The 65,000-nt window shown below is 41.1% G+C and overlaps 5 protein-coding genes across 5 annotated transcripts in view; all 5 read right to left on the bottom strand.

The window, feature by feature from the left end:
* Positions 1 to 13,717: 13,717 nt before the first annotated feature.
* LOC132998853 (N-acetyllactosaminide alpha-1,3-galactosyltransferase-like) lies at positions 13,718 to 15,973 on the bottom strand. The gene is made up of 3 exons (XM_061068600.1): positions 15,969 to 15,973; positions 14,580 to 14,717; positions 13,718 to 14,405 (listed from the first exon to the last, which is right to left on the bottom strand). The coding sequence occupies exons 1-3, from the start codon at positions 15,971 to 15,973 to the stop codon at positions 13,718 to 13,720; spliced, it is 831 nt and encodes a 276-aa protein (XP_060924583.1).
* Positions 15,974 to 19,616: 3,643 nt separating this feature from the next.
* Positions 19,617 to 22,432, bottom strand: LOC132998852 (N-acetyllactosaminide alpha-1,3-galactosyltransferase-like). Its single transcript, XM_061068599.1, has 3 exons — positions 22,320 to 22,432; positions 20,476 to 20,646; positions 19,617 to 20,304 (listed from the first exon to the last, which is right to left on the bottom strand). The coding sequence occupies exons 1-3, from the start codon at positions 22,430 to 22,432 to the stop codon at positions 19,617 to 19,619; spliced, it is 972 nt and encodes a 323-aa protein (XP_060924582.1).
* An 8,979-nt stretch (positions 22,433 to 31,411) lies between these two features.
* Positions 31,412 to 33,356, bottom strand: LOC132998851 (N-acetyllactosaminide alpha-1,3-galactosyltransferase-like). The gene is made up of 3 exons (XM_061068598.1): positions 33,208 to 33,356; positions 32,271 to 32,441; positions 31,412 to 32,099 (listed from the first exon to the last, which is right to left on the bottom strand). Exons 1-3 carry the CDS (start codon positions 33,354 to 33,356, stop codon positions 31,412 to 31,414), a joined length of 1,008 nt encoding a protein of 335 aa, XP_060924581.1.
* Positions 33,357 to 48,371: 15,015 nt separating this feature from the next.
* LOC132998215 (N-acetyllactosaminide alpha-1,3-galactosyltransferase-like) lies at positions 48,372 to 49,325 on the bottom strand. Its single transcript, XM_061067733.1, has 2 exons — positions 49,210 to 49,325; positions 48,372 to 49,035 (listed from the first exon to the last, which is right to left on the bottom strand). The coding sequence occupies exons 1-2, from the start codon at positions 49,323 to 49,325 to the stop codon at positions 48,372 to 48,374; spliced, it is 780 nt and encodes a 259-aa protein (XP_060923716.1).
* Positions 49,326 to 57,205: 7,880 nt separating this feature from the next.
* Positions 57,206 to 65,000, bottom strand: part of mapk8ip1b (mitogen-activated protein kinase 8 interacting protein 1b) — a 37,180-nt gene continuing 29,385 nt past the window's right edge. Inside the window, exons 5-12 of the mRNA XM_061067731.1 lie at positions 64,290 to 65,000; positions 61,934 to 62,009; positions 60,308 to 60,489; positions 60,079 to 60,182; positions 59,282 to 59,398; positions 58,546 to 58,616; positions 58,167 to 58,265; positions 57,206 to 57,278 (exon numbers count right to left, since the gene is read on the bottom strand). The exon at positions 64,290 to 65,000 is cut by the window's right edge and continues 417 nt beyond it. Of these exons, the coding sequence (XP_060923714.1) occupies positions 57,206 to 57,278; positions 58,167 to 58,265; positions 58,546 to 58,616; positions 59,282 to 59,398; positions 60,079 to 60,182; positions 60,308 to 60,489; positions 61,934 to 62,009; positions 64,290 to 65,000 (1,433 nt within the window). The remainder of the gene's footprint in view (positions 57,279 to 58,166; positions 58,266 to 58,545; positions 58,617 to 59,281; positions 59,399 to 60,078; positions 60,183 to 60,307; positions 60,490 to 61,933; positions 62,010 to 64,289) is intronic.

The following is a 65,000-nucleotide window of genomic DNA, read 5'->3' as shown; positions in this document are numbered from 1 at the left end:
TCAAATCCATTATTAGAACCAGGCTCTGTTTCCAGGCTCCGGGCGAACGGGACCTTCCCCTCGCCCAAGAAACACATGACACCACACCACTGCACTCCAATCTGCAAAACCTTCCTTTTACTCTTAAATCAACAAACACTGTAAATACTGCGCAGGATAGTAAACCAGCACCTCTGAAACGAGGAAGCTTGTGGCTGAGAACTTGCAGGCTCATTGTGTAAAGCCACTCCTTGAATTTAAGGGACTTCTCACTAAATTGTCTGTGTTGTGGAAGAGTAATGTGATCAGCTGTTTCTTAGCTAGGGGGCTTTGCTACCTGCTCTGGGCCCCAGGAAGTCCCCTGCTTTGTCCCCCCTGTTTCAACGCCCCTGCAGATCTGGAGACTTTTAAAAAAACTTCTCAAAACCCACATGTTCAAAAAGGCTTTTGACCGTTAGTCCACTTTTTCTACATTATCTCCAGCAGGAGTCTTTCTATCAGAGTTTTTTACCTTGATAGACGATATTCAAATACAAGATTTATCATTGCTTTTCAAGTTATATCGTGTGTTCATTTAGATTTTGATAAAGGGGTCAACAACAGCATCAAGGAGTGTATGTTGAAAAGAGAGAGGAGAGTGAAATGAAAGATGAAGGTGAGCAGAGGAATGATAATTGATCTGTTTGGACCGGAGAGACACCTCAGGCCTGGAAACTCAGAGGAAACAGAAGAGATCTTCTCCTTCGCAGAGTCTTTTGTGTTTGTCCCAGGGACTCGAGGGGTTGTTGTGTCTGTCTGAGACCTTGAACTTCCGGGGACACGTTGGAAAGTTTCTCCAAGGTTTCAGGCTGCAGGACGAAACCCCCCCCAGCATCTTGATGCTGCGGCCGGCTGCTGAGCTGAGAGACGCTCGGAGTGAACAAGAGGGAAGTGAACCAGAAACAAAAAGAGACTTTCACAGCACTTTTAGTGATTTGGATATCCTCTGTTGGTTCGTCTTTGTGGCAGCTGCTTTTATTCCAAACTGCTGTATTGCTTTCATGAGCTTGTTTCAAAAGAAGACACTTTCTCTTGGCTCAGCGTGTCGTTGGGACCAGCGCCGCAGCTTGGCTTCCAAATCCTCTTCAAGGTGTCAAACGACGCGCCGGGATTCCACGGATTCCTGATGTCAGGCATCGCATACACACCTGATCAGTTTTCACTGTGGAGCCGCATGAACACAGCACTTTGAAAAGCTTCAAAAGACCCTGAGCTTTACCTTAGACCTCTGAGGTTTACACAAACACACACACACACACAAACACACACACACACACACACACACACACACACACACACACAGACGCTGCTGATAAATTCTCTTCGCTGATGCAACAACTTGTAAATTGTTGGGACAATGTACGAGGTGTGGATGGATTTCCCAGCTGTGCAAGCAGATTTACAGTGTGGACAAACCGTGTGGACATGTCTCGGACTCTGAGAAACATGATTATGGATGGACGGACGTCTGGAGCGAGGGTTATTCCTTCTCCAGGGGACACAAACGAGGCTCATGTGGACGGCCTTCCCGGACACGTCACCGTCCACACGTCCAACCGGTCCACCGCCGGGCGCCTGAGAACCTGAGAAAGCAGCCAGGAAATATGATGTTAGGGCTTCGTGGAGTCTGAGTTGTACGCAGTGTGCTGTGAAACACGTTCACCTCAGGGTTGTGTTACAGTTAATGCAGTGCGAGTGTGTTAAATGGCCGAGTGTGAGTCTTCCAGACAATATTGTCAAGGTTGTTTTGTGTTTAGTGCCCAATGTCGTGTTTATTCATCTTGACAGCAACAGTGTTCAGGGAGAAATTCATGTGAGAAGTCGGAAGAATGAATTTCAACACCTTCAAGACTGGAAATAACAAAATGTTTGCAACCAAATGTAAAGTTAAAGCTGCTTCAATCAATTTAATCTTATTAACTGTTGGTCAAATGCATGTGGAAGCTGATGCTCATTCCCAGACAGACATTATCCCCTGTACTGCAGTTCGGTTTCATGTTTTAGCTTCTTTCGAATATATTTGTTTTAATATTTTGTATTGGTTATATGTTATATGTTTTTGTTGTCATTCTTAATACCATTAAATGAAAAACACACTTTTTTGAAACATGCAATTTGCCTTTTTAGTTTGATCCATGTCCCATCCACTCACATGGAGGAGACAGGGTTTAAGAGCTATTCTTCCGCCAGCCACTAGATGGCAAACTTTGGGATGTGGTTCAATGTGAGATCTGCAGCCGGAATCTGCAGAAATTGCATTGCATAGAAATTAGTTTTAATAGATATATAGACGTCTGTTTGTGCACAGGTTGGACATCTGAACTCCGAAAGTGATAATATAGTTTACAGCTTGTTTCACGGCTGCTTCCTTGCATGTGACCTGCATCCATTAATTAACTGTAGAACAGAGACAGACAGGATTGTGTGAAATCACAAGTGGAGAGATAAACCAGAGCTGAGCTGCAGAGAGAGAGAGAAGGAGTTTGTGAACTTTACCAGAGCGAGGTGGTGAACTGCAGCCGACCTCCACCGCTCCGCTCTGCAACATGGATGAACTTGATTATGAAATAATAATCTGTGACTCCCAGCACTCGGCACTGTTTCAATGTTTCAGTGTTTGCTGGATGGATGTGTCAGTGAGCAGCAGATTCACAGAAGAGATTTGCTAAAAGACACTTTCACCAACTCCCTGCAGGTCGGTGTCACTCACACAACAACACAAGCATCAACCAGAGTACTTGAAGTCTTCACATGAAGGGAGTGTGGACGATGCATCTCCTCTTCCTCCCACTATCCAGAGTGAACCCGCCCCCCCATACATAAGCTCAACCAATCAAGAGTCAGTCTCAGCTGTCAATCATGACATTCACCCTGTTTTTACAGCATCAAATGACTAATTAAAACAAAACATACATCAGTGTGATAAGAACATCCTTACAATGACAGGAACCATCTTTGAGAAAATATTATTTAACGTGTATCTTAACTTTTTACATGGAGGAGGTATGATTCATGACCTGTCCTGCCTCCGGCCACACGATGATATTGAGAGGATGTGATATCATGAATTATCATATATTTTTATAACTGAATGGTTTAAAACAGTTAAAATAATAATTTCCTCTTGTTTTAACTTTGAAATCTGAATTTTTAACGTTTTTTAACAGAGGTGGAATTTGAGCAGCATCATTTTGCTGCATGTAGAGACATCACAACAATTTAATTCATAAATTTACTTTTATTCTTTATAGCTATCAACAAATGGTGTAAATCCCCAAACACATGAATAACAACACACACAAACACACACACACAATGACACACTGATTGTGATACAAAGTGATGCCGTCTGGTTTGTGTGTGCAGCCTTGTGTGCAGTTTTTTAACAATTCACAGCTTTTTCTGGTAAATTTAGTTCCACAGGACGGTCCAGCAAGTACCCGCTCACACACACACACAGACACACACACACATACATACAGAAAAACACACACACACACCAGCCTACATAATCCTGCTCCATCCACCAGCCGTGAGGTCGGGCCAATTACGGAGACCACCCACTGCGGCAGCGTCTTTTATCCTCTGAGGAGTTGTCAAGACTGACAGAAATTAAAGCATCCGCATATCAGGAGTATGGAGATTTGGGACTGTTGTGTTTCTTTAAGATTTTTTGTAAAAACTTTTCTCCCAAAACTCAAGAGTCAGTATCTTTCTAAAAATACAGTTTAAACGTGGAATATTGTATTTGTTTTGATAAAGTGTGTGTGTGTTGTTTCCTTGACTAGTTTGTGTGAACTCACAGGTCACACGTGTGCTTCAGTTATTAAGGTGGTATCTCTAACTGGTGGATGATGATGTCGTTATATGGAGTATAAATAACCTGTCAGAGTACAATTGTTGTATCTACAGTTATGTAAATAGCGTGTAAGCTACACTAACAAAATCAGAGCAGAAAAGACGTCACTCACGTACTGTCGATTGAGTTGCTAATTAAATTCCTTACATAATAAACATATATAGGTGTAGACAGGCCAGGCAGTATCGAGATGTGATGTATATATTGGTGCACGTGAACAGTAGGAGTAGATATTGTCAGAAGTAGCCGTGATGTCAGAAGTACAAAGGCTAACCTCCTCCTGTGTCCTCTAGAGAAATACTCCAGTAACATACATAGTACACATGTAGTACTCTCATGACACATCTGGTTGTGTCATGAGAGTACTACATGTGTACTACATGTTTGTCAGCTGCTATCAACAAGGCTGTGTGAGGAGATTGTGTTTGTGATTTGTTGTGCACAGCGGACGATTCTTCAAATTCTCATGTAAGTAAATCAACTGCCACTAAACACGGGATTAACGGTTGACCACCTTTTAAATTGCTCTTCAGAGTATCGCTTTAATCTGTGAAAATGTGAATAATATAAGTAAAGAAATACGTAAGCGCATTAATCCGTCGCTCACCTCAGCAAAGCCGACAGTGTATTGACATTAATCTCGCAGCTGCACATTCAGCAACCCCCGTTTGCAATAATTAGCTATAAGAGGACGCTGTAATGAAATTTTAAACCCCAACGTCAGCTGTCAAACACCTGCAACGCCCCCCCCGAGCACAGCCCGCTGCCTCCTGACGTACGGCGATTTAAAACAAACAATGAAGAAAGGGAACGTTTAATTCTGATAATCCAGTGAGCATGTGTTGCACGTGTAAAACTGCAGGAATCCCCATGGAAGAACAGCTTAACACTTTCATTCCTTCTTTACAGCAACGTTTTTGCCCAATTATTTCCATTTCCTCTGCAACGTATGTACAGATGCAGATGTGTCGGCACTGATGTTGTGTATTTTTGCGTGTGCAGTTTCCCTGGCAGCTCCGTAAACACAGATGTAGCTCCGGTAAACACACGGCTGAGGAGGAGGAGGTCTGAAGTCAGGGGGACGGCCACTGACGGGTCAGAGACACCCAGCAAGGCTGAGTGTGTTGTTCAGCACACACACTGTGTCTGCTCCTACACACAGTGGTAAATGGATTGTGTTTATGTAGAGCTGCTCATGGTCTCATTGACCACTCCCCGCACTTTACAGTACAAGCCACATTCAGCTACTCACACACATCATCACACAGTTGTGTAGGAGCCGGGGATTGAACCTCCGACCTTCTGGATGTATAGAAGACGACCAGTTCTTTCTGTTCATCTCTGTTTTTGTGGCAACAGGGAAAAGTTGAAGAGCCGATGTCCTTTTCATAGAGGAATTAATCATTCGTTGCTCATTATCTTGCTACATTGCAAAATAGAAAGTTAGAAAAGGCCACATCATTCACAGAGCATGTGGACCGGAGGAGCCAGGGATCAAACCCCCGACCTCCGGGCCAGTGGATGACCCGCTCTACCTCCTGGGCCTCGGCCGCCCACGATGTTTGTGTCCAAAATAATTGATTATGATATGATTTATAACATTTGATGTAAGAGCCACATAAAATAGTTCCCATGCAAATGTTCTGAGAAGGTCAACAAACTTCAACAAAGTGAGATATTTACGATTTGGAATTTGACTTTAAGAGATAAGGAAAGATGGTTTAAGTTAGTGTAAGTCGATAATGTCGTCTAATATTTTTAGTTCAGTTTATTGAAATAAAAAATCACATTTAAGTGAGAAATATCACGTCTTAACTCACCCACAGCTGTTAGGGCCACTGTGCCGACATTTAAATAATACTTTTATAAATCTTGAAATCTGTGGCCCTAGAAGTCTGAATGTCGTCATATTAAGTCTCCGTCATTTTGTCATACTTTAAATTGAATATACTGCACACTCAAAAATACACAAGCACAATAATTTTGTGTGACAGTTGGGGATAAGGGGTCACAAAGGGTCAAGAGCGAAACCCCGGGTCCCTTTAAAGAACATTGAGATTGTATCTGACTCCTCATATGTACACAGGTTGTTTGTGGTGAACTGTACATGATGAATTTGACCACAGACAGCGAGGAAACCTTTTAATAAATGAGTTTGCCATGCGGCGCTCTCCTTGTACCACATTCATGGGGACGTGTGTGTGTTTGTGTGCCTGCGTACGTGTGTCACGACCGGCGGTTTGTGGACTTTCCGACTGTGGCTTCTCCGAAGCCCAGCTGACTCTATAAATACTGTGCGGAGCTTTACATAAGTGTGGTTGTCATTAATGTGGCCGCCTCTCCTCCTCGGCAGCACCAACACACACTTAGTGTCGCTCACAAATAGCTGCTGCTCGAGTTACGGCCCATCGACCGTCCCTGGTCCTTTTTATTTAAAGAAGCAGAATTATGGGAAATAAAATGTTCCAGTATTTACAGATGATAAATGCAGACACACTCACGGCTGTGTTGGACTGGTAGAGCTTTTTTAACTGGTTTTTCCAGACCCATTCAGTCAAACTCCAGGTGATAAATCACAGAAGAAGTGCAGAGAAATCGATCTAAACTTGAGGGAGTAAGTCATCATTTCTAAATTCAGGGGAAAACTTCCACTCTCACAACAGCTCGGCTAGTCCAGAATGAATAGAGGCCTATGCAGTTTATGGGGAAGAGACAACTCCAGGTTGACAGACTCACACTCACACTTTCTCATCAACTGACAATCTGTCAAAAGAACAGACGCCACAGATGTTGGATTAAAGAATTACAGACTATTAAAGCATTGGGTCGAAATTAAAATGATTAATTGCTGCTCAAGCTTTTCTCTCCTTTCTTTTCCCTGTTTGATTTGATTTGCACCTTTTCAATCAAAGTGAAATATCTGTCATGCATCACAAGCCACTTTAAGACTTTCACAGGTTTCTTTCAGAGCTGTGAGGTCATCACCTTCGCCAAGGAGGTTATGTTTTTTGTCTGGTTTGTTTCTTTTGCAGGATTACACAAAAACAACTGGATGGATTAACACAAAACTCTGTGGAAGGTCCGGGAAGAATCGATCAAACTTTAGTGTGAATCTGGATCAGGGGAGGTAACTTTTTTGACTTGTTTTCAACATTTTTGGTTGATTTCTCAGAGAACAACTCATGGATAAAAAAATATCAGTCATTATATTTATAATAATGTCAATCTAATTCTCTGTGGGTTTGTCCCCATGAATCATTAAAGTCATTACGGTATTTATTGCAACAGTTCATTGTCTCTGCATTGATGGAAGACACCCAAAAAGTAAAGAGAACTTAGAAGTGTGATAAAAAAAAAGACGAGCGAGCAGAGAGATGAAGCAAAAAAGAAAGGAGGCACATGAAAGAGGAGGAGGCCATGATGGAGGAGGCCCGGGGGGGGGCGGGGGGGGGTGCAATGAAACACCTCTCACACCCTTGTCACTCACACGTCAGCGAGGAGGGCAAACCCCTGCTGCAGATTAATTACTCAGAGCCATTCACTGAGGGAATTTTGGGGATTTTTCTCCCTCGTCCCGTTTGACGGACACACACCTCTGCCCCGGGGACACTCTACCCCCCCCGCTCGCTCTGTTAGAGTGTAAACGGGATGAAGAGAGAATAACTCCTCGCTGGCTTTGAACTGGAGCTCACGGAAAAAAAAAGCTGTTGTTGCCTCAAGGACACGAGCGACACACGTTTGACAGTTTGCGAAGCCAAAGACATTTATAGTTGTAGGCTACTTTGAGATAATTACTTTTTCCTTTTGGTTTCCCTCTTCCCCCCCCCAACACAACTACTGGATGAATTTCCACTAAAACCTTGGAAGGACGGGACATGAGCCAAGAGAGAAATCATTCAATTTGTGTGTAGATCCAGAAAAAGGGGCAGAATCTTTCATTCGCTTCCCTTAACATTTTGAGGCAGGGCTTGATTTCCTTGGAATAATTCATGGTCCTTGATTTAAAATATAAATCTAACACTTAAAATACAATAATAATTTAACATATAAAGACAGATGTTGAGTTACTGGTTCTTCTCACTATCCAGAAAGGAGGCCAAAGGATCCTGGATACAAACGCTGTCACCTTTTTTGGTGTCATGTTAGGTCGATAAGAACGACCTGACATGACAGAAACCGTCTTCAAGGAAAACGTACTGAACGTGCACTTGTTAAATTTGGCCCATGTCCCCTCTGCTAACATGGAGGAGAGTGGATTTATGAGCCATACTGCAGCCCAGCCACCAGGGGGCTTTATACACAGTGCAATGGATCCTTGATATTTCAGAAGGAAACACTGAGCTCTCTCTTTATTACATGATATTTCCCTTTTTTAAAACTATTGTTGGATCAATTGTTCCTTCTTTATCAAATGATGAAAAAACTGAAATATGACGGGTTATGATTTATGTAAAAGCTGAAGTCAGGAGGCTTCTGAAGATGAGCTCAGGGGTCAATGTTTAAAAAACTGACATATATGAGGAAGGTGAGGGGAGAAAGGTCTGCACGCCACACACACAGACACATACACACACACACAGACACACACACACACACAGCTCAATGCATGTCCCCTTCATGGGTCACATGAGATAAGAGGAATACTATATCAAGGTTCATCCTCCTCCTCCTCCTCCTCTTCCTCCTCTCTTCTTCTCTCCTCATCTTTTGAAGTTAACACCTCCTCTCTGTACAGTAGAGAATCACTTACAGGTGTATTAAAACTGTCAGCCTATAACTCTGCACAATGGAGGTGGCTCAAGGCCAAATGTGCATGTGTGTGTGTGTGTGTGTGTGTGTGTGTGTGTGTGTGTGTGTGTGTGTGTGTGTGTGTGTGTGTGTGTGTGTGTGTGTGTGTGTGTGAGGGTCGTAGCTTATGGGCTAGGTAGCAGCGAGGATATGAGTCAGATCCAGTTCAGTACAATGGTGCTTTGTGAGCGTGTCAGACAGGAATGTGTATGATGGGAAGGATGAACCGTGCCAGATGGTGCTGTGTGTCAGTAACTCTGGTTTTCCTCTCGCTCTTTTCTCTGTGCTCTTCTTTTTTCATCCTCCTCTTCAACTCTCCTCCTCCTCCTCCTTCTCCTCCTCCTCCTCCTCCTCCTCCTCCTCCTCCTCCTCCTCCTCCTCCTCCTCCTCCTCCTCCTGCTCTCACATCGGTGAATCCTTTCACATGTCCTCCACCGTCACAGAGGAATGTGACCCGAGCAGAGTCAAAGTGATACTCTGGAGGATGATGTTCCAGCTTTGACATGTATCCGCACATGGGTATGCACGGGGGTGTGTGTGTGTGTGTGTTGGTGATGTGGGGGGGAGTGGGGGTCTATTGTGTTGTGAAAGCAACTTTCAAAGATTAGTGTGAGAGTCTAAACCTCCAAAAATCCCCAAATCTGCCCCTCATTTAACCAAACAAGGCTTTAGTATTAAGTTTACATGTGGACGATAATCCAGAGGAATTTCTGTGGGCCGCTGTGGAAATCTCAGACAACATTACGTTTGTGTACAAACACAGATCAATGACGACGGAATAACTGAGGTCGATTCTTTAAAGTTTTCTGTCCTGAGAATTCTGCTTGAAAAACCTCTTTAAAAAAAAACTTTGGGGGGGCATGTGCACCACCCACAGGCTTATATAGTGCAAGAAAAACTCCGAAACAGGACGTTGGTTATTCTGCTGCCAGGTTTGGTTTTGCTAAACTAATTCAAACATTAATTTCAATTGAAAATATAAGTCACGTCTTCACCACCGTTGCCGATGATATGACGATATCGTGAAATACTTACAGTGAAATGAAAAATACAGCTGACTGGTTATTAACGTACAGTGTGGTTTTAATACGTCATTTCAAAGTTAAAGCAGAGCCGCACCAAGCGGATATGTCACAAATAAAAAAGGCTAAATGAAATGAATAAAAACCAGGGATTCCTCTTCCCCAGAACCAATCTGACCTGAAGGAGGTTTTGTATTTTATCCTAAATGGAACCAGTGTTGGAACCTTTACACCTGGGCTACACTGCATGGGTGAGATAAGCAACACTTCCTGTTTCTAACCAGGTGAAAGGACTCCTGCACTTTTGTACAATTCTTCAAAGCCAGGACGCAGAGAAGCTGGACATATCTGCAAACATGACGTGCATGTGCCAAACTGCCAGTGAGGAATCCAGATGCAGGTTCACTTATAGTGCTGACTTCATATTCACCATGATGTGCATGTGCCAGTGTTTTTTAGTCTTTTTGGTGTAATTCCAGTTCACCTCCATATTTTCATAGCTGCGTTTCAACATAGATGTCACCTCCTGTAAAACACGAAAGGGAAATGATGTCAGTGTGTCCCGAAACCGCTGCTTCCAAACCCCGGTGAAGAAATGAGCCGCCTCTCAGGGCGAGAACACTCGACACTATTCAACAACTCTGTGAAGCAGTTTGATTACACTACAGCTTAAACCAACATGGGACCGTTTTCTTCTCGACCTTTTCATCAGGCGGCTGTTTTTCTGAGATTTTTAAGACACGTTTGACAGCGTAAAGTCAAAGAGGCCAAAATAGTTTTTAAAATATAGTTTTTAGATTCACCAATCGGGCCGGATATCCACACATTGATGGATTAATTAGAATTGCTCCCCAAGGGACAAATAAAGTTGTTTTGAATTCAACGTGATCGTTCAATTATTAGTTTATCCATGTCCCATCTTCTAACATGGAGGAGGTGGGGTTCGTGGCCTATTTTGCAGCCAACCACCAGGGGGAAATAAAGATGATTTACCTTCACTTCAGAGCACTGACATGTAATTTATCTTTATTTACATTCTATGATCTATGAACATATTTCAATGTTTTAAATCATTGCTCAGATTTCTTGCCTCAAACATCACTGAATAGAAGGAGTTCAAACTTTGCTTATTTATTATTGCAGTGCGATTTTTTATTTTGTTTCTCCTCTGGAATGAATCTTCAAGCGTTGAACCCTTCATATCTTTCCACCAAAATAAAAGTTGTAAATGTGAACTAGTTTAGACATAATTTAGCAGAGCGGGTTTGGCCTGTGTGTGAATCACAACAACAGCATGTCTCCCTGTTTGAACTGTCTCTCTTACGCCGACACACACACACACACACACGGTAGTCGACACAAACAGCCATCACAAAGGAACTAAGCTGAGGATTTATTGTGCTGGTGCGGTTGGAGGAACTTACATGAAAACTCTGTGATCCACGGATTCTCCAGTCGCCGCCCTCCCTCTGCCGTGATGATTCTCATACCGGCAGCTGGAGTCACCGTATTAAGCTGCGATTACTCCGTCTGCTCGTCGTGTGTTTTTCAGCAGCACAAGCTACTTTTTCCCTCCATATTTAAAAATGCATTTGATTTCTCTTTGGTTTTTCCTTCTGCCAAATTACAAAAATAAGTGACCACATGGGACTTAGGGGGTATTTTGGCTGCCCTGGATCCTGGAGGTAAAAGTTGAATTCATTTTTTGCACATGTTCAGTGATGTACAGTTCCAAGCAATTCCAAAACCTGGAGGGACATGCAATTCTCCTTGTATCTCATCTGTAAAGTCAAACATGTAATCTAATATTCTGCTGAACCAGTTAACTGATTTTATTACAGTGTTTTTCACAGATATATCTTCAAACTCTGACGTGTTATGTTCCCAAAATGACTCGGCATAAAGTCACAAACTCTGAGACACAATGACGTAGTTAAATCATTACATTTCAGCCCATTTCTATATCATCTATAATCAAATATAAAAGCAAACATATCGTAAAAATTAACACTTGAACAAACAAAATGACAAGAAATGTATTTGTGGTGTACTTTGAATTTTTAGTTTGGTCCATGTCCCATCTGCTAACATGGAGGAAGCAGGATTTAAGACACATACTGTACCCAGCCACCAGGTGGAGATGGTCACCTATATCTTTATATTCATTACATTTTAAGAAGTGAAAAAGCGCCCCCCAGAGGTCGATCATTGTGTTGTGAGTGAAACCGTGGTCAACGTGGGTCAGGTGAGGTTTACATCTTTGGATTGAGAAGAAAAGAAAAAGTGTGAATGGACGTGATTCTTAAACTAATTATTTGGAAAAAAGCAAAATCCTTCAAATCAAATGAAGCAAATCACACAGTTTGTTAATGATATGAAAATAAGGGCGGAAACTACAAGGTTGACATGTCGGCATCAAATAGTGAAACTCAGTCTGTGCCCGCTGGTGTTTGCACTGATGCTCCAGAATGTGTGTGTTTTCTGGTTTTAGCTTATACATGCTGTTATTTTATGTTTTCTCCTTCACCAGCGGCGACTCTAAAACATCTGTGGGTGTGATTGGTTGTTTGCACGTCGGCCCTGCGACACACGGGCGACCTCTCTCGCCCCAATGTCGGCTGTGATTGGCTCCAGCGCCTCCACGACCCTCAGAGGATGAGCGGCACCTGACATATTTACACACATGCTGATTAGAGTCGATGGCCAGGTATTGCACTAGTCTTACAGCACGTCGTAAACAGACTGCGGCCTCGTTAAAATGCACACAGCGACTCGGACATACGGATACAGGTGACGTGGACTTGGGGGGGGTGAACCCCTGAGACTGGAGCTGGAATCTGCGTATATAGTGTCTGCGTAATTGAAAGATTGATGTTTGAATACCATGTTTGAAGAAATGATTGTGTGAAAAACACCAGGACCCTGAAACTGATCCCTTTTAACTTCATTACCGACATTGTTTTCCTGCTTTTCTTACAGTGACACTCTGATGCTCTCAGTAGAAGAATCACATCCTGCTTGTGTGTTGTCAGATCTTTCTGCTCCTGTTTGTTTGGGATTTAACTCTGATTTTATTTCCTTGTGACTGGAGACTGGTTTGTGCTCCTTGCTTCTGTAATTGTATTCTTTGTGAATTGAGCACCACCTTGTGGAGAGTTTGTGCAGATTGCATGATCCCATGTGGTATCTGGTGCAGCTTATTATAAAGAACATCACATGTCACATTTTTAAACAGGTTATTTTAATTGCACATAAATTTAAGACAAGTCACATTCACCCATTAACACATGTTCATATAGTGCTTACATAGGCAACATTTAAAAGACATTATCCTGCCCTAGGACACTTCAGAATGCAGACCAGAGGCTCCAGGGATCAAATCAACAACCTAGTGGTTAGTGGACGACCCTCTGGTTCACAGCCGCCTGGTATTCATGACACCGAAACAGAATAAGTCAGATCACACAGAATAAATCACAACCCAAGAATCACGAAAAATGAATAAGGAAAAAGAAAGAAGTGAAAGTGAAGCACCGAATAATTATCTTATTTACATGAAAGAAAATTAACAAAATAAAAAAAACACATGCACCGATTCCACAGAGGCAGCTAAGTTTTAAACTTTGGATCATGATGAGGTGAGCAGATGCAGGTGAGATCCAACCACCTGACGTGGGACAAACACACAGACACACACAGACATGCACAGACACACCTGTAATATTACATTGCTTTACACATGCATACGGACTATAGACTCAGCACCAGCTCCCACAAGTGGTTAAAGGCTAAACTGCACTTAAACTGGATCATTTCTCTTCTTTCCTGGCCTCTGATCTTTGCTTCTTCAGACTGAGACGCTGCACTGAAAAAATGTCAAGATTACTTAAAGGTTGGTTGTTGTCTTTTTTCATATTTGGCTCAAACGTTATTCTTGGATGTGTATGTTAAAAGAGGGATATTCTATTACGTTCAGAACATTCAAGGATGACTCCTTGGAAAGGAATTGGCTCCATCTTTTCAAAGTTATTCAGACATTAGTGCGAAGTGTATCGTATTGTTTTGGTGCCCATCTCAGGCGGATGATGTTTATGTCGCTTATGTCACCATAACTATGGTCCCAGCAATACTCGGGGGGGAGCAGCTTGCTTGGTTTGTTCAGCCAGAAGTACTTGTTGAGGTGACTCTCATCGTGCCACAGAGCCTCCACGTTATTTATTTTGTCCTCCATGATGCTCAGGTAGCAGGCGTCTGTCAGATTCTTCACGTTGGCACACAATCCTCCAAAGATGGCAGCATGGTAGTAGAAATCTCCAGTTTCCATGAAGGCTGTGGATTTCTTGTTTTTGTCATAGCTCCACTCTTCCTTTGGAAGTTTGTAGAAATACGCGTGGATCAAAGCCACAGAATCCCCCAGAGCCTCTGAGCCGAACCTCGCTTCAAACACTTGATCCACATCGAAGCAGAAGATGTATCTGAAGCTGGAAGCAATCTCCGATTCTATGAGATCCGATATCATACTCATGCGCATCATAGAGATGTCCTGCCATCTGGTGTACATTTTCACCTTGATAACCTTGAGGTGTCGCTTAGGGCCGAGCTTGATTTGCGGTACCTTCTCTGGTGAATCTGTAAACACGTAGTACGTCACTGGTAACCCCGACATAAAGTGTTGTTCTGCTGAGGTCAGGAAATCCTTGCAGTAGGCATCCAGGTACCTGAGATAGAGACAACAAAACACAAATTGACTGTGCCATAGTCCAACTGATCATTTGCACTTTGTTCAGTTGGAGTCAGGTAGCGTTTCTAAATCGTCACCCACATTTGGAAAAAGTATGACGAATGAAAATGTCTGCATCTCAGCAGTCACAATATTCACAGGGTAAACAAACCTGCCCACAGCAAACACAGTGAGAGCCACGGACGACCGGAGTTGAATATGCAGCTCATCATAAGCCTTCCCGTCAAATATCCCCTTCCACATGATCGGTCCATTCCAGGATGTCATTGTTTTAACCTTCCGTCTGGCCCTGGAATTAGATGAAATATGAAAACAAAGTTGACGATGAAGATGAACAGATTAATTTGAAGCCTCAGTCTCGAAACTCAATTTGCAAGATTTATTATAAATGGATGAATATACAACCAATCATAACAATAAGATGTGCGACGGAGTGAAACGTCTGGAAGATCTTTATCTGTAGTTTGTTTTCGCAGAAAATATAACTTCCGTTCTTCCATTTAAGACGGATGAAAATCAGGGAAGTCCGGATCCACCAAGCTGAGATGAAGTGATTTGTGTTACCTCAAAGCTCGCTGCTGTTCCATGAGACAACCTGCGCTTCAAAAACTTTGCTTCGCTCTGTGATCTGTTTAGTTTAGCACGAGGGTCAGATCTCTTACCCAAAGTTAAGGTCGGCATCTATGTTCCTCCTCTCTTCTTTCTCTCTGGGCAGCGGCGGGTTTTCTTCAATGGAAACAAATCTAAAGGATCTTTTAAAAAAAAAAACATTGTCATGACAGTGAAGTAAATTGAGGTGATTCTGGCAATGAAATGACATCATCTCACACAGAAAGTTCTGCAGCTGTTCAGGAAGAGCGTGAAGTTTTTTCACCTGGTGTATAAAAAGGGGAAGCTGAGCACCAACATCACAAAACAGAGGCCGAGCCCCCATTTCGTCACAGTATTTCGGAGCCGACTGCAACGATAGAAAAGCAGGAAATGAACAAGTTGAATTTCTTATAATATATAGTTACAAAATATTTCACTTCATATCTTTACAGCCTTACAAGTGAAATGTAAGTTGAAGAGACATTCAGCAAGAACATGAAGCACAGTGACGACATATTAAAAGGTGAATACTGTAAAGTCTGTACGATAAAAGCAAGAGCACAGCGATAAACAGAATAACAAGGAAAAGTAAAGTGGAACTTAGTGATTGAAGTAAAGGAAGAGTGTTAGGCCTCCGAGGATGAATGCTGTCTACTGAGTGATATTCTATTTTAAAATATATCAAAGCAAAGGCCACTAATTACCTCCACCGACACGGTTGTGTTATCACTTGTTTTGTAGGATTACGCAAAAAAAAGGAACAAACCAATTACCTCTGAACTCGGCGGAGGGGTGGGGCCTGAGTCTGGCAGGAAGCAATTCAATTTCAGTTCAATTCAATTTAACGTCTATTGCACCAACTCACAACTAACATTCTCTCGAGGCAGGAAGTAAGTTCAAGAGCTTTAGAGAATCTTTTCAAAAAAGGAATATCTGAGCAAAGAGTTACCTCATCGCTTGGAAACTTTCCAGCAAACAAGCTCAACCACGATTATGGCTTCTGGTGATGGTGGTAAAACTTTACCTTTGAGGGAATAACAGCATTTTAACCATTAACAAATGAAAACATTTTCAAGTCAACCAACAAATAGCATCTTACTCAGAGCAATGGCTTCCTGTAGGAATAATAATAAAGATTAATAAGTTGTATTTTTCTAGCGCTTTTCAAATATTTTTTCCGCACTGTGTTTTTTGAACAAATGAAATGCATGTTTTTCATGAAAACAAAAGTAACAGTGGCTTGGACAAGTTTGAGGATCTTTTATTATATTCGCAAAAAACTTAAAACTACATTAATAATGTGAAAAAGTTTCAAACGTAATGATAAATCTGACTTGTAGCCACTGACTCAAAAAGAAGAACTGAAGAGGATTTAGAAGAAGAAGTTAACACATCCCGTATTAGTCACAATTAAAAGTTGAAGACAAAGAAATGTTTGTATGAAACTGAGTTTCTGCCAAGTCAGGGTTTCAGGTTGTCGAGCTCCATCAGCAAACTCTGAGACATGTTTACCTTCCTGTGTAAAGGTTTTTTTCACCGGCGTGGATTTGGTGAAGATGAACAAGCAACGCCGGTCAGCAAGCTGAGTTTGGATTTTCCTCTGGTGTCACGATCCAAATGGCAAAAGCCGCCGTGTAAGAGTCAAGGAAGTTATCACTGTTTCCCCGACCACTGCCACTAATTCAGCAGGTGTGTCTGCTACCTGCAGAGAGGGCGTGGTTCCTCTCACTGAGGGGAGGGAATCAGGTTTTTCACCACGGAACAGCCCTGCCTCTTTTCAGAGACGTGACGATGAGGAGGAAATATGTATCCTCAAAAACAACAAACCTAAACCAGCTCTAATGATAAGCTTTATATGTGTGTGTGTGTGTGTTCACACTTTGACAAAGACAGAATAATGACAGGACACCATGAGATTAGCATTAACACTTTTAAATAAGGAATTCACTCCTAAAAAAAAAAAGTCCAAAATAAAAAGAAATTTCACGTACTACATTTTGAATCAATACAATGTCATATTTATAATTAGATATTACAGTTGTTGTGCAATAATGGTTAGGAGTGATGCCATAATATGGTGTGCCTTTAGGCCTTCAATAAATTTGGTTATCAAAATAAAATATAAACATTAAATCATAACTTTAGTTTGTTAAAGTTCTGTCGGGCACCACCCTTCACAGAAGGGAAAAGTTAGCCAATTTATTGATTAAGATCAGTCTCATTTAGATCTAGTTCACTCTCAATATTTACTATTACAGATTATGTAATGACCAGTGAGGGTTTACGGAGTTCTTGACAGTGTAGAGGTTGGCAAAATTCACTTATGCAACATTAATAAAAGAACATTTGTGAAAGCAAAACATTTATTATGAATATAATAAAGTATAAAACACAAATTACTAACAGAGTACGAACTTAAACAAAGATGTGTGTGTGTGTGTATGTAAATTAGGGTGCTTTCAAAATGGTGGTTGACCAAGAAAGTAACACCTTCCTGTGGGCTCCTAAGATGGTAGCCCCCCCCCTTCTTCTGGAGTGGGGGAGTAGATAAGTAGGTAGAGATATGCGAGGTGTCTGTGTTGATGTGAAGCAGATAATGAGTCAGAGAGACCTACAAAGGAAGCTTGTGAAGAGCATTACAAACTAACCCTACTTTCATTTAACTTATAACCACAATATCACACATATATCAAACTTATAAACACCACACAGAATCAAATAAACAGTCTTGCTTAGCTCAGTAGAATTATTAAGCCCAGTATGTTACCAGTCTTTAGAAAGGGAGAAAGTTGCTGTGCAGTTGCAGTCCTGTGACGTCTCCGGTTTGGTCGGATGGTTGAAGTCCTCGCGGTGCTGTTGAGCTGTGCACTTCAGTTGCTTATTGAATCTTAGTTCCTACCTGCAGGACATTGAGTCGCTGCTAGGAGTTTGGAAAAAGCTTGAGATGCGTGGAGGTTTCCTTGAAGAGATGAGTTGGAAACTGCACCTCTGACCTCCGGTTGTTGGGTGGGAAGAGAAGATTTGCTGGAGCAGCCAGGACCCCCCTCGGCGAATGCAGGAGAAGAGGGCTGGCCGACTGCTGTCCTTGGAGAGTTGTCGAAAAAAGAGATAGAAGAGGGGCAGAAGTCCCCTTATATAGGCCCGGTGACCTCATAGGTCATGGGCCAGAGTGACCAATTGGAGTTGACCCTGGTGGCTTTTTTCACACCTCTGGGCATTCTGGGAGAAGAATGAAACCTGTTTACCCCTGGGAGGCTGAGTTTCTTGGCTTTCCAAGAAAAGAAAACACATTAAAATAAAAGCACATTCCCAAAACATAATGCAATTGTAAGATAATATAGTAAAAGTCATAACATCCTGAAACTTCAACTTCTAAGACTAACAAGTCCTCGCTACAATATACATTTTCAAAATTAAACACTGATAACATCAAAATGATCATGCTTGTCTCCCGTTCTTGCAGTGCGTTGTGTTTTATTTCTGTCAAGTTATAATAAGAGTGTCCAGATATCTATTATTTTCTTCCAGTACCAGAGTAGAGAGTGCTTGAACTTCAGCCAGGATCTAATGTTTGTTAGGACGTCTTTTGCATGTCTGGGCATCTCAGGGAGTGGAGGAGTGCGCTAGCATGTTCTGACAACACCCCTACCTCTTTAGATTTTTGCCAAATTTTCCCCTTTTGTTAAATATTTTTTAATATCAAAATATTGGTTGGAGAAAAAGGGATGCAAAAAACTCTGCCCAGCAAAAAGAAAATAAAAAAGATATATATTTTATTTTTGCTCGGCGCAGTTTTTGGCGCCCCCCTCTATGTGGCGCTCTAGGCAACCGTCTTTGTCGCCTATAGGAAGGACCGGCCCTGCCTGGAGGGGTGTAGTCTGGCCTAGGCTATTTTACACCCATGGGTATAGTTTTGCCTAGGACAGTTTATGCCTGGGCCAAAGTATACAAAGGTTTAATCTGGGCGGGGGTTAAATTGGCCTGTTACACCGGAATGGGTTTATGTTCTGGATAGAGGGAGGAGGGGGGTTCTGTCTCAATTCGTAGTCCACAGGTAAACCGGCGTCTTTTTAGCAAACGGGTTTGACCTTGAAATCACAACGTCCAGAAAGATGTTTCACTAACAAACTTATTGGGGGATTTTGCAGAAAAAACAACAGAATAGATTTCCACATAATTTGGTGGGAGGAAACTCATTAAAACAGATACAGGAACTTTCATCTTATAGTATAATTATATATATATATATTTATTTATTTAGCTTTTTAGTGAATAATTCATGGGTCTTGATGGAAAAGCATCTTTAGTTGGGCCTAGTTCTAGTTTTATCAAGTCGTTTTTTAAATCTCAAGCTCTGTTTAATTACCAAGGTTGGTTTGACGATTCTTTGCCTGCAGCTAATGTGCAAGTGTCTTAAATAATTTATTCGGACATGCATCATTTCCCTTACGTGTTTTCCACATTCCTACGAGTATCATGGATCTTATATCTATACATATTGTTCTGATCTATCTCAGCTTGGACGACCCAATTAGAATTTATTGGTCAAAGTCAGCGTTGCCTCACAAAAAAATTGTCTCCATCTTTTCAAAGCTATTCAGACATTAGCGCGAAGTGTATCGTAATGTTTTGGTGCCCATCTCAGGCGGACGATGTTTATGTCGCTCCTGTCACCAATACTATAGTCCCAGCAATACTCGGGGGGGAGCAGCTTGCTTGGCTTGTTCAGCCAGAAGTACTTGTTGAGGTGACTCTCATCGTGCCACAGAGCCTCCACTTCATTTATTTTGTCTTCCATGATGCTCAGGTAGCAGGCGTCTGTCAGATTCTTCACGTTTGCACACAATCCTCCAAAGATGGCAGCATGGTAGTAGAAATCTCCAGTTTCCATGAAGGCTGTGGATTTCTTGTTTCTGTCATAGGTGAACCTGTCCTTTGGAAGTTTGTAGTAATGCGCGTGGAGCAAAGCCACAGAATCCCCCAGAGCCTCTGAGCCGAACCTCGCTTCAAACACTTGATCCACATCGAAGCAGAAGATGTATCTGAAGCTGGAAGCAATCTCCGATTCTATGAGATCCGATATCATACTCATGCGCATCATAGAGATGTCCTGCCATCTGGTGTACATTTTCACCTTGATAACCTTGAGGCTTCGCTGGGGGCCGAGCTCAATTTGCGGTACCTTCTCTGGTAAATCTGTAAACACGTAGTACGTCACTGGTAACCCCGACATAAAGTGTTGTTCTGCTGAGGTCAGGAAATCCTTGCAGTAGGCATCCAGGTACCTGAGATAGACAGCAAAACAGAAATTGACTGTGCCATAGTCCAACTGATCCTTTGCACTTTGTTCAGTTGGAGTCAGGTATCGTTTCTAAATCGTCACCACATTTGGAAAAAGTATGACAAATGAAAATGACCGCATCTCAGCAGTCACAATATTCACAGGGTCAACAAACCTGCCCACAGCAAACACAGTGAGAGCCACGGACGACCGGAGTTGAATATGCAGCTCATCATAAGCCTTCCCGTCAAATGTCCCGTTCCACATGATCGGGGAATTCCAGGATGTGATTGTTTTAACCGTCTGTCTGGCCCTGGAAATAGACAAGATGAAATCTGTTCTGTACCTGGTTCTCAGGAAATACAAAAAAGACAAACAATGCTCGGAGATGTCATTCTGCTGTTCCTTGAGCAAACCTGCACTATAATTTTGGCAGCGGGATAAGAGTGATTAACGCTCGATCACAATCTGAATTAGTCATGTTCTGCAACTCTGACAGTATGTAGACGTGAACCTGACGTGTTAGGTCTGAATTTGAGTACAACAGTGTTGGGGGAGATCCCAGTGTATTGACTACCACACAATGGCTTATAAACTTTTTCTCCTACAATACATTCCAAAAAAACAGTTCTACTGGTTTTCACTCTTAATCCACACCTTCCTCAGACAACGTGGAGCCTCTCCTAGTGGGGGAAGCATTTCCTGGGCTCCTTCAGGGACCCCCACTGTGTTTCTAACCGCTCCCTGAGAGTTGAACTCTGACATTCCATTGGCTGAACCCCATAGCCCCACCTTGAGGAGGCTGGAACTTTTCAGGTAGCTTAAAACTGCTGAAATCAAAGAAATCGCTGCCATTTCCCTGCTAAAAGACTTCGACCAAGACCTGCGGGTCTTTCCAAATGTTACAGCTGCTAAAGGGGGCAACCACAAACATTTGTTTTAATTCTTTTAATTTTATTTTCGTTCTTTTATCTTCAGTCAAAGTTTTATTTTGATAGGACCTTTTTGTTATTTTAACTTGAAAAGATTAGCACAGGAAATTCACTCGCGGGCCGAGTTCCACAAAGACTTTTCTTTCCACACGATCTACAAGCGGCCCCAAGCAGCCGCACATCTCTGCAGAAGAAGGACGAAGCATCATCCCATCAAGGAGCACGAGAGAATCCGCTCCTATTTGGCCCAGCACGACGCCCGCTGCCTCAGACGAACCAGCGACACAGAGCTTAAGGGCCACGATACTTTCACTGGACTTCCGGGACATTCGCGCCAACGCGCACGCATCCTACGAAACCACGGTCACAGTAAGAGGCTATATTGTCTGGGCAGAGACTAGTTTTAATACTTAGCGTGTTAGCTGTTTTTGAGTGTATATGTTTGTTGGAGACCTCCGTGTCTCTCTCGTTTAGCTGTGACGAGCCGGCACTTCCGGTTTTACGGCCGTGTTCATTGTGTTAAAGTGCCTTAGCGTTTAGAAGCGCCTCTGGCCGCACTGCTAACGTCCATTTAAGTTTGCATAGATTTTACCGATCAAAATATCGATGCACAACGCTTATTTGGGCCCCAAGTGGTGAAATCACTGTGAACTTACCTCCGGCGTGTTTTTAAGAGCTTCACTGTTCTTTTCTTGCATGTTCTTTCTCTCTCTCTCTCTTCTCCTAAACCTGCTTACACACACGTTCTGATCTGCAGTCACCAGTGATGCCGGTAACGCGTTACTTAGTAACGCGTAACTCTAATCTGACCACTTTTTTCAGTAAAGAGTAATCTAACGCGTTACTATTTCCAAACCAGTAATCAGATTAAAGTTACTTGTCCAAGTCACTGTGCATTACTATTTTGTCATTAATAGTAAAATGTATATTTGATTTCTGGCACGCTGGGCATGTGCCGCGGCTGGGGGAGAAATCGTTTTTTTGGGGGGGGGTCCTCGTCCGCGGTGCCTCACGGCGTCGCTGGTGCGGGGGCTTTCTTTCTCTTGGACCGCGGGTGGTGTCCGTCGCCGGTGCAGAAGGCGGGGACCGGTTGGAGGTAACCGGGTACAGCGGTCCGCGGTGGCGACTCGGGCCCTTCTCGCGGATCACCTCAGCTACGGCACCCGCTGGGGGAACCTTCCCTTCGCGGGGGGGGGGCATTCCGGCGGTGCGCCTCGGCTGGCGCCTAGCAGCTGACTGAGAACTGGTGCGGACCACTCGCCCCACTCCACTTCATAACATACGATTACTACATAAGATTAGGCCAAAGTTACAAATGTAGACATGATATCAGCTTACATGTGGTGTTATTAGGGTTGCAAAGGGGCAGAAAGTTTCCGGTAAATTTCCGGAAACTTTCCAGAAACTTTCCATGGGAAGTTGAGCTCGGGAATTTTGAAAAAAAAAGAAAAAATACACAAATTAAGCGCTGAGATATAAAAACATTATTCAAAACTCTATTTTAAAGATGTATGGAATGCAGCACACGCTGCACGTTGAATTTCAACCCTCCACTGTGCATTCTTCCATCACATGCACAGATAATTCCCAGCATCCTGCATACTACAGCAGGCTATTGAGGCCTGCTGTAGTGTGCAGGACTATAGTCAGGTAAGTTTCGATGAAAATATATTAGCATGTTGATTGAGGATTGTTCATCTGTTCATCTAGCCTATTTCCATTCATTTAGACATCAAATTATAAAATATTTTTACAGACGATTCCAATTGTTTGGCTAACTATTTATATCTCTGGCATTGCATTAGTGTTTTTTAACATACTTTTTTCTCATCTTATTCTACAGAACAATGCCACGTGCACTATCTCATGTGTGGAGACATTTCACCCCATCCAATGTAGAAGGAAAGGCTGTGTACATTTGCAAATACTGTACAAAGATCTATGTTAAGAATGACACAACGATGCAGAAGCGTATAGTCAAGTTCCCAAAGTTTCCTCAGGGCTCAAATCAGCCTATGACGAAACAAAATGTTCATATTTCTCTGTATATAACAAGGTAAATACAGTAAGTATAAATTACCCACAACATTTCCAGTTAATTCCCATTAATTTCCGTATATTCCGTATATAAGTTTCCAACTTTGAAAATTCCCGGAATTTTGCAACCCTAGGTGTTATACACTTGTTTTGTTTTGTAAAACCACTCATTGCTTCTCTAATGCTGTGAACAACCGGTACAATGTTCATAAAACATGTTGAAAAGAATTTAATAGCTACATTTATAAACAATGTAGATCATAAATAGTCAGTTTTGCCATTACAGTGTTAAATATGTCAGGTCAAGAAAGACTGTCTTTATTTTAGAAAAAAATGTTTTTTTTCAGGAAATAGTTTTTAAGTTCAACTTAAAATGTCAGGAGATACATTGTTGTTCTGTACATTACTTTTAAAAATGCACTTCTAATAAAGTGAGTGTTGGCAAAACCGGTTGTCATTTTTATGTTGAGGCCGCGGGGGTGTTGTCGGCAGCTGCTGAATGTAACTAATAAAGTAACTTAGTCTAACTTAGTTACTTTTAAAATAAAGTAATCTGTAAAGGAACTAAGTTACTTTTTCAAAGTAACTGTGGCAACACTGGCAGTCACACATTTCACATCACATAGCTAAATCTATACTTGGAGAGCCTGAACGCAGCTCGCCGCCATTTGGCGCCAAAAGAAAGCAGAGATAAAGAAACACCTTTGTCTGACGATTCCTTTGTGTAACTCACGTGGCCCACCGCCATTTTGGCTTCGGCCTCACGTTGTCATTAACATAGGCCTCTGTTTTGAATAACGTGAAGGTACCGCCATCTTGGATGCGACCAGACTACATCACCACGTGACTGCGTCATACGTCATTGCCACTTCCCCTTTCTCTCTCTCTCACACACACACACACACACAGACACAGACACACATACACACAAAGATAGACCATAGGTTTTACATGTTTACATGTGTTCTAAATTGTGATAAGTGCCGTTGTTATCTTTGAAATATTGGAGTTTGTTAAAATGATGAATCATTGAATAACATTAACTTTATTTTCCTTTTTAATAAATCCTTTTGTAATTAAAGTATCGTTATTCTGTGATTATTTGTGCATATGTATGTGAATGCAGCTGGGTTATGATAGCCTGCGCATTAACATAAATCCTTTCATTGTTTATCATATAATCATTCATGTTAAATATTGAGATTATTCATTTAACATTTATCAACTGAGACTGTTATTTATAGATTGACTTGTTGGTCCCTGTAACCAGGGTGGTGCCCCGCTACGATAAGTAATAATTACAGATTGTTTCATTCTTAATTGATCATTTTATTGTTTTCATTGTAGGTATGCCATTGTAGGATTTGATCACTTAAGCTTTTAAAGGTTACTCTGTATATTATGGAGTATCTGAGCTGACCCGATATCCTTCACTTTATTTCACTCTGTTAGAAATTTGGATCAGTTATTGGATGTTTTTACTTCATGAATGTAACTTGTGGATCTTCCATGCAATCAAGTTGCAGAGCTCCCTCCGTCTGTGCTTCACACACAATACTGTTCTAATGACAGTGATTAGAGGACAACGTATCCTGCCATTTTGTTGTTAAATTAATAGTTTTAAAGAGACTTGTCTGATAGAGTCACTCTTATTTAACCAGGGGTTTACCATTTAACATTTTTAAAAAAGTAATCTTTCATATAGTATTTAATTATCATTTGTTATAGATTAAGTTTGTGGGATTAATGTTGTTGGCATTGTCAGGATGCATAATTTCTCCAAGTGTTTTACAAGGTTTATTGGTTTTATCACATTTAATGAACAAACTGATAACTGTCATGTTCTGTTGTGCATAGCTGACATTTTGAAACTGTAATGGACAACTTTGTTTCTATCAACAAAAACAGCAAGTATTTCAATTGGAGTCGCCGTCTATAAATAAATGTTGGGTAAATCAAGTGATCATGTTTTTTGTAAGTCTCCTCTTTTCTATAGAATGTTTTGGTTGCTGCATTTTATTGAACTTGTATTCTTCACACTCTGCACGAGTAATAGGGTTACAATGTAATTTAATGCAATAGCAGAATGGATGACAGTCAATTCCTATAAATTAAACTCCTCCTTACCAAAACCTTGGTTCGCTATTTTGATGTGCTATTCTGAACAATGACATTCATTTTAAAGGATGTTCTTTCTAATTTCATTGATTTCTAAATTCATCTTAGCGTGAGAATTATCAACCGTACAGATCCACTGCTGTTAATATACATCACTTTTCTGTTTAACTGCGCTCATAGAAAAGTAAAAAATAAACATCCTTTTCGTAATCTGTGTGGCATGGCCTATTTTTCATTTTATGACAAAAAAGAAAAGGAAACAGCATATCAATGTTCTGTCTGTTGACTGTTGCTCAAGGAAATGTCTTTAACGTTTTGAACAGTGAAGACATTGAGGACATTTCATATGGTCACGCCCATACTACTCTAACTCCCTCCTGGCAGGTCTACCTGCTAGTGCCATCAGACCTTGGCAGCTCATTCAGAATGAAGCAGCTAGACTGGTTTTTAACCAACCTAAATTCACTCGCACTCCTCCGCTCCTCTGCTCCCTTCACTGGTTACCATTGGCTGCCCGCATCCGTTTCAAAACATTGGTATTTGCGTACCGTGCTGTGAACAGATCAGGTCCAGTCTACATCCAGCACATGGTCAAACGTTACACCCCAGCACTCACTATAAATGGCACTCACTTATAGCACTTTGTAGTTATGCTTTATTTTTGAAGAAATTGTACTTTCTTGATTCTTGTTGTTCTGGGTTTGTACCCTAGGGGTTGAATGCACTTATTGTAAGTCGCTTTGGATAAAAGCGTCAGCTAGATGAAATGTAATGTAATATGAGAATGAAGGGATTCCTTTTGTGTTTTTCAAATTGCACATCTAGACTTTTTGTTTGTCTGGTCATGATACTCCTGTGTATCGATTTTTGTCAAGATCAGTCAATGTGAACGCGTTCAGGGGGCTCGGGGGGGCACCGTTGAGCCATTTTGCCACGCCCATTGAAAATTACTCCAGAATACGTACATTTTCACCACTTTCAAATTTTCTGCAAATGTTGGTAAGAATGTGAGCATGTCAAAGCCCTGAAAAAGCCAATGAATTTGCCTACAATAGGGCCTCACTGTCTCACTCTCTGTTGGGTGCTCAGGTCCTAATAATAATGTACAGACTGATGCTAATCGTATACTGTCAATATAAGATAACACAGTACTATAGTGTGTTTTAGTATGTGGACAGCACTAAACTGTATATTATGGTTACAGTAAGAAAACGATAAATCCCTGTCAACGCTGCTACCCGCAGTTTAATGTGAATTTAAGAAAATACAGCAATGCACTGTTCAGTTGATTTAGTTTTTTACTGTAACACACTGTAAAGTTGATTACAGTGTGAGTACTGTAAAATAACAGTAAACTGCAGGCAACCCTGCTGCCAGCAGTTTACTGTTAATATACATGACAATTGTTTACAGTGCAAGTGTCAGATCTCTTACCCAAAGTTAAGGTCGGCATCTATGTTCCTCCTCTCTTCTTTCTCTCTGGGCACCGGCGTATTTTCTTCAATGAAAACAAATCTAAAAGATCTGTAAAAAAAAAGCCACCGTCATCAAGACAGTGAAGTAAATTGAGGTGATTCTGGCAATGAAATGACATCATCTCACACAGAAAGTTCTGCAGCTGTTCAGGAAGAGCGTGAAGTTTTTTCACCTGTTGTATAAAAAGGGGAAGCTGAGCACCAACATCACAAAACAGAGGCCGAGCCCCCATTTCCTCACGGTATCACGGTGCCGCCTGCAACGATAGAAAAGCAGGAAAAGAACAAGTTGAATTTGTATAATATATAGTTACAAAATATTTCACGTCATATCTTTACAGCCTTACAAGTGAAATGTGTGTTAAACAGACATTCAGCATGAACATGAAGCACAGTGACGACATATTAAAAGGTGAATACTGTAAAGTTTGTACGATAAAAGCAAGAGCACAGCGATAAACAGAATAACAACAAGGAAAAGTAAAGTGCCACGCCCTGTGAAGAACCAAGAGGTTGTGTTTTCACCATGGTGCGTCTTTTTGTTTCTCTGTTAGCGAGCAGGATCACGGAAAAGCTAATGGACTGATTACAACGAAACTTATAATCAGGCCCATTTAGGGAACTGATATCTATGAATGTGTGCAATTTAGTGATTGAAGTAAAGGGAGTGTGTTAGGCCTTGGCGGATGAATGCTGTCGACTGAGTGATATTCTACTTTAAAATATATCAAAGCTAAGGGCACTAATTACCTCCACCGACACGGTTGTGTTTTCAGTTGTTTTGCACGTTTACGCATAAAAAGGAACAAATCAATTACCTCCGAACTCGGTGGAGGGGTCGGGCCTGCGTCTGGCAAGTAGCAATTAAATTTCAGTTCACTTCAATTCAATTTAACGTCTAATGCACCAACTCACAACTTACCTTCTCTGGAGGCAGCAAGTAAGATCAAGAGCTTTATAAAGAATCGCTTCAAAAAAGGAATATCTTTGCAAAGAGTTACCTCATCGCTGGGAAACTTTCCAAGAAACAAGCTCAACCACGATAATGGCTTCTGGTGATGGTGGTAAAACTGCACCTTTGAGGGAATAACAGCATTTTAACTATTAACAAATGAAAACATGTTCAAGTCAACCAACAAACAGCATCTTACTCAGAGCAGTGGATTCCTGTAGGAATAATAATAATAAAGATTAATACGTTTTATTTATCTACGCTTTTCAAATCTAACAGTGGCTTGTACAAGTTTGAGGATCTTTTATTATATTTGCAAAAAACTTAAAACTACATAACTAATGTGAAGAAGTTTCAAACGTAATGATTAATCTGACTTGTAGCCACTGACTCAAAAAGAAGAACTGAAGAGGATTTAGAAGAAGAAGTTAACACATCTCGTATCAGTCACAATAAAAAGTGGAAGACAAAGAAATATTTGTATAAAACTGAGTTTCTGCCAATTCAGGGTTTCAGGTTGTCGAGTTCCATCAGCAAACTCTGAGACCTGTTTACCTACCTTTGTGCAGATTGTTTTCACTGGCGTAGATTTGGTGAAGATGAACAAGCAACGCTGGTCAGCAAGCGGAGTTTGGATTTTCCTCTGGTGTCACGATCCAAATGGCAAAAGCCGCCGTGTAAGAGTCCAGGACATTATCACTGTTTCCCCGACCACTGCCACTAATTCAGCAGGTGTGTCTGCTACCTGCAGAGAGGGTGTGGTTCCTCTCACTGAGGGGAGGGAATCATTTCCTTCACCACGGAATGGCCCTGCCTCTTTTCAGAGACGTGATGAAGAGGAGGAATTATGTGTCCTCCAAAACCTGTTCCAGCTCTAATGATAAGCTTTATGTGTGTCTGTGTGTGTGTGTTCACACTTTGACAAAGACAGAATAATGACAGGACACCGTGAGATTAGCATTAACATTTTTAAATAAGGAATTCACTAGAGAAATTTCACGTACTACATGTTGAATCAATACAATGTCATATTTATAATAAGACATTACAGTTGTTGTGCAATTATGGTTAGGAGTGATACCTATAAAACATTAATATTTAAAATGTTTAATCATAACTTTAGTTTGTTAAAGTTCTCTTGGGGCACCACCCTTCAAAGAAGGGAAAAGATAGCCAATTTATTGTTTAAGATCAGTCTCATTTAGATCTAGATCACTTAGAAATCTTAATATTTACTATTACAGATTATATAATGAACAGTGAAGGTTTATGGAGTTCTTGACAGTGTAGAGGTTGGAAAAATTCCCTTATGCAACATTAATGAAAGAACACTTGTGAAAGAAAAACATTTATTATGAATATAATAAAGTATAAAACATAAATTACTAACAGAGTACGAACTAAAACAAAGATTTGTGTGTGTGTATGTAAATAAGGGTGCTTTCAAAATGGTTGTTGACCAAGAAAGTAACACCTTCCTGTGGGCTCCTAAGATGGTAGCCCCCCCCCCCCCTCTTCTGGAGTGGGGGAGTAGATAAGTAGGTAGAGATATGCGTCTGTGTTGATGTTAAGCAGGTAATGAGTCAGAGAGACCTACAAAGGAAGCTTGTGAAGAGCATTACAAACTAACCCTACTTTCATTTAACTTTTAACCACAATATCACACATATATCAAACTTATAAACACCACACAGAATCAAATAAACAGTCTTGCTTAGCTCAGTATAATTATTAAGCCCAGTATGTTACCAGTCTTTAGAAAGGGAGAAAGTTGCTGTGCAGTTGCAGTCCTGTGACGTCTCCGGTTCGGTCGGAAGGTTGAAGTCCTCGCGGTGCTGTTGAGCTGTGCACTTCAGTTGCTTATTGAATCTTAGTTCCTACCTGCAGGACATTGAGTCGCTGCTAGGAGTTTGGAAAAAGCTTGAGATGCGTGGAGGTTTCCTTGAAGAGATGAGTTGGAAACTGCACCTCTGACCTCCGGTTGTTGGGTGGGAAGAGAAGATTTGCTGGAGCAGCCAGGACCCCCCTCGGCGAATGCAGGAGAAGAGGGCTGGCCGACTGCTGTCCTTGGAGAGTTGTCGAAAAAAGAGATAGAAGAGGGGCAGAAGTCCCCTTATATAGGCCCGGTGACCTCATAGGTCATGGGCCAGAGTGACCAATTGGAGTTGACCCTGGTGGCTTTTTTCACACCTCTGGGCATTCTGGGAGAAGAATGAAACCTGTTTACCCCTGGGAGGCTGAGTTTCTTGGCTTTCCAAGAAAAGAAAACACATTAAAATAAAAGCACATTCCCAAAACATAATGCAATTGTAAGATAATATAGTAAAAGTCATAACATCCTGAAACTTCAACTTCTAAGACTAACAAGTCCTCGCTACAATATACATTTTCAAAATTAAACACTGATAACATCAAAATGATCATGCTTGTCTCCCGTTCTTGCAGTGCGTTGTGTTTTATTTCTGTCAAGTTATAATAAGAGTGTCCAGATATCTATTATTTTCTTCCAGTACCAGAGTAGAGAGTGCTTGAACTTCAGCCAGGATCTAATGTTTGTTAGGACGTCTTTTGCATGTCTGGGCATCTCAGGGAGTGGAGGAGTGCGCTAGCATGTTCTGACAACACCCCTACCTCTTTAGATTTTTGCCAAATTTTCCCCTTTTGTTAAATATTTTTTAATATCAAAATATTGGTTGGAGAAAAAGGGATGCAAAAAACTCTGCCCAGCAAAAAGAAAATAAAAAAGATATATATTTTATTTTTGCTCGGCGCAGTTTTTGGCGCCCCCCTCTATGTGGCGCTCTAGGCAACCGTCTTTGTCGCCTATAGGAAGGACCGGCCCTGCCTGGAGGGGTGTAGTCTGGCCTAGGCTATTTTACACCCATGGGTATAGTTTTGCCTAGGACAGTTTATGCCTGGGCCAAAGTATACAAAGGTTTAATCTGGGCGGGGGTTAAATTGGCCTGTTACACCGGAATGGGTTTATGTTCTGGATAGAGGGAGGAGGGGGGTTCTGTCTCAATTCGTAGTCCACAGGTAAACCGGCGTCTTTTTAGCAAACGGGTTTGACCTTGAAATCACAACGTCCAGAAAGATGTTTCACTAACAAACTTATTGGGGGATTTTGCAGAAAAAACAACAGAATAGATTTCCACATAATTTGGTGGGAGGAAACTCATTAAAACAGATACAGGAACTTTCATCTTATAGTATAATTATATATATATATATATATATATATATATATATTTATTTATTTAGCTTTTTAGTGAATAATTCATGGGTCTTGATGGAAAAGCATCTTTAGTTGGGCCTAGTTCTAGTTTTATCAAGTCGTTTTTTAAATCTCAAGCTCTGTTTAATTACCAAGGTTGGTTTGACGATTCTTTGCCTGCAGCTAATGTGCAAGTGTCTTAAATAATTTATTCGGACATGCATCATTTCCCTTACGTGTTTTCCACATTCCTACGAGTATCATGGATCTTATATCTATACATATTGTTCTGATCTATCTCAGCTTGGACGACCCAATTAGAATTTATTGGTCAAAGTCAGCGTTGCCTCACAAAAAAATTGTCTCCATCTTTTCAAAGCTATTCAGACATTAGCGCGAAGTGTATCGTAATGTTTTGGTGCCCATCTCAGGCGGACGATGTTTATGTCGCTCCTGTCACCAATACTATAGTTCCAGCAATACTCGGGAGGGAGCAGCTTGCTTGGCTTGTTCAGCCAGAAGTACTTGTTGAGGTGACTCTCATCGTGCCACAGAGCCTCCACTTCATTTATTTTGTCCTCCATGATGCTCAGGTAGCAGGCGTCTGTCAGATTCTTCACGTTTGCACACAATCCTCCAAAGATGGCAGCATGGTAGTAGAAATCTCCAGTTTCCATGAAGGCTGTGGATTTCTTGTTTCTGTCATAGGTGAACCTGTCCTTTGGAAGTTTGTAGTAATGCGCGTGGAGCAAAGCCACAGAATCCCCCAGAGCCTCTGAGCCGAACCTCGCTTCAAACACTTGATCCACATCGAAGCAGAAGATGTATCTGAAGCTGGAAGCAATCTCCGATTCTATGAGATCCGATATCATACTCATGCGCATCATAGAGATGTCCTGCCATCTGGTGTACATTTTCACCTTGATAACCTTGAGGCTTCGCTGGGGGCCGAGCTCAATTTGCGGTACCTTCTCAGGTGAATCTGTAAACACGTAGTACGTCACTGGTAACCCCGACATAAAGTGTTGTTCTGCTGAGGTCAGGAAATCCTTGCAGTAGGCATCCAGGTACCTGAGATAGACAGCAAAACAGAAATTGACTGTGCCATAGTCCAACTGATCCTTTGCACTTTGTTCAGTTGGAGTCAGGTAGCGTTTCTAAATCGTCACCACATTTGGAAAAAGTATGACAAATGAAAATGACCGCATCTCAGCAGTCACAATATTCACAGGGTCAACAAACCTGCCCACAGCAAACACAGTGAGAGCCACGGATGACCGGAGTTGAATATGCAGCTCATCATAAGCCTTCCCGTCAAATGTCCCGTTCCACATGATCGGGGAATTCCAGGATGTGATTGTTTTAACCGTCTGTCTGGCCCTGGAAATAGACAAGATGAAATCTGTTCTGTACCTGGTTCTCAGGAAATACAAAAAAGACAAACAATGCTCGGAGATGTCATTCTGCTGTTCCTTGAGCAAACCTGCACTATAATTTTGGCAGCGGGATAAGAGTGATTAACGCTCGATCACAATCTGAATTAGTCATGTTCTGCAACTCTGACAGTATGTAGACGTGAACCTGACGTGTTAGGTCTGAATTTGAGTACAACAGTGTTGGGGGAGATCCCAGTGTATTGACTACCACACAATGGCTTATAAACTTTTTCTCCTACAATACATTCCAAAAAAACAGTTCTACTGGTTTTCACTCTTAATCCACACCTTCCTCAGACAACGTGGAGCCTCTCCTAGTGGGGGAAGCATTTCCTGGGCTCCTTCAGGGACCCCCACTGTGTTTCTAACCGCTCCCTGAGAGTTGAACTCTGACATTCCATTGGCTGAACCCCATAGCCCCACCTTGAGGAGGCTGGAACTTTTCAGGTAGCTTAAAACTGCTGAAATCAAAGAAATCGCTGCCATTTCCCTGCTAAAAGACTTCGACCAAGACCTGCGGGTCTTTCCAAATGTTACAGCTGCTAAAGGGGGCAACCACAAACATTTGTTTTAATTCTTTTAATTTTATTTTCGTTCTTTTATCTTCAGTCAAAGTTTTATTTTGATAGGACCTTTTTGTTATTTTAACTTGAAAAGATTAGCACAGGAAATTCACTCGCGGGCCGAGTTCCACAAAGACTTTTCTTTCCACACGATCTACAAGCGGCCCCAAGCAGCCGCACATCTCTGCAGAAGAAGGACGAAGCATCATCCCATCAAGGAGCACGAGAGAATCCGCTCCTATTTGGCCCAGCACGACGCCCGCTGCCTCAGACGAACCAGCGACACAGAGCTTAAGGGCCACGATACTTTCACTGGACTTCCGGGACATTCGCGCCAACGCGCACGCATCCTACGAAACCACGGTCACAGTAAGAGGCTATATTGTCTGGGCAGAGACTAGTTTTAATACTTAGCGTGTTAGCTGTTTTTGAGTGTATATGTTTGTTGGAGACCTCCGTGTCTCTCTCGTTTAGCTGTGACGAGCCGGCACTTCCGGTTTTACGGCCGTGTTCATTGTGTTAAAGTGCCTTAGCGTTTAGAAGCGCCTCTGGCCGCACTGCTAACGTCCATTTAAGTTTGCATAGATTTTACCGATCAAAATATCGATGCACAACGCTTATTTGGGCCCCAAGTGGTGAAATCACTGTGAACTTACCTCCGGCGTGTTTTTAAGAGCTTCACTGTTCTTTTCTTGCATGTTCTTTCTCTCTCTCTCTCTCTCTCTCTCTTCTCCTAAACCTGCTTACACACACGTTCTGATCTGCAGTCACCAGTGATGCCGGTAACGCGTTACTTAGTAACGCGTAACTCTAATCTGACCACTTTTTTCAGTAAAGAGTAATCTAACGCGTTACTATTTCCAAACCAGTAATCAGATTAAAGTTACTTGTCCAAGTCACTGTGCATTACTATTTTGTCATTAATAGTAAAATGTATATTTGATTTCTGGCACGCTGGGCATGTGCCGCGGCTGGGGGAGAAATCGTTTTTTTGGGGGGGGGTCCTCGTCCGCGGTGCCTCACGGCGTCGCTGGTGCGGGGGCTTTCTTTCTCTTGGACCGCGGGTGGTGTCCGTCGCCGGTGCAGAAGGCGGGGACCGGTTGGAGGTAACCGGGTACAGCGGTCCGCGGTGGCGACTCGGGCCCTTCTCGCGGATCACCTCAGCTACGGCACCCGCTGGGGGAACCTTCCCTTCGCGGGGGGGGGGGGCATTCCGGCGGTGCGCCTCGGCTGGCGCCTAGCAGCTGACTGAGAACTGGTGCGGACCACTCGCCCCACTCCACTTCATAACATACGATTACTACATAAGATTAGGCCAAAGTTACAAATGTAGACATGATATCAGCCTACATGTGGTGTTATTAGGGTTGCAAAGGGGCAGAAAGTTTCCGGTAAATTTCCGGAAACTTTCCAGAAACTTTCCATGGGAAGTTGAGCTCGGGAATTTTGAAAAAAAAAGAAAAAATACACAAATTAAGCGCTGAGATATAAAAACATTATTCAAAACTCTATTTTAAAGATGTATGGAATGCAGCACACGCTGCACGTTGAATTTCAACCCTCCACTGTGCATTCTTCCATCACATGCACAGATAATTCCCAGCATCCTGCATACTACAGCAGGCTATTGAGGCCTGCTGTAGTGTGCAGGACTATAGTCAGGTAAGTTTCGATGAAAATATATTAGCATGTTGATTGAGGATTGTTCATCTGTTCATCTAGCCTATTTCCATTCATTTAGACATCAAATTATAAAATATTTTTACAGACGATTCCAATTGTTTGGCTAACTATTTATATCTCTGGCATTGCATTAGTGTTTTTTAACATACTTTTTTCTCATCTTATTCTACAGAACAATGCCACGTGCACTATCTCATGTGTGGAGACATTTCACCCCATCCAATGTAGAAGGAAAGGCTGTGTACATTTGCAAATACTGTACAAAGATCTATGTTAAGAATGACACAACGATGCAGAAGCGTATAGTCAAGTTCCCAAAGTTTCCTCAGGGCTCAAATCAGCCTATGACGAAACAAAATGTTCATATTTCTCTGTATATAACAAGGTAAATACAGTAAGTATAAATTACCCACAACATTTCCAGTTAATTCCCATTAATTTCCGTATATTCCCGTTAATTCCCATGGAAAGTTTCCAACTTTGAAAATTCCCGGAATTTTGCAACCCTAGGTGTTATACACTTGTTTTGTTTTGTAAAACCACTCATTGCTTCTCTAATGCTGTGAACAACCGGTACAATGTTCATAAAACATGTTGAAAAGAATTTAATAGCTACATTTATAAACAATGTAGATCATAAATAGTCAGTTTTGCCATTACAGTGTTAAATATGTCAGGTCAAGAAAGACTGTCTTTATTTTAGAAAAAAATGTTTTTTTTCAGGAAATAGTTTTTAAGTTCAACTTAAAATGTCAGGAGATACATTGTTGTTCTGTACATTACTTTTAAAAATGCACTTCTAATAAAGTGAGTGTTGGCAAAACCGGTTGTCATTTTTATGTTGAGGCCGCGGGGGTGTTGTCGGCAGCTGCTGAATGTAACTAATAAAGTAACTTAGTTACTTTTAAAATAAAGTAATCTGTAAAGGAACTAAGTTACTTTTTCAAAGTAACTGTGGCAACACTGGCAGTCACACATTTCACATCACATAGCTAAATCTATACTTGGAGAGCCTGAACGCAGCTCGCCGCCATTTGGCGCCAAAAGAAAGCAGAGATAAAGAAACACCTTTGTCTGACGATTCCTTTGTGTAACTCACGTGGCCCACCGCCATTTTGGCTTCGGCCTCACGTTGTCATTAACATAGGCCTCTGTTTTGAATAACGTGAAGGTACCGCCATCTTGGATGCGACCAGACTACATCACCACGTGACTGCGTCATACGTCATTGCCACTTCCCCTTTCTCTCTCTCTCACACACACACACACACACAGACACAGACACACATACACACAAAGATAGACCATAGGTTTTACATGTTTACATGTGTTCTAAATTGTGATAAGTGCCGTTGTTATCTTTGAAATATTGGAGTTTGTTAAAATGATGAATCATTGAATAACATTAACTTTATTTTCCTTTTTAATAAATCCTTTTGTAATTAAAGTATCGTTATTCTGTGATTATTTGTGCATATGTATGTGAATGCAGCTGGGTTATGATAGCCTGCGCATTAACATAAATCCTTTCATTGTTTATCATATAATCATTCATGTTAAATATTGAGATTATTCATTTAACATTTATCAACTGAGACTGTTATTTATAGATTGACTTGTTGGTCCCTGTAACCAGGGTGGTGCCCCGCTACGATAAGTAATAATTACAGATTGTTTCATTCTTAATTGATCATTTTATTGTTTTCATTGTAGGTATGCCATTGTAGGATTTGATCACTTAAGCTTTTAAAGGTTACTCTGTATATTATGGAGTATCTGAGCTGACCCGATATCCTTCACTTTATTTCACTCTGTTAGAAATTTGGATCAGTTATTGGATGTTTTTACTTCATGAATGTAACTTGTGGATCTTCCATGCAATCAAGTTGCAGAGCTCCCTCCGTCTGTGCTTCACACACAATACTGTTCTAATGACAGTGATTAGAGGACAACGTATCCTGCCATTTTGTTGTTAAATTAATAGTTTTAAAGAGACTTGTCTGATAGAGTCACTCTTATTTAACCAGGGGTTTACCATTTAACATTTTTAAAAAAGTAATCTTTCATATAGTATTTAATTATCATTTGTTATAGATTAAATTTGTGGGATTAATGTTGTTGGCATTGTCAGGATGCATAATTTCTCCAAGTGTTTTACAAGGTTTATTGGTTTTATCACATTTAATGAACAAACTGATAACTGTCATGTTCTGTTGTGCATAGCTGACATTTTGAAACTGTAATGGACAACTTTGTTTCTATCAACAAAAACAGCAAGTATTTCAATTGGAGTCGCCGTCTATAAATAAATGTTGGGTAAATCAAGTGATCATGTTTTTTGTAAGTCTCCTCTTTTCTATAGAATGTTTTGGTTGCTGCATTTTATTGAACTTGTATTCTTCACACTCTGCACGAGTAATAGGGTTACAATGTAATTTAATGCAATAGCAGAATGGATGACAGTCAATTCCTATAAATTAAACTCCTCCTTACCAAAACCTTGGTTCGCTATTTTGATGTGCTATTCTGAACAATGACATTCATTTTAAAGGATGTTCTTTCTAATTTCATTGATTTCTAAATTCATCTTAGCGTGAGAATTATCAACCGTACAGATCCACTGCTGTTAATATATATCACTTTTCTGTTTAACTGCGCTCATAGAAAAGTAAAAAATAAACATCCTTTTCGTAATCTGTGTGGCATGGCCTATTTTTCATTTTATGACAAAAAAGAAAAGGAAACAGCATATCAATGTTCTGTCTGTTGACTGTTGCTCAAGGAAATGTCTTTAACGTTTTGAACAGTGAAGACATTGAGGACATTTCATATGGTCACGCCCATACTACTCTAACTCCCTCCTGGCAGGTCTACCTGCTAGTGCCATCAGACCTTGGCAGCTCATTCAGAATGAAGCAGCTAGACTGGTTTTTAACCAACCTAAATTCACTCGCACTCCTCCGCTCCTCTGCTCCCTTCACTGGTTACCATTGGCTGCCCGCATCCGTTTCAAAACATTGGTATTTGCGTACCGTGCTGTGAACAGATCAGGTCCAGTCTACATCCAGCACATGGTCAAACGTTACACCCCAGCACTCACTATAAATGGCACTCACTTATAGCACTTTGTAGTTATGCTTTATTTTTGAAGAAATTGTACTTTCTTGATTCTTGTTGTTCTGGGTTTGTACCCTAGGGGTTGAATGCACTTATTGTAAGTCGCTTTGGATAAAAGCGTCAGCTAGATGAAATGTAATGTAATATGAGAATGAAGGGATTCCTTTTGTGTTTTTCAAATTGCACATCTAGACTTTTTGTTTGTCTGGTCATGATACTCCTGTGTATCGATTTTTGTCAAGATCAGTCAATGTGAACGCGTTCAGGGGGCTCGGGGGGGCACCGTTGAGCCATTTTGCCACGCCCATTGAAAATTACTCCAGAATACGTACATTTTCACCACTTTCAAATTTTCTGCAAATGTTGGTAAGAATGTGAGCATGTCAAAGCCCTGAAAAAGCCAATGAATTTGCCTACAATAGGGCCTCACTGTCTCACTCTCTGTTCGGTGCTCAGGTCCTAATAATAATGTACAGACTGATGCTAATCGTATACTGTCAATATAAGATAACACAGTACTATAGTGTGTTTTAGTATGTGGACAGCACTAAACTGTATATTATGGTTACAGTAAGAAAACGATAAATCCCTGTCAACGCTGCTACCCGCAGTTTAATGTGAATTTAAGAAAATACAGCAATGCACTGTTCAGTTGATTTAGTTTTTTACTGTAACACACTGTAAAGTTGATTACAGTGTGAGTACTGTAAAATAACAGTAAACTGCAGGCAACCCTGCTGCCAGCAGTTAACTGTTAATATACATGACAATTGTTTACAGTGCAAGTGTCAGATCTCTTACCCAAAGTTAAGGTCGGCATCTATGTTCCTCCTCTCTTCTTTCTCTCTGGGCACCGGCGTATTTTCTTCAATGAAAACAAATCTAAAAGATCTGTAAAAAAAAAGCCACCGTCATCAAGACAGTGAAGTAAATTGAGGTGATTCTGGCAATGAAATGACATCATCTCACACAGAAAGTTCTGCAGCTGTTCAGGAAGAGCGTGAAGTTTTTTCACCTGTTGTATAAAAAGGGGAAGCTGAGCACCAACATCACAAAACAGAGGCCGAGCCCCCATTTCCTCACAGTATCACGGTGCCGCCTGCAACGATAGAAAAGCAGGAAAAGAACAAGTTGAATTTGTATAATATATAGTTACAAAATATTTCACGTCATATCTTTACAGCCTTACAAGTGAAATGTGTGTTAAACAGACATTCAGCATGAACATGAAGCACAGTGACGACATATTAAAAGGTGAATACTGTAAAGTGTGTACGATAAAAGCAAGAGCACAGCGATAAACAGAATAACAACAAGGAAAAGTAAAGTGCCACGCCCTGTGAAGAACCAAGAGGTTGTGTTTTCACCATGGTGCGTCTTTTTGTTTCTCTGTTAGCGAGCAGGATCACGGAAAAGCTAATGGACTGATTACAACGAAACTTATAATCAGGCCCATTTAGGGAACTGATATCTATGAATGTGTGCAATTTAGTGATTGAAGTAAAGGGAGTGTGTTAGGCCTTGGCGGATGAATGCTGTCGACTGAGTGATATTCTACTTTAAAATATATCAAAGCTAAGGGCACTAATTACCTCCACCGACACGGTTGTGTTTTCAGTTGTTTTGCACGTTTACGCATAAAAAGGAACAAATCAATTACCTCCGAACTCGGTGGAGGGGTCGGGCCTGCGTCTGGCAAGTAGCAATTAAATTTCAGTTCACTTCAATTCAATTTAACGTCTAATGCACCAACTCACAACTTACCTTCTCTGGAGGCAGCAAGTAAGATCAAGAGCTTTATAAAGAATCGCTTCAAAAAAGGAATATCTTTGCAAAGAGTTACCTCATCGCTGGGAAACTTTCCAAGAAACAAGCTCAACCACGATAATGGCTTCTGGTGATGGTGGTAAAACTGCACCTTTGAGGGAATAACAGCATTTTAACTATTAACAAATGAAAACATGTTCAAGTCAACCAACAAACAGCATCTTACTCAGAGCAGTGGATTCCTGTAGGAATAATAATAATAAAGATTAATACGTTTTATTTATCTACGCTTTTCAAATCTAACAGTGGCTTGTACAAGTTTGAGGATCTTTTATTATATTTGCAAAAAACTTAAAACTACATAACTAATGTGAAGAAGTTTCAAACGTAATGATTAATCTGACTTGTAGCCACTGACTCAAAAAGAAGAACTGAAGAGGATTTAGAAGAAGAAGTTAACACATCCCGTATAAGTCACAATAAAAAGTGGAAGACAAAGAAATATTTGTATAAAACTGAGTTTCTGCCAATTCAGGGTTTCAGGTTGTCGAGTTCCATCAGCAAACTCTGAGACCTGTTTACCTACCTTTGTGCAGATTGTTTTCACTGGCGTAGATTTGGTGAAGATGAACAAGCAACGCTGGTCAGCAAGCGGAGTTTGGATTTTCCTCTGGTGTCACGATCCAAATGGCAAAAGCCGCCGTGTAAGAGTCCAGGACATTATCACTGTTTCCCCGACCACTGCCACTAATTCAGCAGGTGTGTCTGCTACCTGCAGAGAGGGTGTGGTTCCTCTCACTGAGGGGAGGGAATCATTTCCTTCACCACGGAATGGCCCTGCCTCTTTTCAGAGACGTGATGAAGAGGAGGAATTATGTGTCCTCCCAAACCTGTTCCAGCTCTAATGATACGCTTTATGTGTGTCTGTGTGTGTGTGTTCACACTTTGACAAAGACAGAATAATGACAGGACACCGTGAGATTAGCATTAACATTTTTAAATAAGGAATTCACTAGAGAAATTTCACGTACTACATGTTGAATCAATACAATGTCATATTTATAATAAGACATTACAGTTGTTGTGCAATTATGGTTAGGAGTGATACCTATAAAACATTAATATTTAAAATATTTAATCATAACTTTAGTTTGTTAAAGTTCTCTTGGGGCACCACCCTTCAAAGAAGGGAAAAGATAGCCAATTTATTGTTTAAGATCAGTCTCATTTAGATCTAGATCACTTAGAAATCTTAATATTTACTATTACAGATTATATAATGAACAGTGAAGGTTTATGGAGTTCTTGACAGTGTAGAGGTTGGAAAAATTCCCTTATGCAACATTAATGAAAGAACACTTGTGAAAGAAAAACATTTATTATGAATATAATAAAGTATAAAACATAAATTACTAACAGAGTACGAACTAAAACAAAGATTTGTGTGTGTGTATGTAAATAAGGGTGCTTTCAAAATGGTTGTTGACCAAGAAAGTAACACCTTCCTGTGGGCTCCTAAGATGGTAGCCCCCCCCCCCCCCTTCTTCTGGAGTGGGGGAGTAGATAAGTAGGTAGAGATATGCGTCTGTGTTGATGTTAAGCAGGTAATGAGTCAGAGAGACCTACAAAGGAAGCTTGTGAAGAGCATTACAAACTAACCCTACTTTCATTTAACTTTTAACCACAATATCACACATATATCAAACTTATAAACACCACACAGAATCAAATAAACAGTCTTGCTTAGCTCAGTATAATTATTAAGCCCAGTATGTTACCAGTCTTTAGAAAGGGAGAAAGTTGCTGTGCAGTTGCAGTCCTGTGACGTCTCCGGTTCGGTCGGAAGGTTGAAGTCCTCGCGGTGCTGTTGAGCTGTGCACTTCAGTTGCTTATTGAATCTTAGTTCCTACCTGCAGGACATTGAGTCGCTGCTAGGAGTTTGGAAAAAGCTTGAGATGCGTGGAGGTTTCCTTGAAGAGATGAGTTGGAAACTGCACCTCTGACCTCCGGTTGTTGGGTGGGAAGAGAAGATTATCTGGAGCAGCCCGGACCCCCCTCGGCGAATGCAGGAGAAGAGGGCTGGCCGACTGCTGTCCTTGGAGAGTTGTGGAAAAAAGAGATAGAAGAGGGGCAGAAGTCCCCTTATATAGGCCCGGTGACCTCACAGGTCATGGGCCAGAGTGACCAATTGGAGTTGACCCTGGTGGCTTTTTTCACACCTCTGGGCATCCTGGGAGAAGAATGAAACCTGTTTCCCCCTGGGAGGCTGAGTTTCTTGGCTTTCCAAGAACAAAGAAAACATGTTGCACCCTGGGAGACTGAGTTCGGGAGGCTTGCTCCTGGAAGCCTGCTATCTTGCATTTAGTGGCCATTTTGCTCAACTTCTTACCAAAATTTGCAGAAAGTTAGAAAGTGGTGAAAATTTACGTATTCTGAAGGAATTTTCAATGGGCGTCTCAAAATGGCTCAACGGTGCCCCCGAGACCCCTGGAACGTGTTCCCATTGACCAATCTTCACAAAAATCGATATACAGGTGTATCATGACCAGACAAACAAAAAAATCTTTAGGTGCAATTGGAAAAACACAACAGGAAGCCTGCTATTTTGCATTTAGTGGCCATTTTGGCCATATTCCACATTTTTTGTTTGATGCACTTGTACCAGGGCTTTCATCAGATCAACTTCAAATTGAGATGAGTGTCATCACAACAAGATGGAGATAAAAACTGACTGACGGATTTTTTTTTAATCACACGGTGTGACCGTGGCGTGGCGTCAAAGTTTGATTACACGCCATTAAAACACGATGTTCTGTAACGCGGACTTACATGGACCATGAATCCTTTGATATCAGTCTTCCTAGATCAAAGGAAACTTTATGTCTTTCAAAGGTCACGTCTCTTTCTCTCTCAGAACTGGTTATTTTTGCTTTTTCAGACAAAAAGCATGCAATGCTTCAAAATGCATGTGCTCGGGCCCACCCAGTGCTGCTTTGCAGCCCTAGAAATTTTAGTTATTATTATTATTTATTCTTATTATTATTTTTCTATATGTTATCTTAATGAATGTATTTGAATTGAAACTTGATATTTTACATTTTTACCATCATTTGAGAAATATCAAGAAAAGAGAAATACCAAAATACAGGCAGCTCAAAGTTTCAGATTAAAGAAATGTTTTGAGTATGTGTAAAGAAAAATGCAAATCTTTTCTATTTTTATATATATTTTTTCAATTTTCATTCTTACATTGAACCTACTTACTACTGTTAAGTTCAACCAATTAAAGTTAAGAAGATAGAAAGTTATTTTTAACTATAACTTACTACATCTAAAAGGAACAGGTGACTGAAGGCTCTTACGTGGATCCCTGCAAAGCCTCTATCGACCTCCATCAAAACTTTCCCAAAACAGGGAATAATAATTATCCTATTGCACCAAATCAGTTCCTATGGGATTTTATTTCTTTTTAGATGAATACTGTAACAATAAAAAATAGTCTACACATGCGAAAACAAACATATGTATGGGTTAACTGTATGTGTACATGTCTGATCCACAGATAAGACATCACTGTGAAAAAGTGTCATGGTTATTTTTATAATTAATTAAAATATGGAATCTAAAAATGAGCAACTTTGTATCATAGTCTATTCATTTATTGATTCTTGAATTAATTTGCAAATAAATGCATTAATGCATGTGTTTTTCTCAATTTTTTATTAATTAATGAAATGATTTATTACCATATCCTTGTCACTTATGCTCTTCCATGGAACTCAGTGTGTCACTTTACAGGAGCATTTCATTCCTCTACCCTTAGCTGCGTTCAGGTTCTGCATGGAATGAATCCAAGGTGTGTCTCACACAAATAGCTTTCAGTTGCTGGACTATTGTTAGAGCTGTTTGTATTGAAAACTAATATTCAGTTTCCTTGTAAGTAACTTGAGACTAAAGTGATTATTCAGCAATACACAAGCCACAGCAGCAGGATCCCGGCCAGTGTCTCACCCACATTGAACGTGAAAGAGCTGCTGCAGTGTCCCGGACACAATGCACAATCACTTTAATTAGCAGACACCTCGTACAAGTCTCTCAAGTTTCTTACAAGGAAACTGACTTATTTTTGTCGACATGAATAAGTATCAGCTGTCAGAACAGCAGATTTCTGACTCTTTTTATTAGATATTTGTAATGTTTTTATAGCCTACATCCAGTACACAGAAGGTCATTTGTTTCAGAAATATTTTTTTGTTAACTTGTTTTATTAACTAATGAATGTAACCTCTGGAGTGAAGGTTGGAATTTGCACTTCATCTACAGTCACTGCTTCACTGGAAATCCATCTGTGTGTGTGTGTGTGTGTGTGTGTGCGCAGGAGAGGAGGCTCTGCGGCTGATCTGGGGGGGGGGGGGGGGGGCGCCAATAGGACAAGATCAGTGTTCAAAAGTTTCACAGTAATACGTTTATTGTATAAGAACAATACTTACAGAGAGTCTCTGGAGTTCTCCTGGACACGTCACCAGGTCACTGGATCATGTCGAGAAGAAGCCCCCACTTTCCCAAGTCCACAGTATTTGTAAAAGACACAGAGTGCAACACAGAGGCAGTTCTTTTCTTGAGGGCACTCAGCAATTGGCCAGATGTATACTGTCTCTCAAGGTGCAGTTTTTTGCAAGCATATCTCTGTGAGAGAAGGTCTGGTCCACCAGGTGTCTCCCCCCATAATGCCCTTATTAAAAAAGGGAGTTTTTCACAGTGGAGATTAGACTTTAGAGGAGGATTTAATATCTTTTTCTCATAATAATTTGGAAAATGGTTATTTGTGTTAGTCCTGGCACGTCCTCTCTCCGTCCTGAGAATCTGTGCTTTCATTATCTCAAATCTCAAGATGGATTTCCTTCTCACGCATCCCCAAGCTGCACTTTGCGGTCAGATTAACACTCAGATGGTTGCGCTCTGTGTTTGACCCTGTGCCTGAGACCAGAAGTTATACATTACTCCAGATGAAAGAAACATTGTAATATTGTTAATTATATAGACTACACAGCTAATATTGATTCACAGGATATAAATGTAGGTAAAATATAGTAAAATATATTCATAAGATAGAGGACAAAACATAGATATCTCAACACCTCCAGGCTGTAACCCAAGGAATGATACATTATCAACTTGACATCACATTAAGATTCACCGGATCTGGATTACGTGAATTATGCTTACGGCAAATGAATGAACAGTGATACATCTCCACGTTGGACTGTAATTATAATACTGGTGAAACAACAGGAACATTTTCAGAACCTTCAGGTGAGAAGTGGAGTTTGGGTAAAGGCAGCATATGACATCACTCAGACATTGTATAAGCGGACTGGCAGGAAAAGTAACTGACATTTGCCTTCTCACATACAGACTAATATTGAGAAGGCTATCTATCTTATGAATATATGTTACTACATTTTACCTACATTATATCCTGTGAATCAATATTAGCTGTGTAAGAATAGAATTAACAATATTACAACTGTTTCTTTTATCCTGGAGTGATATAACAGTTCTGGACTCAGGTACAGGGTCAAACACAGAGTGCAACCATCTGAGGGTCAATCTGACCGCAAAGTGCAGCTTGGGGATGCGTGAGAAGAAAATCCATCTTTAGATAACCATTTTCCAAATTATTATGAGAAAAAGATATTAAATCCTCCTTTAAAGTCTAATCTGCTGGGTCTCTCCACTGTGAACTCCCTTTTTTAATAAGGGCATAATGGTGGGAGACACCTGCTGGACCTGACCTTCTCTCACAGAGATATGCTTGCAAAAAACTGCACTTTGAGAGACAGTATACATCTGGCCAATTGCTGAGTGCCCTCAAGAAAAGAACCGCCTCTGTGTTGCACTCTGTGTCTATAAATACTGTGGACTTGGGAAAGTGGGGGCTTCTTTCGCGACATGATCCAGTGACCTGGTGACGTGTCCGGCAGAACTCCAGAGATTCTCTGTAAGTATTGTTCTTATACAATAAACGTATTACTATGAGACTTTTGAACACTGAACTTGTCTAATTATTTACCTTTCCCACTTGAACCTCGAATCGCTGCTCACCAGGAGACCAGATATGAAGCTCGGCTAAATTCAAATGGGTCACCATCTCAACCTCGACTAGCACCTTTGCGAGCAACAACATCTGAAGATACTGTCTCTCTGGCCCAAGCAATAGCAAGCGCACTAAGCATAAATCGCTTGCCTGTACCTGAGCCAGAAACAATTAATGGCGATCCTTTGAAGTTCACTGATTGGAAGATGTCTTTTCCAACCCTTATCGATCGGAAACCTCTCTCACCAAGCCAGAAGATGTGTTATCTAAAGATCTACCTCGTCGGAGAAGCCCGCAGAGCAGTGGAAGGGTTCTTCTATAGGAACTCTGAGGACGCATATACAGGCGCCTGGAAAGTCCTACATGAGAGATACGGAAACCCATTCCTTGTTCAAAAGGCCTTCAGAGACAAGCTCGCCAGATGGCCCAAAATCAGTGCGACTGATCCTTTAGCACTGAGAGATTTAACAGACTTTCTCCAAGGCTGCGCAGAGGCAATCCCGCACGTTAAAGGTTTGACCATCTTGAATGATTGCGAAGAGAAAAACCACAAGCGACTTCAAAAACTACCTGACTGGATTGTACGAAAGTGGGGCCGAATCGTCAACGATAACCTGTATAAATCGGGGGATTACCCCGATTTCAAAAGTTTCACAGCGTTCCTGAACAAAGAGGCCCGGATATCTTGCAACCCTATCACCTCCCCACATTGGATGAACGTTAAACCCACAGTCGAGAAGGGAGCCAGATCCCTCAATACAACTGCCCAATTAAAGTACGGCACCCGAGATGCACCTGAAACGGCCAATTATAGGGGAAGATCCCCATGTGTGGTCTGCAAAGATGAAACGCATGGCATCGTCAGGTGCCCTTCTTTCGCTGCGAAATCTATGGAAGACAAAAAGGCATTCATCCACGAAAACCGCCTCTGTTTTGGTTGCATAAGGAAGGGACACATCACCAAAGACTGTAGAGGGCGACATGCATGTAATACCTGTGGTCGTAGGCATCCCACTTGCCTGCATGAGGAGTAGTTGAAAGGACCAGGGGACGCGACAAATAGTTTAAACATGTGGCATATAGATAAATATCGCACGCATAACACTACTAGATATTTGAATTGAAAGGGCCATTAGATATGCACTAGAAATCCTGTATAGCACAGTCGGTTGAAATGTTTATATCAGGATTTGGTGGGAGTGTAACTGTCAGCTAACCGGCCAGTTTATGCAGACTGTTATATTCTTTTATTTTATTGTCTTTACACATAGCGACTCCCCTCACATAAATACCTGCAGCAAAGGAGCGGACGGTTTCATTCGACACACCAGATCCCTCGTTCCGCCCCAGTGCAATAAAATACCGGCCGTACAGCCCGGCGCAGATAGGAGCGGAAACCAAACCGGACGCCAGGTTTGCGGCATTTCTCGGACCTAAAGAATCATCCAAACAACTATAGCTTAACACCCCTCGCCAAGCGGAACAAGGTAAGGAAGCTGGTCCCATTTACTTTGCTGCGGGTAATGCGGAAGGGAGTCGCTATTGTTGTAACTTGTAACTGTCATTACAGTTTTACGGTGTTACTATGGCAAGCCAGATGCAAAAATAAAGAGCCGTGTAAACATCAGTCCACGAGACTCAGCGTTTGTATGGAGAAGCGGGGGGCCGTTACAATCATCTTGTGTCGTATTCCTGAGGAGGCATTATGTGTCCTCCAACACGACAAACCTTTACCAGCTCTAATGGTAAGCTTTATGTGTGTGTGTGTGTGTGTGTTCACACCTTGACAAAGACAGAATAATGACAGGACACCGTGAGATTAGCATTAAAATATTTAAAGAAAGAATTCACCCCCCCCAAAATAAAGCCCAAAATAAAGAGAAATACCACACACTACATGTTGAATCAATACAATTTCATATTTGTAATTACAGATATTAAAGTATTTATTTATATATGGCATTTCTGTTCACCCTTTGTATAGCAGCCACCCCACCCTGGCTACAGTTCCTTTTCCCTACTGTCCACCCGATTGGCTCATGAGAAGGGAACTCCATATAAAAGTCAGTGTTGATATGTTGATGCGATCCCAGTGATAAGATATAATTCACTTTTTTTGGTTTTGGAAAAGGACAAAGATTAAAAGACACAGGAAGCACGTTTTCAGTTTGTTTTTCTCTGCAGAGCATCTGGACCTGTGCCGTGAAGGGTTCATGTTCAATCGTCAAATCAATCAAACTTTAAACTGTTTCCATTCTACTCAAGTCAGGTCTCTATCAGGCGATCTGCAAGTCACGACGTCTTTATGTCTTTTAGTTATATTGGCTATATATATATATATTGGCTGGTTTAGTTTTTGTTTATTTTAACAGGATTTTTTGCATTTTATGGGACTTTAAAAATCTCAAGCTCAGTTTAATTATCAATGTTGGTTTGACGATTCTTCGCCTGCAGCTAAAGTGCAAGTGTCTTAAATAGTATACATTCGAACATGCATCATTTCCCACTCGTGTTTTCAACGTTCCTACGAGTATCATGGATCTTATATCTCTACATATTGTTCTGATCTATCTCAGCTTTGATGACCCCATTAGAATTTATTGGTGAAAGTCAGCGTGACCTCTGAAAAGAATTGGCTCCATCTTTTCAAAGTTATTCAGACATTAGTGCGAAGTGTATCTTAATGTTTTGGTGCCCATCTCAGGCGTATGATGTTTATGTCGCTCCTGTCACCATGACTATAGTCCCAGCAATACTCGGGGGGGAGCAGCTTGCTTGGTTTGTTCAGCCAGAAGTACTTGTTGAGGTGACTCTCATCTTGCCACACAGCTTCCACGTCATTTATTTTGTCCTCCATGATGCTCAGGTAGCAGGCGTCTGTCAGATTCTTCACGTTTGCACACAATCCTCCAAAGATGGCAGCATGGTAGTAGAAATCTCCAGTTTCCATGAAAGCTGTGGATTTCTTGTTTTTGTCATAGCTCCACTGGTCCTTTGGAAGTTTGTAATAATGCCCGTGAATCAAAGCCACAGAATCCCCCAGAGCCTCTGAGCCGAACCTCGCTTCAAACACTTGATCCACATCGAAGCAGAAGATGTATCTGAAGCTGCAAGCAATCTCTGATTCTATGAGATCCGATATCATACTCATGCGCATCATAGAGATGTCCTGCCGTCTGGTGTACATTTTCACCTTGATAACCTTGAGGTGTCGCTTAGGGCCGAGCTTGATTTGCGGTACCTTCTCAGGTGAATCTGTAAACACGTAGTACGTCACTGGTAACCCCGACATAAAGTGTTGTTCTGCTGAGGTCAGGAAATCCTTGCAGTAGGCATCCAGGTACCTGAGATAGAGACAACAAAACACAAATTGACTGTGCCATAGTCCAACTGATCATTTGCACTTTGTTCAGTTGGAGTCAGGTAGCGTTTCTAAATCGTCACCCACATTTGGAAAAAGTACGACGAATGAAAATGTCGGCATCTCAGCAGTCACAATATTCACAGGGTAAACAAACCTGCCCACAGCAAACACAGTGAGAGCCACGGATGACTGGAGTTGAATATGCAGCTCATCATAAGCCTTCCCGTCAAATATCCCGTTCCACATGATCGGGCCATTCCAGGATGTCATTGTTTTAACCGTCTGTCTGGCCCTGGAAATAGACAAGATGAAAATCTGTTCTGTACTCTGCTTCTCAGGAAATACAAAAACGACAAACAATGCTCGGAGATGTCATTCTGCTGTTCCTTGAGCAAACCTGCACTACATGTTTGGCAGCGGGATTTGTGTGTTTAACGCTCGATAACAATCTGAATTAATCATGTTCTGCAACTCTGACTGTATGTACATGTGAACCTGACGTGTTAAGGCCGATTTATAGTCGCCAATTTTTCCAGCTATACGACAAAGCTACGCAAGCCTCACGCAGCCCGCAAGGCTGTGATTGGTCTGCTTACTACATCCCGTCCGGAGTCTAGTTTCCGGTTTCATGCCCCATAACATAGGGAGAAATCACTGAAGATTTAGAAGAACAAATATAGACCAAATAGAAGATCCGAAAGTATGACCACTTGTATAACCCATCACTGACTGGCGGATTTGTCAGCCAGAAAAAGTCTATGAGGAGCAGCAGTGGTGATGTAAATAAACAGTCAACGACGACTGCCACACACAAAAAAGACGTCTCTAAGGTCGTCTTCGACAAAACACGTTACTCCGCCCAGTGTTCTGGCGGGGGATTAACACCCGCAACCCTTGTGGAACCATAAACCAAAACGAGTCCGTCGATGCAACTGCGTTCATGTAATCATATTCTTGTTCTCCTGTCCACTTAATATGAAATATTTCAATATGTGGGTATGCGTCCTTTTTATGTCAACAACAGGGAACATACTCACTTGTCCCAGGGCAAGTATGCCATTGTAGGATTTGATCACTTAAGCTTTTGAAGGTGACTGTGTATATTATGGAGTATCTGAGCTGACCCAATATCCTTCACTTTATTTCACTCTGTTAGAAATTTGGATCAGTTATTGGATGTGTTTACTTCATGAATGTAACTTGTGGATCTTCCATGCAATCAAGTTGCAGAGCTCCCTCCGTCTGTGCTTCACACACAATACTGTTCTAATGACAGTGTTTAGAGGACACGACTCCTGCCATTTTGTTGTTAAATTAACAGTTTTAAAGAGACTTGTCTGATGGAGGCACTCTTATTTAACTTTTTTTTTTTAAGTAATCTTTCATATAGTATTTAATTATCACCTGTTATAGATTATGTTTGTGCGATTAATGTTTTTGTCCTAATACTGGCATTGTCAGGATGCATCATTTCTCCAAGTGTTTTACAAGGTTTATTGGTTTTATCACATTTAATGAACATACTGATAAAGGCTCTTATATACTTCTACGTATCCGTTTCTCGGAGAGGTCTCAGCGGGAGACAAAGTGTCTTTTTGATTTTTACTTCTCCGACGACTATCCGTCTAAAAACAATTCCCCGCCAAACCCATAGGTGGCGCAACGGAAGACGAGCTCAGAGAAGCCTACCCCATTTGGGAAGAAGAAGTCCACGTGTCTCTGTTGACATGTTAGCTTGCGTCCCACACACTGAACCATGGCAACTAACAGATCTAAATAAAGTGACACCCAGCGTGTCAAGATGCTGATGTAATCGTTTCTTAGCGCAGCGGTTCCCCGGTCTTGTTTCCGAACTGTGTTGCTGATTCCACAGCTTGAATCTGCTTGAGGCTACATGTAGCTAGAAGCTACCCGGACCTAGCTCCCCCCAGCTTCCACACACAGTCAGCAGGGACTCCCGGCACTAACTACTACCCAGTGTTTGCTTCTAACCTGACGGTATTATAGAAACAGTGTCATGATAGAAGTGGAATTAAAGTCGTGACGGCGGGTTCTTGCACTGTTACCACCGCAGTTAGCATGGTGGCTAGCCTAGCCCGCTAGCCTAGCCTGCTAGCGCCGTTTTGAAAGCTCGTTATAACCGTATGTGACCCTGCACACATGCCCTCAGTGCTCTAACGAGCCACCGTCAGCCGGACAACTCCGCTGGCTTAACACACACGTCACATTAATCGTAGAATCATAGTTGTGTTCGTGTTTGTTGCTACAAGTAAACAGAAAGTTTGAGGTCCGGAAATACGGAAATGACGTCATACGGAAATGATGTCGTTCGCGGACCAATCACAGCCAAGAGCGGTCCGTCGGGTCTCCAAAATGAAGACGGATAGTTAGAAAAATCAGACGTGTACGAAAAGCTGTCGGAGGCGCTCGGAGAGGACGTTTCACGACGGATAGGGCGGTCTTATCTGTCCGTAATAGAAATAACGGAGAGGCATAAATTGGCCTTAACTGTCATGTTCTGTTGTGCATAGCTGACATTTTGAAACTGTTTTCTATCAACAAAAACAGCAAGTATTTCAATTGGAGTCGCCTTCTATGAATAAATGTTGGGTAAATCAAGTGCTCATGTTTTATCTAAGTCTCCTCTTTTTTATAGAATGTTTTGGTTGCTGCACTTTATTTAACTTGTATTCTTTACACCCTGCACGAGTAATAGGGTTATAGGGAATAAGCAATTAATGCTATCTCTTTATGTGACACATTTTAAATAATAGTAATGTACAGACTGATGCTAATTGTAAACTGTAGATATAAAATAACACAGCACTATAGTGTGTTTTAGTATGTGGACAGCACTAAACTGTATATTATGGTTACAGTAAGAAAACGTCAAATCCCTGTCAACCCTGCTGCCGGCAGTTTAATGTGAATTTAAGAAAATACAGCAATGCACTGTTCAGTTGATTTTGTTTTCTATGGTAACACACTGTAAAGTTGATAACAGTATGAGTACTGTACAATAACAGTAAACTGCAGGCAACCCTGCTGCCTGCAGTTAACTGTTAATATACAATTGTTTACAGTGCAAGTGTCAGATCTCTTACCCAAAGTTAAGGTCGGCCTCTTTGTTCCTCCTCTTTTCTTTCTCTCTGGGCACCGGCGGGTTTTCTTCATTGGAAACAAATCTAAAGAACCTTTCAAAAGAAGTCGTCATGACAGTGAAGTAAATTGAGGTGATTCTGGCAATGAAATGACATCATCTCACACAGAAAGTTCTGCAGCTGTTCAGGAAGAGCGTGAAGTTTTTTCACCTGTTGTATAAAAAGTGTAAGCTGAGCACCACCATCACAAAACAGAGGCCGAGCCCCCATTTCCTCACAGTATCACGGTGCCGCCTGCAACGATAGAAAAGCAGGAAATTAACAAGTTGAATTTCTTATAATATATAGTTACAAAATATTTCACTTCATATCTTTACAGCCTTACAAGGGAAATGTGTGTTGAGCAGACATTTAGCATGAACATGAAGCCCAGTGACGACATTAAAAGGTGAATACTGTAAAGTGTGTACGTTGTGCAGGATTATGCAAAATAAGGAACAAACTAATTACCTCCGAACTCGGTGGATGGGTGGGGCCTGAGTCTGGCAGGAACCAATTAAATTTCAGTTCAATTCAATTTAACTTCTATTGCACCAAATCCCAACTAACATTCTCTCGAGGCAGGAAGTAAGATCAAGACCTTTCAATATTTTAGAGAAACCAAACAAACGAGTAAACACTGAGAAAGAAACTTTTAAAAACAAATAAATCACGTTGGTTATTGACGGCTTTGTTTTCTTTCTATATTTCTTGAATAACAATGAATGTCAGGATTGTTCTTTTGTTCTTGTACTTGCTTTGCTGGTCACAAAGAGACATGACATGACTGTTAGGAAAGAGATTAACTAATAGTGGTAAAAAATTATGTTTAGTTGTGTGAGCAGTTCTTTGATTTAGTTCTAATTTAACTGAAATGCTTTGTACTTTTAACTCTTATCGTATGTGCACTCCGTGTCATCATGTCTTTATCTCATTAAGCAATTCAAAAAAATACAATAGAGTTTAGATGCTTTTATATGCAAATAAACAAGTTAACGTCGTCGCTGAAGGAATGTGGATGGTTTGGATTGACTGAGCTTTTAATGAGTGGCTTCAAGAGATCAACATCTGAGCAAAGAGTTACCTCATCGCTTGGAAACGTTCCAGCAAACAAGCTCAACCACAATTTTGGCTTCTGGTGATGGTGGTAAAACTTTACCTTTGAGGGAATAACAGCATTTTAACTATTAACAAATGAAAACATTTTCAAGTCAACCAACAAACGGCATCTTACTCAGAGCACTGGATTCCTGTAGGAATAATAATAATGATTAATACATTTTATTTATCGAGCATTTTTCAAAAATTTTACCCCACTGTGTTGTGCAAATATTTCAGATTTTTAGAACAAATGAAATGCATGTTTTTCATAAAAACAAAAGTAACAGCGGCTTGTACAAGTTGAATGATCTTTTATTATATTTGCAAAAAAACTAAAACTACTTAACTAATGTGAAGAAGTTTCAAACGTAATGATAAATCTGACTTGTAGCCACTGACTCTAAAAGAAGAACTGAAGAGGATTTAGAAGAAGAAGTTAACGCATCCCGTATGTCATGATAAAAAGTTGAAGACAAAGAAATATTTGTATAAAACTGAGTTTCTGACAAGTCAGGGTTTCAGGTTGTCGAGTTCCATTAGCAAACTCTGAGACATGTTTACCTTCCTGTGTGCAGGTTGTTTTCACTGGCGTGGATTTGGTGAAGATGAACAAGCAACGCTGGTCAGCAAGCTGAGTTTGGATTTTCCTCTGGTGTCACGTTCCAAATGGCAAAAGCCGCCGTGTAAGAGTCCAGGACGTTATCACTGTTTCCCCGACCACTGCCAATAATTCAGCAAGTGTGTCTACTACCTGCAGAGAGGGTGTGGTTCCTCTCACTGAGGGGAGGGAATCAGGATCTTCACCACGGAACAGCCCTGCCTCCAGGCTGTGACCCAAGGAATGATACACTATCTACTTGAAATCACATTTAAACTCACTGGATCTGGAATCCCTCCAGAAATGAAGCCTAAATATCCAAAACTGCCATTTTGAGCTGTTGATCAAATATTTTTTTAGAAAGTCTGTGTCTACAGAGATCAAGGATTCCTGTTCAGAAGGTTTTTTCAGTGCCTTTTCTTCAGCCTCGGCCCTGGATCTGTAGTGATGAACCTGTACCAGCTCTAATGATAGGCTTCATGTGTGTGTGTGTGTGTGGTTTCACACTTTGACAAAGACAAAATAATGACAGGACACCGTGAGATCAGCATTAACATTTTTAAATAAAGAATTCACACCTAAAAAAAAAAGAAAAATCAAAAATAAAGATAAATTTTACGTACTACATGTTGAATCAATACAATGTCATGTTTATAATTACAGATATTAAAGTATTTATTTATATATGGCATGTCTGTACACCCTTTGTATAGCCGCCACCCCCCCTCCCCCCTACAGTACCTTTTCCCTACTGTCCACCTGATTGGCTCATGAGAAGGGAACTCCATATAAAAGTCAGTGTTGATATGTTGATGCGATGCCAGTGATAAGAAATAATTCACTTTTTTTGTTTTTGGAAAAGGACAAAGAATAAAAGACACAGGAAGCACGTTTTCAGTTTGTTTTTCTCTGCAGAGCATCTGGACCTGTGCCGGGACGGGTTCATGTTCTGGATAGAGGGAGGAGGGGGGTTCTATCTCAATTTACAGTCTATAGAAAAAACAAATCGTCCAGAAAGTTGTTTCACTAACAAACTTCTTTTAGGGATTTTCCAGAAAAAACAACAAAATAGATTTCCACAAAATTTGGTGGGAGGATGGATCCTGGGCAGGAACTTTTATCTTAAATAGAGTCATATATATATATTTATATGTTTATTTAGCTTTTTAGTGATGAATTAATGGATCATGATGGAACAGCATGTTTAGTTGGGCCTAGTTAAATCAATGAAACTTTAAACTGTTTCCATTCTACTCAAGTCAAGTCTCTATCAAGCGAACTGCAAGTCAAGACATCTTTATGGCTTTTAGTTATATTGGCTATAATATATAAATATATAATATATATATTTATAATGGCTAGTTTAGGTTTTGTCTATTCTTACAGGATTTTTTTGCATTAAATGGGACTTTAACATTTTTAAATCTCAAGCTCAGTTTAATTATCAAGGTTGGTTTGACGATTCTTCGCCTGCAGCTAATGTGCAAGTGTCTTATATAATATATTCGAACATGCATCATTTCCCACACACGTGTTTTTCACATTCCTACGAGTATCATGGATCTCTCTCTACATATTGTTCAGATCTATCTCAGCTTAGCCTGGATCTCTTCAAAGGATTACTCTCAGACATAAGGCTTTGTATGAGCTCAGTTTCATTGGATCCTGCTTGGTCTAATGCAGATATTGGCAAGAAGAAGAAAAAACAAACAAACCCCAGCACAGGTACAGTTCAGACAGTGGAGAAAAAAAGTGCAACGTACATCAACACATGCTCCTGCACTTCAGTCTGCATTCAAACTCGTTGAACTTCGAACACACACTCGATGCAAATCCCTCAGAATGTCGTGAGACCGGTCGCTGAGCGAGGTGGAAATGATGCGATGAGAAAGAGGCACTACTGGGGGGGGGGGGGGGGGGAGTTTCCAGCACAGCACACAGAGGTTAAACCAATATGTTTTTCCTGTTTTCAGTATTAGAGTCAGATTCATTGGCTGGAAGAAATTGGCCCATGTGAGCATTTCACCGATATATCCAAATCTGTGTTTATGTTTGCTTCAAAGAAAACTTATATTTTACAAAATTGATAATGCTGAGAAGACAAGATGAAATTTAAACGAACATTAAGCCTCGATTAAATGTCTTTGGCATACAGGTTTAATGAAAACAACCTTTTTTTAATCCAAATATATGTCTTGATATATCGGTGTCTGAAATTTTTAACCCCTAATATCGGTTGGGCTCCTTTTTGTGGTTAAACATCTTCATCACTGGTTTCATACCGTATTAAAACACACGGTAGAGAAGCAGTGCGTTTCGAAAGCACAGGTGATGCTCGGTGCATTTCAGGAGAGCGTTAGGATTCAGTGTAGAAACTTATCTGCTTTTTACTTTTAAGGATTTCGACAGCAGATTAATTTTCTCTGTCACCGGAGCAACTTTCACACTTGCCAACTCTTCTTAGCGATTGGGTCGTTATCAATAAGGTCTTAGTTCAATAAAAGATAAGAAAGTTTCAAAATTCTTTTTTAAAGACAGAGTGGAAATTTTTGAGTGACTAATTATTGCAGACAGGAGGATATTCGTAGAGGCGAACTAACTAAAAAATTCAGGATTCCTTGTGGTGCAGTGATGAATTGTTTGTGTCATAGGACGACAACAACACAATACTTTCAGCCAAGGGGGAGCTGAGGGTCCACGTGTACGAAACCCAAGTGTCCACCTGCAGCTCAGGGGACAGTGGTAACGGGACAAGCTGGGGACACAAGTAACAGAAATCGTCTCATTTTGGTTTGGCCTTCACTCCAAACAAAGATCTGAGAGGAGCCAAAAAATGCAAAGAACATCACCTACAGCAGTTTTCTTTTGTTTTTTAAACATCGTGGATCAGGTGGATTCAGAACAACGTAGATCACCTCTTTATATCAGGTGTCCTTAAAAGGATAAAGTGTTCCTACAGCACAGAGCACATGGTCAGTGAGAGGATGCCGCTCAGTAAATGTACACGTCCGTGCTGCTGTTCTCTCCCCCGGGCTTTCCGGCGCCGCACCTGCCCGGACAATGCTCCGGGCTCCAGGCGCTGCCGAGTGTTTGTGCTTCTCGTGCTCGTCTCATCCCCGACTCCATCTTGCATATTTTGTTTTTCCTCAGGGTTTCGTCGCTGCTCCAATACTCAATCCTTCATTCTCCTGCTTGTTGGTCATATGGGTTAATTTTTTATTTATCTTAAATTAGAATATTTCTGTCCCTCATGCAACGTTAAGGTATGATACAGTGTAATGTACAGAGCTGTGGCTGAAGGCAGGGCAGTGCTATTCCAAGTAGATGTCCTCTGTCGGGCACGATAACTCCACAAATTCTTTATAATACAACTGGAAGGCTTTCCTGCAAAACAGAAAACAGGAAACAGGAGATAGTCATCCAAATGTCTGGTGTCTTCTTCCTTTTTCATTTAGTGAGAGAAGAGACATTGAAATAAAATAAGGACAAGGACAGTCAATAGAGGCCAGTGAACAAATATAAATATATATCAATCATAATAATTATTTAATATATAAGGATATACAATTATAATTTGGTGGAGAGCATAAGGAAAAAACGTTCAATATTAAATTATATTATTAATATGACCAGATTTATAATAACAATACTCTCATCATTAAAAAGATTATCTTAAATGATCAAAAACACAATAATCATAATCATTATAAGATTAAATAATAATAATAATAATAATAATAATAATAATAATAATAACATTAAATAATAATAATCTTAATTAAAATATATATTACTCATCCTCGTCTTGTTGCCACAACTGGATTGTGTTGTCTTTTATTGTTTGTTATTAACTATCAATAGTGATGCTTATAACTTATTTTATTTATCTATTCACTTTCTATTCTATGAAATGCATAAATACAGTTCATGAAAGAGAACATGATTTACATGTTGTTTATGCATTTTGTTTATGGAGGAGGAAGTAATGCAGCCCAGGGCCCAGTGGTTCATGTTTTACGGTTTGTTGTGCTTTGCCTCAACTGCTGTTACCAACACAGGCCGACACCTGTGTTATGACCTCTGAATTTGAATTGTAAATGTAATGCATATTTTGAATCTGGCAGCATGCAGATGGATCAGGTTATAATCTTTATAATAATTATTTACCTGCAGCAAGATGTAATAATCTTTACCGGATAATCTTCCAGGTAATGTTCTTGTCCGCCTGCAGGGCATAAACCTCCCAGACTGGATATTCAAAAAGCGACTCACCCTACTGACTCCGCCAGGGGCTTAGTGGAGTTCTCAGACACAAACACGTGGCAGGCGAATCTCTGGTCTGCTGGATGTTTTGTGATGAAACCGAAATACCTGCGGGGGGGGGGGATCAAGAAAAACCATGAAGGAGCTACACAGAAGTAGAATCAACACATTCAGCATCGTCATCTCATCACGTCCTGGGAATGTTAACGTGCACTTTGATCAGCTGAGGTCTGTGTTTGACGACAGGTAGATTGGTTGCTTTTTAGGGCTACCTTGTGGTGAAAGGCTGAGAACATAACATTTTCAGTCCAGTCTATATTTTCTGGGTTTGGGTTTTGCCTTGTTCTAACCCCCTGACCGAACACTTTGCTTCAGGCGCTCTACTTACTTGCTGTTTTTGGGGTGAAAGCCGCAGAAGGAGACGTTCTTCAACTGGAAGAAGTGGCTGCACTCATTACTCTGGGAAAAAAAACATAGAAAACAAAATAAATGTTGAGATAATTAACGTGAACAATGATTTTGAAATATCAATGGATCATTTGCAGGCTCCCTTTAAAGCCCAATGAGAGAAATTCTGATTGGTGAATGTGGGCTTTAGAAATAGAACGTGATTGATTCCATTGATTGATGGATGAGTTTACTGGCAGCAGGGTTCTTAATATGTAAAGTGGCTCCTGTCAGTAATTACTCTAATATATATTTATTAATGCAATATGTTATATGCAGATTTTTAATGCTGGTCAAGTTTGTGGTAGAGAAAACTAGTGGAAACTACTACAGTAAACCTATAATATATTTTTGTATAGTGTGATTAAGAGCAATACATCAGGAAAAGCAGCTCACTAAGGAAAACGTTGTATTCATATTTATAACTTTTAAAAACAGGCTAAGAAATCATATTTAAAAAAAAATAGTTTAGAGAATCACTGTTAAATCAATGAAGTGAAGAAAACTAATTCAGTGATTCTGAAATGTTTAAAAGTACTCGATTTGGAAATTCAAAAGTAAACATCATTTTTTCCGCACTGTCCATTATCAGCCACATGGAGGCGATATGACCCAATAGTTTTCAATGAACTTTGACTTAAACCCTAAAGAAACGACACATTAAAAAAGCGTCTTACTCGGTCACAAGCGTAATAATCCTCTTGAACTGCGAGTTTGACGCCTTTCACGCTGATCTCCAGGATGCAGGAGGACGGTGGGTTGTACTTCACTGTCATCCTTCTGTTGGTGGCAATCTGGAAAACACATTGAGAAGATTAACGCTCAAACATTGACAGATCAAAACAATGTTAATGAGCATTTTTCATTTACATATCACAGAGTAATATGATATAATGAAGATATGTGGATGTATGCATCGGACTGTATCTTTTATTTAAATGCACGTTTTTTCTGGACAGTCACCCAATTAGATAGACATTTTTTAGAAGAGTCAAAAGGGAAACATTACCATCAGGAGATCCTCTGCCTTATTTAATATCTTTCACGTTATGTCACATGTCTTTTACCTGAGTTTTCAGGGACAAACACTGAGGTGGCATTTCTCCCCATTTAACCTTTCCTGGAAAACAGCGACCTCTGCAGGCCAAGTGGTAATGCACTTTTTTGTTTATTATATTACTACATGGTCCCACTTTTTAATGACTCTTTAACAGATCTACATCAATTCTGCATTGCTTTTCAACCCGTCCGGCCTTTTTACAACAGTTTAATCTACTGGTTTCATTCAGTTTGAAATCCTGTCCACTTTAAAAGGAACAGAGAGCAAGAACACACATTCAGGACACAGAGAAAAAGGCACCATCCTCCCAAGTTCTCATTTCAAGGTACAACGACTGCATGAGGGGACTCTGCTATAGTTGTAAAATGATTTAATGGCTTAATTATGCAAAAAACACATTTATTAGTCTGGTACCTTCTGCATAGCAGCGCACAGAACATCGTTTCCTTTGTGGTACGGGACTTGGACCGAGCCCAGGAACTTCAGCCGGTATCTGTCCATCCACTCACTGCTCTTCACTGCACAGGAAGGACATTACAATGATAGATAAGTCAGAGCCCATGAAAACACAACATAACAATATTTGTTGCCTAGTTGTTTATAGTTCAACTGTAAATTATCCAAACTCTTTCGGTGTCGTTACCTTCGGTTCCTTTGTAGCTCTCGGTGTCCTTGGTCACTTCTATAGCGTAGTAAGCCGGGAAGATCCCACGGGCACCAGTTCGCATGTTGTAGCCCTCGTACCAGTAATCCTCGGCCTGGACCTCCACCAGCAGCGGGTCGTCCACCTCCAGCTCCAACTCGTCGTCATGGCGAGGGACAAATCTGTGGAGGACAAATTCAGTTATGCAGCCGAACTGTAGAGACAAAATAACGTCTCTTAGGTTCTGTCCGCCGGGACGTCTGGTATATTTTCAAAGTAATAATCAGCTAAAAAATTACACAAAATTGTAATTAGCTTTGATTCACGTTTGATTTCAACAGCAACCAAGTTTTAAAGGGAAACAAAACCATACACAAGAATCTTCAGGCACTATGATAATAATAATTCTCTTTTCTCTTCATTTGTGTCTGAGTCTGTATTTGACTGAGCAACGAACAAACTAATGGATTCAATGGGAAAGAGTCAAAAGACTTAATATGACCTGAAACTATCACTTAACCAAGAGAATAGCTCGCTGCTGCAGTAAGAGACAGACGCCTTAAACTGTATGAAGATGGACATGACGGCCCACATAAGTGAAGACAATTCCTCTTGATCGCCCCCTGGTGGTGAACATAAAGGTAATGAACACTACTGCCGCCTCCATGTGAAAGAATTGTGTTTTAATAAATATCACGACTCTGCACCCTGATCAAATGTGAAAGATCCAGGATATTTTGGTTTCATTTTTGTATGTCCAGTCTATGATGCAAAGATTGAAACCCATGTTATCAAAGGCCAACTGTAACCACCTCCCCCCCCCACCCCTGCTTTCAGCCATGCATTGATAATATCCAGCATCATCACATGATCTGTTCATGCACAGAGATGCTGCTGTTCCCATGACTGCCCAGCGGAGGTTCCTCCCTCCTCCACTGTGCATGTGACAGCCCGAGGGTATCGGCAGCATCTGTAAGTCTGTGCTGACAGCTGGAGTCGGACTGTTACCGTGGAAACAAATTGCAAGTTTGTGTTTCCTGCTCCGAAACCATTTTAAAAACACAAAATAACAGATTGGAGATGAGCAACCTAATGAGAAAGGCATCTTTTTGATATCGTTCTTGTCAGTTATGGGGAAGGTTTTGCTCACTTTGCGAAAATATCTGGGGAAAGTCAATGAAATTTCTCCATAACTGTCTTTATATCAAAGCTAATATCTCTGTGCTTATGTGTGAAATCATTTTGAGATAAACTCAAAGCAACATGCACATGCGAGAACAGAACGAGCCGAGCGAAGTGACTCAGAGCTTTCAGTTTGCAGTCGAAGGACATGTATTAAAGTTGGTTGAGTATTAAAGTCGTCTTCTACGACTCTGGAGACATTATCTAAACTTGTAATTTAAAACATCTGTGGTATTTTATCAATAAGTCGTCTCTAAATAGCTATGAGCTGTGTTTTTGTCTTGTTTCTTTGAATAAGTATTATATGAAAAAGGATACTTGCTTAACTTGTTCTACCTCACACTGTGCAAGCCTGGCCTGGAGTCATGTTACTTGATTTAGTGTGCGCTTAAGGACGACGATGATGATGATGATGATGATGATGATGGGGGAGCTCTTCCTCACCTGTACACGGCTCTGTGGCTCTGGTCCTTCTCCTCGCCGTTTATGACACACGAGTATAAACCAAAGGACTCTGCACCTTCAACACCAAGAAAAAGGAAAACACGAGGGAAATGATATAAAGAGAGAACAAATATTTTCTAAAGACTAACGACAGCGTCAAACTGCGATAAAAGTTATTTAACAAATAGAAAACACAACCGAGGCACATGGTGTTTACTCTAGCGCTCGCATGGATTCTTTACGAACCATGAATCAGACTTTAATAAGGCGTCTAACAGCTGAGCTTCGTGTATTTATATTTACTTTCCCCACGGAGACATCAGTTATTTAGATGAACTGCTGTGGTGTTTCTAATGAGTCTGTAAAAACATGGACGGCGTCCAAGTGGACAACAAAAGAGGAGCATTAGAGGAAATGACCACATATACATCACAGACAAATCCCTCTGTGTCTGAATCCTCTCTTTACAAACATCGTCATGTGGGTCAGCCCATGATTCAGATTGGTGACAAAAGGGAGAATGAAGGTAAATCCTCCATCACAGGACCGTCGTCCTCTTGCTTTTCCACCAGGAGAGAAACTATTTATTCTGGGAAAGCTGCAGAACTGTAAACTGACAGATTGAAGCTGTTGCTCAAAGCACATCGAGCGGCAGAGTTCATGCAAAGTCTCCAGATGATGTGACTGACTCATCTTTCCTCCGGCAACAAAACAAACTTTGCAGTTCTTGTGTCTATGAAAAACTACTGTAAAAAATCCAAACTCATGACTTAAACTGGGCGTCTTGGATTGTATGTCAATTTCAAGTCAAAGTTATAATGGTTACAGCTGGTAAAGTTCGAAAAATGACTGTGGATGTCTGAGTCAGAGAGAAATGAACACTCACTAGATACCGGTCCTCTCCTCATGACCGCATTTAGCCATCTAGCTCAAACTGTGGTTCAGTTGCATTATGGGTAATACCATGTTCAGACTACAAAATCTTTTGATCTCTGCAATTTCACCTCGATATTCATTCAACCAATCTTCATCTTTGATTTGCCGTAGTCGTCGGCGATTATAGTCGAGAACCTAGAAATCTAGTTGGAGGCAAATCAGTTGGCAAGCTGTGCCTTTGAAAAGTTGGGCCATTCGTCTTTGAAGTAGGGATTTTGTTTTACGAGTTCCAAAATGTGTGGGCCGGTGCAAAAAAGGTGGCGAATAAACCTCACTTTAGCAGATATAGCTTAGAAACAATATAGAAAAAACACATAATATATAAAACCACGTCCCTGCCCCATTTCCTCTAAACATCGCTCGTCTAACTTTCTTTTAATGCCCAGAAAAAGGCTCGGAACCTGTTTGTTAATGTGAATCTGGACATCACATCCCAGCTGGGTTTGTGCTCTGAACACGATGCTGTAACTCTGCTGATAAAGATATTAACAAGGCAGAGACGTACAAGCTGAGCCGGGAGAAACGGCCTCAATTAGTGCAACTTTCAAGTAAATCCCATTCTGAAACGAGCTAGTATTCATCTTTAGAACATAATATTATCTCTCAGCAATAGTACATTATTGCTCTGTAGACTTTTAATCATGATTTTAACCTTAAATTTGTACCATTTTACGAGTTCAAACCTCACTCAGACCTATAGTCACAGTGTCCAGTCATGTGCACGATGGTCTGAGCTTTACAGGGCGTGTTCCAGCTCCTGAGAATCTCTGGACTCATCATCAGCCGCGTCACTTTAATCCTTTTCCACCACGCTGCCAATTCCTCCAGACAGGCCTCAGTGCTGAGTGACTGTGTGTTCACAGGGACGTGCACAGAGCAGCCGGCTGCTCTGCTGATTCGCTGTTTCACACATCGTTTCATGGGAACTGCAGATTTGTATTCTGATAATGAAATAGAATCAACTCTATGTCGACCTGGATGCCTGAGGAATCTTCTGAAATGACGGATCACACCAACTCTTCGTAAAAAACATTATTCTCTTGTTCAAGCTCACAAACTACGTTTCTCTCTCTCTCTCTCTTTCCCTCGCTCGGCCTCTTTAATTGTTTCATAATTATGGTTAGAAAACAAAGATTGCATGTTAAGTATTACGTTTGATGCAGTGTCGTGTTTTCTTCTGCTCTGCATTCGATCAATCTCCCTAAAAGCTTTTGTTGTCTTGGTATAATTCATTGTGTCACATTGTTATCTAATTCCAGCAGAAGTCAACACACGATAAAACACATTTCTCACCTCCACCTCTAATAATATGTGACAATCTTGATTTAGGAATATTTCATTTAAACTATACCCTTAGTGTTAGAGTTAAACAGCCTTAACACAAAGAACTAACCTTCACATACTAATGGAAATGACTTACTGGAGGAGCTGGAGCGTCCGTTCATGAAGACATTGAGGAACTTCTTGGAGAAGTGCAGGTCGGCCTCGGGGGTGGAGTCTTCAGACAGACAAGCCGTGGCCTCTCTCCTGACTCCTCCCATCTGAAGCCCGTCCTCGTCGTCCTCGTCCTCCTCGTACTCCTCGCCGATGGCCGACTCGTAGGGCGAGGAGACGCAGTTGTCGTAGATGGTGGCCGTGTCACTGTCGTCACTGTAACCCTGGTAACACTGACGGAGACTGACCAGCTCCAGCTGAGCGTGCTCGTCCACCACCAGCGTGTATTTGACTGAGTCATACGAAAGGCCGCTGGCCTCCGAGCTCATGGAAGTCCTCGGGGGGGCAGATCTGCCACCGCCGCCGCCGCCTTTTCCTACACACGTCCTCATTCTTCCGTCCATTATTATCCTGTCCACATCCTCGTCCTCTCCACAGTAGCTTTCATCTGTGGCGTCCACATACTCCACCGAGGACCCTGCTCTCAGGACAGCCCCGGCCCCCGTTCCTGCCCCCTTCAAGCTGAGGTCCAGGGCGAGGGCGGAGCGAGCTGAGAGCGCCATGCTGGGCGGCGTGATGAGGGACTCTACGCAGGAAGCATACGAGGGCGGGGGGACGTAGACCTCGTCCTCCTCGTAGATGGAGGGGTTTGTCCGATCTGGGAGGGGCTGGTACGGAGGCGGGCCCTCGGTGTCGG

This window comes from Limanda limanda, chromosome 3 (genome assembly GCF_963576545.1).
Source record: "Limanda limanda chromosome 3, fLimLim1.1, whole genome shotgun sequence".
In the NCBI taxonomy this organism is placed as follows: domain Eukaryota; kingdom Metazoa; phylum Chordata; class Actinopteri; order Pleuronectiformes; family Pleuronectidae; genus Limanda; species Limanda limanda.
The sequence above is the reverse complement of the archived record's forward strand: the minus strand, read 5'-3'. Positions and strand labels throughout refer to the sequence as shown.

Excerpts from the sequence above, each read along its gene's own strand:
- LOC132998853 (XM_061068600.1), bottom strand. Across the intron at positions 14,406-14,579 it reads ACTGTGTTTGCTGTGGGCAG|GTACCTGGATGCCTACTGCA; the intron begins GTTTGTTTACCC and ends TCTCTATCTCAG.
- LOC132998852 (XM_061068599.1), bottom strand. The coding sequence starts at position 22,432 with ATGCCCCCCCCCCGCGAAGGGAAGGTTCCCCCAGCGGGTGCCGTAGCT. Across the intron at positions 20,647-22,319 it reads TACCCGGTTACCTCCAACCG|GTACAGAACAGATTTCATCT; the intron begins GTCCCCGCCTTC and ends CCTGAGAACCAG. Across the intron at positions 20,305-20,475 it reads ACTGTGTTTGCTGTGGGCAG|GTACCTGGATGCCTACTGCA; the intron begins GTTTGTTGACCC and ends TGTCTATCTCAG.
- LOC132998851 (XM_061068598.1), bottom strand. The coding sequence starts at position 33,356 with ATGTCCCGGAAGTCCAGTGAAAGTATCGTGGCCCTTAAGCTCTGTGTC. Across the intron at positions 32,442-33,207 it reads CGTCCTTCTTCTGCAGAGAT|GTACAGAACAGATTTCATCT; the intron begins GTGCGGCTGCTT and ends CCTGAGAACCAG. Across the intron at positions 32,100-32,270 it reads ACTGTGTTTGCTGTGGGCAG|GTACCTGGATGCCTACTGCA; the intron begins GTTTGTTGACCC and ends TGTCTATCTCAG.
- LOC132998215 (XM_061067733.1), bottom strand. The coding sequence starts at position 49,325 with ATGACATCCTGGAATGGCCCGATCATGTGGAACGGGATATTTGACGGG. Across the intron at positions 49,036-49,209 it reads ACTGTGTTTGCTGTGGGCAG|GTACCTGGATGCCTACTGCA; the intron begins GTTTGTTTACCC and ends TCTCTATCTCAG.